General features: G+C 38.6%; 4 long non-coding RNA genes and 1 other non-coding gene across 8 annotated transcripts; 1 reads left to right on the top strand and 4 right to left on the bottom strand.

Annotated features, from left to right (window-relative positions):
- Positions 1 to 15625: 15625 nt before the first annotated feature.
- On the bottom strand, positions 15626 to 57829 carry LOC110925636. 3 transcript variants are annotated; one of them, XR_004885841.1, is made up of 9 exons: positions 57748 to 57829; positions 57444 to 57585; positions 57240 to 57347; positions 55946 to 55999; positions 17519 to 17572; positions 16880 to 17210; positions 16601 to 16745; positions 15976 to 16099; positions 15630 to 15878 (listed from the first exon to the last, which is right to left on the bottom strand). It is a non-coding gene; the product is annotated as an uncharacterized LOC110925636 (long non-coding RNA). The 3 variants fall into 3 exon arrangements; XR_002584630.2 differs by lacking the exons at positions 16880 to 17210; positions 17519 to 17572 and adding an exon at positions 55558 to 55637 and having other exon boundaries at positions 15631 to 15878; XR_002584632.2 differs by lacking the exons at positions 55946 to 55999; positions 57240 to 57347; positions 57444 to 57585; positions 57748 to 57829 and adding an exon at positions 18114 to 18272 and having other exon boundaries at positions 15626 to 15878.
- LOC110925637 lies at positions 42223 to 43481 on the top strand. The gene is made up of 2 exons (XR_002584631.2): positions 42223 to 42271; positions 43223 to 43481. It is a non-coding gene; the product is annotated as an uncharacterized LOC110925637 (long non-coding RNA).
- A 383-nt stretch (positions 57830 to 58212) lies between the features above and the next one.
- LOC118489035 lies at positions 58213 to 58681 on the bottom strand. Its single transcript, XR_004885842.1, has 3 exons — positions 58592 to 58681; positions 58421 to 58504; positions 58213 to 58302 (listed from the first exon to the last, which is right to left on the bottom strand). It is a non-coding gene; the product is annotated as an uncharacterized LOC118489035 (long non-coding RNA).
- Positions 58682 to 59703: 1022 nt separating this feature from the next.
- LOC110925808 lies at positions 59704 to 60376 on the bottom strand. The gene is made up of 3 exons (XR_002584748.2): positions 60295 to 60376; positions 59991 to 60132; positions 59704 to 59894 (listed from the first exon to the last, which is right to left on the bottom strand). It is a non-coding gene; the product is annotated as an uncharacterized LOC110925808 (long non-coding RNA).
- Positions 60377 to 60759: 383 nt separating this feature from the next.
- Positions 60760 to 63984, bottom strand: LOC110924563. 2 transcript variants are annotated; one of them, XR_004885840.1, is made up of 9 exons: positions 63814 to 63984; positions 63625 to 63685; positions 63121 to 63188; positions 62890 to 62979; positions 62078 to 62139; positions 61454 to 61528; positions 61139 to 61222; positions 60968 to 61051; positions 60760 to 60849 (listed from the first exon to the last, which is right to left on the bottom strand). It is a non-coding gene; the product is annotated as an uncharacterized LOC110924563 (transcript). The 2 variants fall into 2 exon arrangements; XR_004885839.1 differs by lacking the exon at positions 62078 to 62139.
- Positions 63985 to 72089: the final 8105 nt, after the last annotated feature.

The following is a 72089-nucleotide window of genomic DNA, read 5'->3' as shown; positions in this document are numbered from 1 at the left end:
TGAAGACAGACTTGTAAGCTTTTGCAGTCGTTGCTTTGTTTCGTTATTTCAATAACTTCAATTATATATCAATATTTTATAAAATTCACAGTTTAATTTTCTGTTTTTAGCAACTGCCATCAGATGTATCTTCTGCGTTGGATCTGCATACTGATAATCCTAAGCCTATCAAGATCGAGAATCTTAAATGTTAAGTTCAGGAACTGTTTACAACATCTCAAAAAACCAATACTGGATTCAACTATGCTGTTGTTGGATGGTCTTCTTATCTGAGATCTTGCAATATTGCTTTTGGTGATGAACTTTCGTTAGAGTTTCACAAGTCTACTCAATTGCTGAAGTTAAAAAAAGTTGTGCATATCGTGACAAAGATAAAGTCATCTTAGTTTCATGTCATGATTGTTTGTGGTTGTACATTTGGTTCATTGCTGGTACTAAATTTGCTTCTTAGACATGTTCTATATGTAGTTATATCTATAAACAAGTTTCATTGTCAATGGGTGGGTGCTACTCATATGTATCTTATATATTAACTGATGATGCATGTCTATAGTTGTCTTTTAGCTATAATAGATGTCATTTAGCTATAATAGATAACACGTTTTGGTACAATATCTACACATATGTATATGTTCTATCAATATGTGTTATGCATGGTTTTCTAACACATGTTGTTAATAACATTATTCTGTTAATATCTGTTTACTAACCTTTGTAGTTTCTGTTGACTGACCTTTTTAACATGGGTTGACTAACATCTAATAGTTACTATCTATCCATCTAGCAAGCTCTGTTGGAGATAATGGATGACAGTTCTTATTAAAGTCTGTTGGAAAGCAACAGAAGTTTTTAACAGTTAATAGATAACAGTAGTTTGCTATCAACATAATGGAATTGTTGTTGAATAAACCTATTGACCATTAGTGTATATCAATTTTGTAAGTCTGTACTAATTATTTTTTTACTCTCTGTCAATATGGGTTATGCATGGTTTTCTAAGAAACGACCCGTGTTTGCACACGGGTCTTACCGCTAGTACTATATAATAAAAGAAACCACTTGAGAGACACTTGTCATTATATGAGGCCATGTCTTATGGATAATTATAATATTAATAATATTATTAATATTAATAACTAATATATTTATATGTGAATACGGCTTAAAAGATAATACAGTAATCAACATGCAACAAACGAATACATAAAAAAATTCATACGTCATCTATCTATCTATTTATATTATTAATTTATCATTAAGTATTAAAAATATTTGTTATATATATATATATATATATATCAAATAATAGTTATAATATATATTTATTTAGGTGAAAAATAATAATTGAGATCATCCAATAAAATGCCATGTGTCCTTTTATAATATAGAAAATCAAATAACTAACATTATAAATGAGAAGTTTACATTAAATTTATATTAAAGTATAATTATCTATAGTTAAGTAGAAGAGTTAAATAAAATAATATTTAGTAGGAGTATCTATATTACTAGAGTAAATTGCCATTTTAGTCCCTGTGGTTTGGGTCAATTTGCCAGTTTAGTCAAAGGTTTCATTTTTAACATCTGGATCCAAAAAGGTTTCATCGTTGCCATTTTGGTCCAACTGACTTAACTCCATCCATATCTGTTAAGTCTGCCAAGGGCATTTTTGTCATTTCATTTTTCTTTTTATTAACCCTTTTTTTCTTAATTGCCAAAAATGCCCTTGGCAGCTTTAACAGATATGGATGGAGTTAAGTCAGTTGGACCAAAATGGCAATGATGAAACATTTTTGGATCCAAATGTTAAAAATGAAACCTTTGGACTAAACTGCCAAAATGGCCCAAACCACAGGAACTAAAATGGCAATTTACTCATATTACTAAATAAAGCATTTCGTATGTAAAAAATGGTAAATTCCCATCAAATTTTAAAATGACATATACAAATTTACTCCTTTTATTTTAAATGATGTAATTATCTCTAATAAACTTTAAACTTTTACCATTATATATATAATGCTAGACATAAAATCAAAAAAATATTTTGGATGACATCAATAACTTAAGACATAATATAATTATATGTATAATATGCACTTTTTAATAAAATAATACCAAACAAAATTACAAATATAAAATCATTGACTTTACTAATAATAGCAAAGTCTTATTTTTTTTAAATTAGATTTAATACGGGTTCTTAAATATAATTTATATTTTATCACTAAAATGGTTGCTTATTTGCTTCTTGAATAACATGTTTGACCACTATATCTTCTTTTCAATAATCATCTCCGCAATCACCATACCTATCGCGTATCGAGTATATCCATTAGTTTTTTTTAAATATAATTTTCTTATTATTTGGTATATAATATCATATTTATTCAAGCCGTGTAATACACGAGGGTTTTTAAAGATATTACTTTTTTTATTACTAGGTAAACAATATTACTTTATTCAACTCGTGTAATACTCGTGGGTTTAAAGATATAACTTTTTTTATTATTTGGTATATAAAATACGCTATTATACGTACAAAATATGCTAGGTTATAACCCCGTGTATTACACGGGTTGAATAAATGAATTTTATATACCAAATAATAAAACATTATCTTTTTAAAAGCCCCCTTTATTGCACGGGTTGAAGAAATGTAATTTTATATATTAAATAATAAAATAAGTTATATCTATAAGAACCATATGTATTGTACGAGTTGAATAAATGTAATATTATATACCAAATAATAAAAAAAAATTATATCTTTAAAACCATTGTATTAAAATTATATCTTTAAAACCATTGTATTACACGGGTTGAATAAATGTAATATTGTTTACCAAATAATAAAAAAAAAGTTATATTTTTAAAAACACCCGTGTATTACATGGGTTGAATAAATATGATTTTATATACCAAATAATAAAAAAAATATTTAAAAAAACTAACGGATTTTTTTATATTTAAAGTAGGATACCATGTGTCCTTTTATGATATAGAAAATCAAATAAATAATATTATAAATGAGAAGTTTACATTAAATTTAAATTAAAGTATAATTATCTATAGTTAAGTAGAAGAGTTAAATAAAATAATATTTAGTAGGAGTATCTATATTACTATATAAAGTATTTTGTATGTAAAAAATGGTAAATTCCCATCAAATTTTAAGATGACATATACAAATTTACTCCTTTTATTTTAAATGATGTAATTATCTCTAATAAACTTTAAACTTTTACTATTGTATATATAATGCTAGACATAAAATCAAAAAAATATTTTAGATGACATCAATAACTTAAGACATAATATAATTATATGTATAATATGTACTTTTTAATAAAATATGTGACACCTCGGATCTTTCCGGATAACCTTTCGATGTAACGAACGTGTACGTAATCGACTAACAGTAAAAATATATGAAAAACTATCTGTTATTATGTGTTATGTGCCGATTTACTTATGTGTATGTATATATATATAAGTGTTATATATATGTGAACCAAACCCGAGACCCGACTCGAGACCACGGTCTCGAGTGAACAGTGAAGCACTTGGGCCGGTTAAGGCCTTGTAGCCGAGAAACCCAACCCGGAAACCCTTAGCCCAACTCGGTACACTATATAAACCCAACCCCACCTCCCTTAATCATTTTACACACTCTCTTCTCACACTCTCCTCTCATCTTCTTCACTAAACCCTAAAACTCTAAATTTCTAGCAACCAAAATCAACTCCCCATTCCTTCATATCTCTCGGATCAAGTAAGCTATCAACAAGGAGGATCGGCCGAGCCAAGAGACCACCCGAACACCCCTTTTCTCTCAACCCCGAGTAACCGGTTAGTGTGTTTATGTTCATGATTGTTGATGATTGCTATGGTCTTATGCTTGTTGATGTGATTAGAGATTTTAGTATGAATATTAGGCTTGTATGTTCATAAATATGCTAAGGAAGGTGGCTACTTGATGATGTTTGTTGTGAATGTTTATGATGTTTGTTGTTATGATAATCGGTTTGTGGGTTGTGATGGTTTTGGTTAAATGTTTCATATCGTTTAAGTTGATGGGTTTTACTATCCGATGATGTTTAAAGATTTAGGCTTGATTGTTAGTTAATGATTGTGGCTATTAAAATGCATGTTTTGGGTTTAATCTTGGTTATGATTTTGCCCGGAAAATAGGTAGGAGTTTTAAACAGGATTTTGGGTTGTTTGTGAATGAAATTTGAACATGATTGATGAATATATGATGAACAGCTTGAATGTTGCTAAAATGTTTTGAATCTGCTGATTTTGATCTAAAATGTGCACAAAACCGACCAAGAAACATGTTTAGTGGCATAGTACAATATTTACATGAAATAGCAATTCCATTGGGTCGTACACTGCAGGTTCTAGAAGGGATTGCCATGCACGTTATCACGGTTGCGAGTCGCAACCTTTGGTTGCTACTCGAAACCACACATGATCAGTCGAAATCTCCCAGTTGCGAGTCGCAATCAGCACGCATCAAACCTGGTTGCGAGTCGCAACCACACCTGCTAAGTCGCAACCTCCGGTTACGAGTCGTAACCAAAACATGACGGACCGAGACCGCAGTTGCGAGTCGCAACCTCGGTTGCGAGTCGCAACCACCTTAGTTTCGACTGGGCTGTTTTATGTTATTGGGCCTTGACTGTTTGTCTTGTTGTTTTGGGCTTCAACTGTTGGGCCTCCTATTGACTGGGCTTCATTCTGATCTGCTACTGTATGTACATATGTTACTGTTTGTAGTTCTGCCTGTTAACTGTTTGTATACGTGCATGCTATACGTGTTTACTTGTACCCGACTTGACCCATATTTGGTAACCATGTTAGGACGTGGTGACCAACATACTTAACCAAGTAACGTATCATACCGAGCAACCCAAGGTGAGTTCACAACTTAAAAGCATGCGTCCCGGTGGTTTGGGACACGAGACTAAAACAACCCTATCCCCTTGTAAAGGGGATACCGTCTACACTCCTTCCCTAGTTATTGGGAAACAACTTACTTTATCTTCCCTTGTATTGGGAAACCTTTTTAGTTAATTACTGTTTATACGGAATGCAACTAACGGCACTAAACGCAACTCTATCACTCAAGTCCCTACTACATAATACCGATTAGTCGCCGGTGCCAGGCGAACGGGTTATTAGTTGATAGCGCTATTTAGGTCTTACCAGCCTCACACCGTGCCATGGTATGGGATCGGTCGTGAACTAATGTACTCAGGCATCCGTCAATGATGATAGAACATTGACATCGGGGCATCCTGCGGAAACGCATTCGGTTACCTAGTGTTCGGTATTGGAAAAACAGTTTAGTCGCTAACTTTTGGGGTAGCTCCCCATGGCATGTATAAACGGATAAGTTAACTGGTGAAACGAGTTTTTGGTAATTAAAACTGGACAACTAGTGAACTCACTCAGCATTATTGTTGACCCCTCTACTGCATGCTTTGCAGGTGGCCAGTGACTGGAGCAGCTACTTGGGATGCGTAGTGGTCGTCTGCCCGTGTGTTGGGCATTTATCATGTTTACCTTGCGAGCAATGTTTAAAACTGTTAATTATGCTTCCGCTACATTTTCTCTGAACTTAAAACTCTGAACTTGATATTTGCTAATCGTATGGTTAGTAAGTATTACTTTAATATTAACCAATGCTTAGTATAATTGGTGGCTGGATCCTGGTCAGTCACGCCCCCGAAGCGGGTGTTATCCGCGGGTGGATTTTGGGGGTGTGACAGATTGGTATCAGAGCCATTGGTTATAGTGAACTTGGTTTTAAAAAAAGGGGAAAAATCTTTTTGAGAAAAACCAGACTATAACCCGTGACTCGTGACGACACTACACTCCAAGTACAAGGCTCGACTTATCTGACCTCATAGCTCGGACCCATAGTTACTTGCTTACTTGTCTTATGCTTTCTGCTTTACTATACGTACTAGTTACCTGATTAGATAGATACATCTTCTCTCTTCTATCTTATTCTCGCTATCACGCACTCATACTATGTTTTCTGGTTATGAAGACAATGAGTGGACGCGGACGAGGAAACGTCAACATGACCCCGGCTCAGTTCACTAGCCTGCTCAACACTGTGGCTGCAGCTTTCGCAGCTCACCCTATAGGTAAACTCGTTGTCTTAGGATGTTTAGATCCTACCGCCACATCGTCTTTTCGCCTCTAAACCTATTTCGCTTCACTCCTCACAACAGGTCAGCCTGCACCTGTGCAACCACGTGTTTGTACCTTCAAGACCTTCATGGATTGCAAGCCTCTTCCATTCAGTGGCACTGAGGGTGCCATAGGACTTCTACACTGGATCGAGAAGGTCGAAGCTGTTTTCGCTGTTTGCGAGTGTCCCCCTGCTAATTGGGTGAAGTTTGCTACTGGTACTCTAGAGGGAAGCGCACTTTCATGGTGGAAGGCGCAAATTCAAAGGCTTGGCTTGGAGACTGCAAACGCTACTGCGTGGGAAGATTTCAAGGATATGATCAAGGAAGAGTACTGTCACAGGGATGACATCCACAAGCTGGAAAATGAGTACTATGAACTCAAGATGGTTGGGTCAGAGATTGAGACCTACACCAAGCTGTCCAACGACTATGCTGCTCTTTGTCCAAACATGTCTCGACCCATGTACCGAAGGATCGAACTGTACATCAAGGGTCTGGCCCCAGAAATCCGAAGCCATGTAACTTCAGCCAACCACACTACCATTCAGCCGATCGTTCGACTTGCTCACAAACTCACGGATCAGGCTGTGGAAGAGGGCAGGTTGCCCAAAAGGATCAGTGCTGCGGAAGGAAGTTCTAGTGATGGCAAACGAAAGTGGGATGGAAATCAGGGTAAGGATGCTAACCCTACTCAAGCCCCAGCTCAGCAAAGGAAAACTGACAACAGCAAAGGCACTCAGCAACAGGGTGGCTACCGGGGAAACTACCCTAAGTGCAACAAGTGTAACAGGCACCACAATGGGGCATGCAACAAGGGTCAGTGTCAGCGATGCCACAAGATGGGGCACGAAGCAAAGGATTGTAGAAGTCAGTTCCCGGCAAGGCAGAATCAGCAACAACCCCAACAGCAACAGCAGCAGGGAAACAACAGAGTATGTTTTAAATGTGGGGCAACAGGGCACATGCGAAAGGATTGCCCTGAACTGAATCAGAATCGCAACAACAACCAGGGAGCTGGGAACAATGAGCAGAATAACAATGCTGGAAATGCAAGGGGCAGAGCTTTCGTGATTGGAGCTGGAGAAGCTAGGAACGATCCCAACGTCGTGGCGGGTAAGTTCCTACTTGATGATCGTTATGTTTCTGTGTTATTTGATTCCGGTGCCGATGCCAGTTATGTATCCCTTCGCATTAGTAAGAAACTTAAGCATTCGCCCGCATTATTAAGTTCTAAGCATACCGTCGAGATAGCTAATGGTAAGAACATCGAGGCCACGCACGTGATCCACGACTGCACCCTAGAATTGTCTGGCCATACGTTTAGTATCGATCTTTTCCCTGTCAAACTCGGAAGCTTCGACGTCGTCATTGGTATGGATTGGTTATCCAAACATCGCGCTGAGATCCTCTGTCAAGAGAAAGCAGTTCGTATACCTCGTCGTTCTGGTCAACCCCTCATCGTCAAAGGCAACAAAGGTGGAGAAGTCACAGGCATTATCTCGCTTCTAAAAGCCCAGAAGTGTTTGCAGAAAGGGCACACCGCTATCTTAGCACTTGTCACCAACGCCCACGATAAGGAAAAGAGGATTGAAGATTTTCCTGTAGTATGCGACTATCCCGAGGTATTTCCTGAGGAATTACCTGGACTCCCTCCTCACCGTCAGGTCGAACTCCAAATCGAGCTAGCTCCCGGAGCAGCACCCATAGCTCGTGCACCGTACCGATTGGCTCCTGCAGAACTGAAGGAACTCTCTACGCAACTACAAGAACTATTGGATAAAGGATTTATCCGTCCTAGTTCATCACCCTGGGGAGCCCCAGTGCTCTTTGTCAAGAAGAAGGATGGCACATTCCGAATGTGCATCGACTATCGTGAGCTGAACAAGGTTACCATCAAGAATCGTTACCCCCTCCCGCGCATCGACGACCTATTCGATCAGTTGCAAGGATCGAGCTACTATTCAAAGATTGACCTGCGATCAGGCTATCATCAGCTGAGAGTTCGTAACGAAGACATCTCCAAGACTGCATTCAGGACTCGTTATGGTCATTACGAGTTCCTCGTCATGCCTTTTGGAATGACTAACGCACCTGCAGTGTTCATGGATCTTATGAACCGCGTATGTAAGCCTTACCTCGACAAATTCGTGATTGTGTTTATCGACGACATCTTGATTTATTCAAAAAGTCAAGAAGAGCATGAACAGCACCTACGCCTTATCCTCGAACTCCTTCGCAACGAGCAACTGTACGCCAAATTCTCTAAATGTGACTTCTGGCTTCGGGAAGTCCATTTCCTCGGTCATGTAGTTAATAAGGACGGAATTCACGTCGACCCAGCTAAGATCGAATCGATAAAGAACTGGCCTACGCCTAAGACCCCCACTGAAATTCGCCAATTCTTGGGCTTGGCAGGCTACTACCGCAGATTCATTCAGGGATTCTCCAAGATTGCACAACCTCTCACAACACTCACTCAGAAAGGCGTCGCCTACAAGTGGAATACAGCACAGGAATCTGCCTTTCAGAGGCTTAAGGATAACCTCTGTAGCGCTCCTATTCTCACGTTGCCTGACGGCACTGACGACTTTGTGGTTTACTGCGATGCGTCTATTCATGGGCTCGGTTGCGTGCTAATGCAACGCGAGAAAGTTATCGCCTACGCCTCTCGACAACTCAAGACGCATGAGAAGAACTACACGACGCACGACTTGGAACTAGGAGCAGTGGTTTTTGCTCTTAAGATATGGAGACATTACCTGTACGGTACCAAGTGCACTATTTACACCGATCACAGGAGTCTCGAGCATATCTTTAGGCAAAAGGAATTGAACATGCGACAGCGCCGATGGGTCGAACTCTTGAATGACTACGAATGCGCCATCAAGTATCATCCGGGCAAGGCCAATGTCGTGGCAGACGCCCTCAGTCGAAAGGACACCGTACCAAAGCGCGTGCGAGCACTGCAACTTACCATCCAGTCTAACCTCCCTACTCAGATTCGAAATGCTCAGGTTGAAGCATTGAAGCCGGATAACATCAGGGCTGAGTCTCTGCGAGGGTCGAGACAGCAACTAGAACAGAAAGAAGATGGTGCTTACTATGTAACAGGACGCATCTGGGTTCCACTCTTTGGAGGTTTACGTGAACTCGTGATGGACGAAGCCCACAAGTCCCGCTACTCAGTACATCCTGGTTCGGACAAGATGTACCATGACTTGAAGACTACGTATTGGTGGCCTGGTATGAAGGCCCACATAGCAACATACGTCAGCAAATGTTTGACTTGCGCGAGAGTCAAGACAGAATACCAGAAGCCAGCAGGTCTACTCCAACAACCAGAAATCCCGAAATGGAAATGGGAGCAAATTTCCATGGATTTTGTTACAGGGCTACCTAGATCTCAACGCGGAAATGATGCTATTTGGGTGATAGTGGATCGACTAACCAAGTCCGCGCACTTTCTGGCTATTAAGGAAACAGACAAGTTTTCTACCTTGGCAGAGATTTACTTAAAGGAAGTAGTCTCGAGGCACGGAGTGCCAACCTCAATTATTTCCGACCGAGACGCTCGATTTACCTCGGAACTGTGGCAAGCTATGCACAAATGCTTTGGCTCACGTTTGGATATGAGCACTGCTTATCACCCGCAAACGGATGGACAGTCTGAACGTACCATCCAAACTCTAGAAGACATGCTTAGAGCGTGTGTGATCGACTTTGGCAAGAATTGGGAGAAGCATCTACCGTTAGTAGAGTTCTCATACAACAACAGCTACCACACTAGTATTCAGGCAGCACCTTTTGAGGCATTGTACGGTCGTAAATGCCGGTCGCCTCTCTGCTGGGCGGAAATCGGTGATAGTCAAATCACGGGCCCAGAGATGGTGGTAGATACAACGGAAAAGATTGCCCAGATCAGACAACGTATGGCGGCAGCTCGTGACCGTCAGAAGAGCTACGCTGATAAGCGTAGGAAACCATTGGAATTCCAGGTCGGTGACCGGGTTCTACTTAAAGTCTCACCCTGGAAGGGTGTGGTTCGCTTTGGTAAACGGGGCAAGCTTAATCCGCGATATATCGGACCATTCGAAATTACCGAGAAGATCGGTAAGGTTGCTTATAGATTGAACCTGCCTGAGGAACTGAGTGCGGTACATAACGTTTTTCACATATCCAACCTGAAGAAGTGTTTGTCGGATGAAACACTTGTGATTCCTTTTAAGGAACTGACGATTGACGAACAGCTACACTTTACTGAGGAACCGATTGAGATCACTGATCGAGAGATCAAAATCCTCAAACGTAGCCAGATACCTCTTGTACGAGTTCGTTGGAACTCGCGACGTGGCCCAGAGTATACCTGGGAGCGGGAAGACCAGATGAAGCACAAGTATCCCCAGTTGTTCCCTAACGAAAACCCCAGCACTGAAGCTACGAACGAATTTCGGGACGAAATTCCAAACTAACGGGGGGATGATGTGACACCCCGTTGAAACGCTTTCACTTACACTAGCTCGACAGTGGCTGCCTTAACTTTCGGGACGAAAGTTCCTAAAACTTGGGGATAATGTGACACCTCGGATCTTTCCGGATAACCTTTCGATGTAACGAACGTGTACGTAATCGACTAACAGTAAAAATATATGAAAAACTATCTGTTATTATGTGTTATGTGCCGATTTACTTATGTGTATGTATATATATATAAGTGTTATATATATGTGAACCAAACCCGAGACCCGACTCGAGACCACGAAAACCCCAGCACTGAAGCTACGAACGAATTTCGGGACGAAATTCCAAACTAACGGGGGGATGATGTGACACCCCGTTGAAACGCTTTCACTTACACTAGCTCGACAGTGGCTGCCTTAACTTTCGGGACGAAAGTTCCTAAAACTTGGGGATAATGTGACACCTCGGATCTTTCCGGATAACCTTTCGATGTAACGAACGTGTACGTAATTGACTAACAGTAAAAATATATGAAAAACTATCTGTTATTATGTGTTATGTGCCGATTTACTTATGTGTATGTATATATATATAAGTGTTATATATATGTGAACCAAACCCGAGACCCGACTCGAGACCACGGTCTCGAGTGAACAGTGAAGCACTTGGGCCGGTTAAGGCCTTGTAGCCGAGAAACCCAACCCGGAAACCCTTAGCCCAACTCGGTACACTATATAAACCCAACCCCACCTCCCTTAATCATTTTACACACTCTCTTCTCACACTCTCCTCTCATCTTCTTCACTAAACCCTAAAACTCTAAATTTCTAGCAACCAAAATCAACTCCCCATTCCTTCATATCTCTCGGATCAAGTAAGCTATCAACAAGGAGGATCGGCCGAGCCAAGAGACCACCCGAACACCCCTTTTCTCTCAACCCCGAGTAACCGGTTAGTGTGTTTATGTTCATGATTGTTGATGATTGCTATGGTCTTATGCTTGTTGATGTGATTAGAGATTTTAGTATGAATATTAGGCTTGTATGTTCATAAATATGCTAAGGAAGGTGGCTACTTGATGATGTTTGTTGTGAATGTTTATGATGTTTGTTGTTATGATAATCGGTTTGTGGGTTGTGATGGTTTTGGTTAAATGTTTCATATCGTTTAAGTTGATGGGTTTTACTATCCGATGATGTTTAAAGATTTAGGCTTGATTGTTAGTTAATGATTGTGGCTATTAAAATGCATGTTTTGGGTTTAATCTTGGTTATGATTTTGCCCGGAAAATAGGTAGGAGTTTTAAACAGGATTTTGGGTTGTTTGTGAATGAAATTTGAACATGATTGATGAATATATGATGAACAGCTTGAATGTTGCTAAAATGTTTTGAATCTGCTGATTTTGATCTAAAATGTGCACAAAACCGACCAAGAAACATGTTTAGTGGCATAGTACAATATTTACATGAAATAGCAATTCCATTGGGTCGTACACTGCAGGTTCTAGAAGGGATTGCCATGCACGTTATCACGGTTGCGAGTCGCAACCTTTGGTTGCTACTCGAAACCACACATGATCAGTCGAAATCTCCCAGTTGCGAGTCGCAATCAGCACGCATCAAACCTGGTTGCGAGTCGCAACCACACCTGCTAAGTCGCAACCTCCGGTTACGAGTCGTAACCAAAACATGACGGACCGAGACCGCAGTTGCGAGTCGCAACCTCGGTTGCGAGTCGCAACCACCTTAGTTTCGACTGGGCTGTTTTATGTTATTGGGCCTTGACTGTTTGTCTTGTTGTTTTGGGCTTCAACTGTTGGGCCTCCTATTGACTGGGCTTCATTCTGATCTGCTACTGTATGTACATATGTTACTGTTTGTAGTTCTGCCTGTTAACTGTTTGTATACGTGCATGCTATACGTGTTTACTTGTACCCGACTTGACCCATATTTGGTAACCATGTTAGGACGTGGTGACCAACATACTTAACCAAGTAACGTATCATACCGAGCAACCCAAGGTGAGTTCACAACTTAAAAGCATGCGTCCCGGTGGTTTGGGACACGAGACTAAAACAACCCTATCCCCTTGTAAAGGGGATACCGTCTACACTCCTTCCCTAGTTATTGGGAAACAACTTACTTTATCTTCCCTTGTATTGGGAAACCTTTTTAGTTAATTACTGTTTATACGGAATGCAACTAACGGCACTAAACGCAACTCTATCACTCAAGTCCCTACTACATAATACCGATTAGTCGCCGGTGCCAGGCGAACGGGTTATTAGTTGATAGCGCTATTTAGGTCTTACCAGCCTCACACCGTGCCATGGTATGGGATCGGTCGTGAACTAATGTACTCAGGCATCCGTCAATGATGATAGAACATTGACATCGGGGCATCCTGCGGAAACGCATTCGGTTACCTAGTGTTCGGTATTGGAAAAACAGTTTAGTCGCTAACTTTTGGGGTAGCTCCCCATGGCATGTATAAACGGATAAGTTAACTGGTGAAACGAGTTTTTGGTAATTAAAACTGGACAACTAGTGAACTCACTCAGCATTATTGTTGACCCCTCTACTGCATGCTTTGCAGGTGGCCAGTGACTGGAGCAGCTACTTGGGATGCGTAGTGGTCGTCTGCCCGTGTGTTGGGCATTTATCATGTTTACCTTGCGAGCAATGTTTAAAACTGTTAATTATGCTTCCGCTACATTTTCTCTGAACTTAAAACTCTGAACTTGATATTTGCTAATCGTATGGTTAGTAAGTATTACTTTAATATTAACCAATGCTTAGTATAATTGGTGGCTGGATCCTGGTCAGTCACGCCCCCGAAGCGGGTGTTATCCGCGGGTGGATTTTGGGGGTGTGACAAAATATTACCAAACAAAATTACAAATATAAAATCATTGACTTTACTAATAATAGCAAAGTCTTAATTTTTTTAAATTAGATTTATTACGGGTTCTTAAATATAATTTATATTTTATCACTAAAATGGTTGCGTATTTGCTTCTTGAATAACATGTTTGACCACTATATCTTCTTTTCAATAATCATCTCCGCAATCACCATATCTATCGCGTATTGAGTATATCCATTAGTTTTTTTTTAAATAAAATTTTCTAATTATTTGGTATATAAAATCACATTTATTCATGCCGTGTAATACACGAGGGTTTTTAAAGATATTAAGTTTTTTATTATTTGGTAAACAATATTACTTTGTTCAACTCATGTAATACTTGTGGGTTTAAAGATATAACTTTTTTTATTATTTGGTATATAAAATTGCATTTATTCAACCCGTGCAATATAGTTGCTATAGATATAACTTTTTATAATTTAATATATAAAATTACATTTATTCAACTCATGCAATAAAAGAGGTTTTTAAAAATATATTGTTTTATTATTTAGTATATAAAATTCATTTATTTAATCCGTGTAATACACGGGGTTATAACCTAGTAATAATAATAATAATAAATTAAAACAAAAAATGTAATAAAATGCGAGACTTTGAGTTCCTTTTAAATGGCTACATTCCGTAAAATGCATGACTCATGCATCGGAGTTGGTATATATCATATATTTAGTTCTTACACAAAAAAAAAAACATCCGTTTAAATTATTTATGCTTATAAGTATAAAGATAAAAAAAACCAAATAACCATTATACAACAGAAATGCCATTTTGCAAGATACTACGTAGAAGACCTAGACCCTACTTTAAACGTTTAATCAAATTATTATTTACATCGATACTGCTCTTGATAACCAAGTATCATCACCAATGTTGTTGGATATACTTAATACCAAAGTGAAATTATTATTTACATGGATACAAGTCAGGAGGTGTGGAGTATATGTACACTTGTTCAAAACGAACTATTGTAATTTTATGAACCAATGAACCCAAGGGTTTAAGAGGGAAGCACCCCTTTGGCAGAGGTTCTAAGGGGTTGCACCCTCTTAGTGGGGTTCAGGGACAATGCCCTAGGCAAGGTCTAAGGAGCAGAGTGGCAGAGCCTCTGGTGGTGTCTTGCTAAAAGTTACTCTGGATTTTCTATTGGAAGTTATTTCAGATTTACATTATTGATGTAAAGTTGCATGGAAACTGATTATCGATCATAGTTGATTGCTAGTGTTAAGCCGTCAGTATTAAGTTACAATTAATTAATGAAAACTTGGTCAATCGGCATCAAATGGTCGCCAATAGTAAGTTAATGCTGGCCACTATCAACTGCGAAGAGTGGTAACTAGTTGTCAGCATCAACTTGTTCATCAGTGGAAGTTAAATTATCATCATGAATTGGGTCTTCACTAAGTTTTTTTTTCCACTGATGTAACCGCATAAGTGCTCATGGCTATAACCGTTAACTCACACACTCTTATATAAAGAGTTACACCTTTCAACTTAACTCTTGTGATGGTTCCCACCTTTATATAAAAGGATAGTCTTTGACAAGATTCTAGTACATGTTTTCATAACGCAACATGCGTATTCAATTCCTTCCCATTTTTCTTTCATTTCTCCATCTCCAATTAAATTGTTCAGAGTATTATTGAAATATTTAAATCTAAAACGAATCTAATTACGATTTATAGAGATATCAGGAACCTTACAAATATCATAATTTAACCGATGTTTTGATGTTTACTCATGTTTTCTTTGGTTTATTATTCGTTGCTTGTATTGCTGTTAATGGCCCAACCACTTGGTGGTTAAGTTAGGTATAAGTAGTTTGGTAGTTTCTTAGTGTTGATTTAGGCTTTTGTTATTTTTTATTTGATGAAATTTAGACTCTCAAAAAAGAGAATGTTTTGTTAACCATGGCCCTTAGGTTGTAATTAAGCGCCTAGCTTATCATAATCACCGTTAGGTGGTGGAGGTAGGAATATCTCTTTGGGAGTTTTTGATTAATGATTGTATATTAAATATATACTAGGTTATCACCCGGAAATTTTCCGGGTAGGAAAATTTAATTCACAACCAATAAAAGTATAAAAATAACACTTTTAACCTCTAAAGTATCCCCCTTTTCTCCACCATAACTTTTTAATTCGGTTTCTTAAACTTTTTCTTGTTGTAAACTTCACATCACTATTATACCATTTCCAGTACACCACGGACGGATGGGCAGGTTCGCACGAAATGGCCATAGGTGCTAAACAGAGCAGCAAGTTTATCTTTTAGTGACCTAAGGAAAAGAAAAATATCAATACTCCTTAAGCAAAAATATTTGAAAGATTTTCATTAACCAAAAGAAGTAAATGAAAATGAGAATTCATACTCACATTAAGATCTATGTCGGAACATATATAGTTTTCTTAATCTTGTCTTCTCTTTGAGCTTGAACCTTCTCTCATTCAACTGTCTTCTACCCCACTATATTTGTTTTGAAGAAATAGCCAACTACACCTGATATATGACAAATATTATTAGTGCTTCTTTAAAAAATAACCCGTTTAAATATTATTAGTGCTTCTTTCAAAAATAACCCGTTTTGACCTGTAACCAATATTGTCCGAGCCCCTTCCAACCAAAATGACCATTTTCTTCAAAACAACCCGACCTGACCAAACACATTTCAAATCTGTTACCCTGCGTCACCCAACCTGCCCGTTTTCTCTGGTATATGAAAATAACATTTTAACATATAATAATAAAATAATCAACATCTGTCTTACAGTGTGACAATTCAGCATGATTCCAAAATGCCTCGTTTCATCTCGTACACATGTTTGTCCAAATGTGTTCTAACCCAAACCAAAATGACCATTTATTTTCAAAACAACCCATCCGACCTAACATGTTTTGACCCATTACCCTGCCCTACCCAACCAACTGGCTTTGCCGGGTATAAAATAATAAGGATTAAACAAATAATGAGTAAAATAATCAAGATAAATAAATCAACACCTTTTCCGGCCTTGTATGTGGAGTAGCCCCATGTATTTCTACGCTCGTCTAGCTCTTTCTGTGTTAAATGAACACCCAGTATCTTCTAAGTGATGTATACCGTGATTATACCTCCATTCATGACTACTTAGATTAAACCACTTTACTGCATAGACATTGACATCCATATTAGATTATAGGTGGATATATGATACACTGAAATTCAGATTCTAACATGTGGTGGATATATTTATGTAACGTCCATATTTTTCTTTTTAAATTTATTAAATAACAACGTACTTTTCTAACAAAATTTGGGCATGACCCGTTTGCAAAACGAGCGGTCCCCTGTTTTTCATAATCAAATATCATTCAAAAATACGCAACCATTAAAAAGACACAACATACACGTCAAAACATACCATGTTTTTACTTACAAAACCATTAAGTTTATATACGTACTTACTACAAGTTTTCCAAAAGACAAACATAATAGAAACTAGGTTTAACTACTAGACGTAGACATAAGTGACAAAGTATTAAACATTGACTTTTACAAAATGCGGAACGCTTGACGGGCTTGAGGCGTGTTCGAACCGGGCAAAGCTTGATAGCTAGACATGAGATTTACCTACATGACCACAACATCGAAAACTCATTAGAACAAAAATTTCTTTCTTTAACTCAAGAATCTAACTTACGGACTTGAAACAAATGTGACATTCACAACTTGTGCTTTACTACATTCTTTCATTCTTGCACGGTAATGTGTTCCAATGGAACTCCATGCCATTCCTTCTAATCTTACAATAACATTATTCGACCCGTTCAAGAGAAGGGTCTATGCATACATCTTTTTCCATTCTTGGTTTGAATTAACACATTTATTGATAAACACATAACTATCGTGAAAACTAAAAAATTGTACAAGTAGCGTACCTCGGTCTTGATCCCCTTGTTGCTTCACTTGACTCGAACTTTCTTCCTTAACGCCTACATATAACCATTCATTCTTTTAATTTATGTTTCATACTCATTTACACATATCAATCGATAAAACATCATACAATTTACTCATGCTTCATAAACATATTCAATTCACATAAAGTTTATGGCTTATATGACTAGCATTTTCATTTAGGCATTTTGTCAAACACTTGATGTGCACATTATCAACAAAGCACAAGGTACAAGTATTTACAACATAACTTTACTTATTCACCTTCTAAACTAACAAGAATCAATCAAGTTCATAACTTTCTTTCATCCTACACCATCTTAACTAATTCTTCTATCTCTATGCAAGATCATGTATAAATTTTCATCTAATAGCTTACATGCAAAACATTGGGTTTATGATTTCTTTACAACAATTGGGTAATACACTTAAATCATTCAATCAATCGGAAATCAAGCAGAATTTTCGAACCATTATGAAACCCTAACTCTTACTTGTATATAATTTCCACATAATTTCATGATTGGGTTAAAACCCACTTTCTACAATTCATCCAAAACAGAAAATTCGACTTACCGCTTGTTGTACTAGCTTAGATAGTTAAGGTTTCGAGTTCATGCATGTGATTTGGCCTTGATTTCCCTTTCAATTTTGCTAATTTGCAGAATTTAGGGTTTCCCCCTTGTTTCCCCTTCTTGAGCGATCTCCAGAGAACACACGTAATGTGTGTTTTAGTTTTTATTAATTCTTATTTACTAGTAATTATAAAACTTCCATCTTTTAACAAGTTTAGTCCCCCTATTTACTTAAATTGCTATTTGTCACATAACCTTCCCTCTATTCAAGTTACTAACATATATACTTTACTAGGTTAAATATAACATGACTAAACATTTTAAATAACATTCATAAATTGCATATTTTTGGGGTGTTACAAATCTACCCCCCTTAAAAGAGGTTTCGTCCCCGAAACCTTATTACGTACCAAATAATGTCGGGTAGAGCTTCCTCATTTCATCTTCTAACTCCATGTAAGGTCCGATCCTTTCCGATGTTGCCATTGCACCAAGACTTGCTTTATAATTTTGTTCCGAAGGTGGATTACCTTGGAATCTTTGATAGCTATCGGTTTTTCGACATAATTCAATTTTTCGTCCAATTCAATATCATCAAGGGGCACGTATGCCGTCTCATCCGCTAAACACTTTCTCAATTGTGACACATGGAATGTGTCATGTATTCCATCTAAAATTGGCGGTAATTCCAACCGATATGCTACCTTCCCAACCCGGGCAAAAATTTTGAAAGGTCCAATGTAGCGGGGACCTAGCTTTCCTCCTTACGGAAACGGATTATACCTTTCCATGGGGAAACCTTTAATAACACATAATCACCTATTTGAAATTCGATGGGTCGCCTCCTTCGATCTGCATAGGCCTTTTGTCGATCTTGAGCCGCTTTTAAACGGGCTCGCACAAGATCGATCTTTTCGTTAGTTTTAGCCACTACCTCATTGGGTGCAATTTCTCTCTGCCCCACCTCTCCCCAACAAATTGGAGTTCTACACTTCCTTCCATACAACAATTCATACGGTGCCATTCGAATGCCGTTATGGTAGCTATTGTTGTATGAAAGTTCCACCAACGGCAAGTGGTCATCCCAGTTTCCCCCGAAGTCTATCACACATGCTCGCAGCATGTCGATAAGTGTTTGAATGGTTCGCTCGGACTGACCATCCGTTTGGAGGTGGTAGGCGGTACTGAAATGTAAATTTGTACCTATTCTTTCATGAAAACCTTGCCAATATCGAGATGTGAATCGGGTATCTCGATCCGACACAATAGATACAGGAACTCCGTGTCGTGATATTATCTCGTTAACATAGATCTCCGCCATCTTTTCAGAAGAGAAAGCTTCCCGAATGGGTAAGAAGTGCGCGCTCTTGGTGAGGCGATCCACGATCACCCATATAGCATCGTGACCTTTCCTTGTCTTAGGAAGCTTGGTCACTAGGTCCATCGTCAATTCTTCCCATTTCCATACCGGAATCTCTAACGGTTGCAACCTCCCGTATGGTTTCTGATATTCTGCCTTCACTTGCAAACACGTCAAACATTTTGCAACATACTTGACAATATCACGTTTCATACCGGGCCACCAATAACTTTTCTTCAAGTCCAAATACATTTTTGTAGCTCCAGGATGAACCGAGAACCGGGATTTGTGAGCTTCTTCGAGTAATACACCCTTTGCTTCGCTAAACCGAGGTATCCAAGTACGACCATACATGGTTTTAATTCCATCGGATCTCTCTTCGAATTTATCCACAAACCCCTTTGTTCTTTCCTTTCTAGAATCCATTCCGCCTAGTGACTTGATTTGGGCTTCCTTAATCATTTCGAGAAATCGAGGTGTAACTACCATCCTCATGGACTTTACTTGAATTGGAGGCGGGTAATCCTTTCGGCTCAGGGCATCGGCCACTACATTAGCTTTGCCCGGATGATAAAGGATCTCACAATCATAATCTTTAAGAAGTTCTAACCACCTTCGTTGCCTCATATTTAAATCTTTTTGCTCGAAAAAGTATTTAAGGCTTTTGTGGTCAGAATAAATTGCACTTTTCGTACCGTATAGATAATGCCTCCATATCTTTAAAGCAAACACTACTGCAGCTAACTCCAAGTCATGGGTTGGATAATTACTTTCGTGTGATTTCAATTGCCTAGAAGCATAGGCAATGACTCTACCCCTTTGCATCAAAACACATCCCAACCCTTGGTGTGACGCATCCGTAAACACCACCAAGTCTTCCGTTCCATCAGGTAAGGTTAGTACCGGGGAACTCGACAGCTTTTCTTTCAAGGTTTGAAACGCCCTCTCTTGATCTGCACCCCATGAAAACTTCTCATCCTTCTTGGTTAACTTGGTCAACGGCAATTTAGAAAAGTCTTGGATAAACCTCCTATAATAGCCTGCTAAACCCAAAAAGCTTCTCACTTCACTTGGGTTATTTGGAGGTACCCATTTCATAACGGCTTCCACCTTTGACGGGTCTACTAAGATACCATCCTCATTAATCACATGACCGAGAAATTGTACCTCTCTAAGCCAAAAAGCACACTTAGAGAATTTCGTGTACAATTTCTCCTTGCGGAGTACTTCAAGAACTTCAGGTAAATGGCATGCATGTTCGGCTTTACTTCGGGAATAAACCAGGATGTCATCGATAAAAACTATAACGAATTTGTCTAACATGGGCCGAAAAACTCGATTCATAAGATCCATAAACGCGGCGGGCGCGTTCGTTAATCCAAAGGACATTACTAAGAACTCGTAATGCCCGTATCGCGTTCTAAAATCCGTCTTCGCCACATCCTCATCTCGCACCCTTAACTGATGGTACCCGGACCGCAAATCTATTTTTGAAAACCAACTTGCCCCTTGTAACTGATCGAAGAGATCATCGATTCGGGGCAACGGGTATCGGTTTTTCACCGTCAGCTTATTTAACTCTCGATAATCGATGCACATGCGCGTCGAACCATCTTTCTTTTTGATAAAAAGAACAGGCGCTCCCCATGGCGATACACTCGGGCGTATAAATCCCTTGTCGAGCAATTCTTGTATTTGTACCATTAACTCCCGCATTTCAGTTGGGGCCAACCTATAAGGAGCCTTGGCTACGGGTTGGGCATCGGGATACAATTCAATCTTAAAATCCACTTCGCGTTTTGGTGGAAGCCCCGACAAATCTTCCGGAAAAACATCAAGAAACTCGTTCACGACTTCAACCTCTTCTATCTTAGGGGTATTCTGCTTAGTATCCACCACGTAGGCTAGGAATGCCTTGCTTCCATTTCGTAAATACTTGTATGCTTGAACTATAGAACAAAGCTTCGAATTAATATTCCTTTCCCCTTGTATGCTTACTCGTTTTCCTCCCGGTGTTAGCACATGAATCACCTTCTTCTCACATTGAATTTCGGCATGATGCTTAGCTAGCCAATCCATGCCAACTATAACCTTAAATTCCCCCAATACCATGGGAATAAGGTCAATAGCAAACTTCTCGTCTTCAATGATAATTTCGCAGTTTCTACAAACTTCGTGCAACAAATAACTCTTACTATCGGCTATCTCTACTTCTAAAGGCACATGCATTCTTTCGATTCTAAAAGAGGAGTGGGACACTAATTCGCTTGATACAAACGATCTACTAACTCCAGTATCAAATAACACGTACGTAGGCATCAAGTTCAATGAGAATATACCTGATACAACATTTGGGAGGTCCTTTGCTTCTCCAGTCGTGATCTGAAACATCCTCCCCTTAGCTCTTGGGGCTTCCTCCCTTCTTACTTCCTTATCAGTATTCTGTTGAAGCTTGGGACACTCTGCCTTAATATGACCCGGTTGGACAGTTGTAGCACGTTCTGGAAGGATTAGGACACCTATAGTATGGGTGTCCCTCTTGACCACAATTGTAACAGCCCTTCTTCCCTTTCAAACACTCCCCCGTGTGTAACTTTCCGCACGTTTTGCATTTCGGAATACTACCCTTCGCCTTATCCTTCTTGCTTTGATCTTGAAATTTTGGTTTCTTTGAAGGGCTCGAGCTGGAAACATTCTCAGACACTCTCTTTTCGCCTCTTTCTGCCTGTCTTCTTATTTCAATCTCCCTATCTCGGGCCAAGTCAATGAGCTCATTCAAAGTTTCACATTTAGCGGGAATTATGAACTCCCGATATTTAGCCTTCAACATACCGTAATAACGGTTTATCTTCATTCTTTCCGTTCCTGCTATATCTTTACAGAATTTCAGCTTGTCAAGGAAAACGTTGGTGATTTCATCAATGGTTTCATCTTTCTGACGAAGATGTAAGAAATCTTCTTGGATCTTGTCAATGGCAGATTGCGGACAGTGGTACTTTAGAAAAGGTTCCTTGAACTCTTGCCATGTCAAGACTTGAACTTTTTCTTCCCCAATCTCTTTACTATAAACATCCCACCAGTCTTTAGCTCGGAGTTGTAGCAAACCAGTGGCGAACATCACTTGATCCTCCTTTTCACAATGACTCCTTATGAACACCGCTTCCGTACTTGCAATCCACCTTTGACATGCTATAGGATCAATTTCTCCTTTGAATGGTAACGGGTTGCACGCCATAAATTCTTTGTATGTGCATTTGCGAGTTCCTTTCTTCCCTTGCACTTCACTAATCATTCCCTTCAACTCGTCCATCTTACTCGCCATCATTGTTTCTACCACTTCCAGCACATGACTTTCTACTTCTTGGGCTAAATGAGGAATACTTGCTTGCATTGCCCTTCCAATCTCTTCCGAGATCATAGTTTTCAGCCGCTCTTGTTGTGTCACTTCATCCTCATTCGTATCCGTCATCTACACATAAACATCATTCTTTATTTCAAGCATTCAATCATCCTTCCATCATATAATCATTCTAATAGTACATAACTTCCTTTAAAAACCCCACATGCATACATAATATCATTCTTTAGACTCTTATTATAACATTCTATTAATCCCCGTATGATAGAAAACATCAAACAAAGCATCATAATTGAAATGAGCTGAAAATGGTGCCCACCGTAAGTTACGGTGTCCACCGTAACTTACGGTGGCACCCTTTTCTTTACGGTACGAACCTACTGTTTTACGGTAGAGAAATTTTGTCCCAGTGTCTACCGTAAGCTACGGTAGCCACCGTAGCTTACGGTAACGCCCAGCACACTATGATAATTTTCTTATTTGCAGCCATCTTTCCGACCCGTTTTAACCTATACTCATCCGTTTCATCCCAAACCTTTCCACATCATCCCGTAATGATTTCCCTAACATTCCATAATGTTTCATAACCAAATTATTCATAATGCAAAAATTCAAACTTTAAAGGTACTTACTTGCTTCGCGCCGCGGAACGAACACACACTTCACACGAGCTTTCGGTTTGAGTTCAAGCATTCGATGCTCAAATCCCTCAAACCTAGGCTCTGATACCAACTTGTAACGTCCATATTTTTCTTTTTAAATTTATTAAATAACAACGTACTTTTCTAACGAAATTTGGGCATGACCCGTTTGCAAAACGAGCGGTCCCCTGTTTTTCATAATCAAATATCATTCAAAAATACGCAACCATTAAAAAGACACAACATACACGTCAAAACTGTCACACCCTGGCTTTGCGGAAGCGTGGTTAATTTTGGTGTGACTTCTTAATACCATAGCTTAATTATAACAAAGCTATATGAAATAAAAACCATGCAAGATCATCCGTAGATTAAGTTTTAAAACAAATGTAACACAACATTTTCTTGAAAACTACAACAACATAACATAAAATATTGTTTGAAAGACATAAACATCAACATGAATAGAACGCAGTTTAAGATTTGTGACTCGTCCAGGAAAATGTCACATTTCCTAAACCGGGATAACCTCGGAACCCATATGCAGCGGGAAAACACAACATCCCGCACCAGATCCTATAATTTCCTGAAATACATGTAAGTTGGAAAAAAAATCAACAATAATGTTGAGCGAGTTCATGTGTAAGTGAGTAAATAAACCTTGTAAGTATAAAAATCCTGGTATGTAGCAAATAAGGAAAAAAAAAGAGATCACCAATGGTTTGCAAGGCCATTGATATGTGTGAAGTGCAAGTATGGAGACTCAAACCTAGCGGATTTATGCGTTGGGCACAAAGTCACCCCGAGGTCCGTACTGTTGGGCCTGGGGCTGGGCTCGCTACACCCAAGTAGATCTACCGCTCCTGTCCCTCGGTCCTACCCTGAGGATTAATGGCCTCAAGTTTCCGCCTACCCACTCACATGATCTAAGTAGTAAACCTCCTTACGCTAACCATACCATGTATAAAGTATTCGTAAACATTGTAACATGTATTTCACCCCCGCAGTTTAGAAAACTGAAAACAGTTAAGAGAAAAGGGGGACATGAACTCACAGTGGTGCGTCTCTACCAAGTATACCTCCTGATCAAGCAGCTGTGCGACGACCTACACGTAGTAACCCCATTAGACGGACGGCCGTGCCTTAGCTTTATGGTTTAAGTTTTTGGGAAATAGTTAGACAACTATTTCGTGTTTACATTCTGTATACACTTGGTAATTATTTTCCTTCCCAAGGATGGGGGATTTAATACATGTGCGTTCGTATAAATTCAAAATATATTATTAAGTCTCACTTAAAATATATTTTATTTCTTACTCCAAAATATAAATATTTTTCCCAAAAATATTATATTTTAATACATATGATCTTCCCAAAATAATACCTTGACAAAAATACGCGTTCATAAATATTTCCTTAAATGTGTAAGTTACGTTTTAAAGATCGAGTGGTAATAATGATAATTACCGGTGTAACTTAAATAATTATTGCGAAGGCGTTCGTATTATTTTGGAGTCGTTAACACGATAATATTATTTTTACCCTAAAAATAATATTTGTATATTTCACAAAATAATCATAAACACTTAACAAATGACGTTATGAAAATATATACTAAATATATATTTACCAAGTTTTATTTTGTGAAGTCCCACCTCCGATATTTTGTAAATAAAGTCGTGGCGAAATCTATAATTTGAAAACATGTCAAGATGTATTTCTATCGCTTGTAGTGAAAATATTTCTAAGTGTTAGGTTTTTGGAAAAATTTCGCCAGAGTTTCCTCTGTAACTGGAGGTGGCCACGCTTTCAAGCGTATCATTTTCTTTTATAAATCAAACCAACAATTTTCTCATTCAATCAAAACAACGTTCAAAACAACAAACTAGTCTATAAATATGTAAATCGCAAGAATCACATGAACTTGTAGTTTTCCAAAACTATGAAGTAAATCTCATTACTTTTAGTGGATCTTTATATATATCAATCCGATTTCGTAAAAAGCCTCGTTTTTAAAGAAATTCCATCTTTACAACTTATTGTAAAATTTGACAAAACTAGTTCTCTGTCGAAACTTAGTGTTACACAAGTGTTTACACACTTGTGTGTTTTACAAACCATTCTTGTTCATGTAAGATCCGGCTTTAGAAAAATATGATTTCTTGGACACTTGGTCCTTTGAAAATACCGTTTGTAGATCCGTAGATCTACTAGTTTTAAACACTATTTCATAAGTAAAGTCACTTTTACACAAGTTCAAGTTTCGTGTGTGGTAGAGTTTCATCACTTAACCCTTGTTACACTTAAACAAGCTCTATGTCATGATCCATGATCATGACCAATCCAGGTTAAATGATGATCCAAGCTACCATAACATAGATCGGGCCCAAATAACAACACAAAACAAATCCTACATGATTTACACAACAATCTAGCTTTTAACCATCACTTTTAGTATTTTTAGTAGACTTTTACGGCTCATTTTGTATGTCCACGAGTTTTAACCGTCATATTCCGTTTTAACTACTTTAAAATAGATCGAGAGTGTGATTATAGTAACTTACTACTAGCTCGAGGCTAGGGAAGATTCTAGACGCAAAATGAGTGGATAAAAGCAATAGGGTGAGGTCCTTCGCTTTCCGAATACACCAAGCCTCCTCGTACGTGATCCTTAGCACTTGTATGAACTTGGAATTGGATGTTCAAGATCGAAAGATGGATGGATGGCTATGTGGGTGTTCGGCCGAGAGCTCTTGAGAGAGAGAGAGAGAGAGAGAGTTTTGTTGTGGTGAAATGTCAAGTGAATGAATGATGGATTAAGAGGTGATCTTATAGGCAATTAGAATGATCATTACCCATTGGATTACATTCTTTCTTGATATGGGACAAGTATAATAAAATAATCACAAGAAGGACAAGGGTGTCCCCCCCTTGGGGACGGTTTGGTTGGGGGGGGGGTAACCTAATTAGTTTCCAACTAAACACTAAGTATTAGTTAGGTTAGTTTAGTTAGTTTAGGGATTAACCCGGTTACTAGTGTGTTGTGCTTTTCAGTGGGTGTTAGGGTATTCAGGGACCCTAACTGGCTCAGAAAAAGATAAACAATGTTAATGGCAATATTTTCATGTCCCGGGTAAAGTCCGGTTGTTCGGTTGGATAGTAATCCGTTAAAGCGTTTAACAAAGCTTTAAAGTGTCGTTATTATCAATTTTAGTGTCACAACTTATTCCCATCACTTTGGAAAGTGTCTAGTAATATTTTTCTCATGTTTTGGTACTTTATTAGTTACCTAGAAGCTGAATTTTTAGTTAAAGTGCTGAGTTTTGTACTTAGAGTACGTTTTTGGCACATCCTGTCACTGTAACTTATTCCTAGAGACGCAGTTCTACAACCCTTGTATCTCTACACTCACTATTAGTGTAGTAAACTATTTCTGGCTCATACAGGCCTTAGAGACAGTATCTGCCTGGTGCTAGTTATGACAGCACGTTCAATAGGTTATCCGTTCATTGTGCTACTGTGCTTTTGTGCATCATGTTTGTCACTAAGGTTCAGCATGTAAATAATGTAGTGACAGTAAATAAAGTATGATGCAAGTATGTACATGTATCAGTATTTCAAGTAGCAGCTTATTCACAATTTCAAGTAAGCACAGTAATTAAGCAGTAATTAATTATTAATTAAGTCGTACGGATACCTGATTTAGTGAGGGTTGTCACATTCTCCCCCCGTTAGAAAAATTTCGTCCCGAAATTTTAAGTTCTGCTTCTAGTTGCAGGGTTCTTGGGAAATAAGTGGGGGTATTTCTCTTTCATTCGGTCCTCACGCTCCCAGGTGTATTCAGGACCATGTCTGGCATTCCAACGAACTTTGACGAGCTTGACACTGCTCCGGCGGGTCTTGTTCACTTTCCAATCCGTAACCTCAACAGGTTCTTCAACGAAGTGGAGCGTGTCGTCAACATGAATTTCGTCGGTAGGAATGACAACGGTATCTTGAGTTGGACTTTTCTTCAAATTGGATACATGAAATGTATCGTGAACTCCATTTAGTTCAGCAGGTAAATCCAACTTGTATGCTACTAACCCGATTCTTTCCAAGATTCTGAACGGACCAATATACCGCAGATTCAACTTTCCACGCTTCCCGAAGCGTGCCACACCCTTCCAGGGCGATACCTTCAACAAAACCATATCACCTACCTCAAACTCTAGAGGTTTTCTTCTTCGATCCGCATAACACTTTTGACGATCACGAGCCGCCTTGATGCGATCTCGGATTTGTGCGATCTTATCCGTGGTTTCCTGGACCATATCAGGCCCAACCAATTGTCTATCACCTGCGTCAGACCAACAAAGCGGTGATCTGCACTTGCGGCCATATAGAGCTTCGAATGGCGCGACACCAATACTGGTGTGGTAGCTGTTGTTGTATGAAAATTCGACCAATGGTAAATGCTTATCCCAGCTACCGCCCAAATCCATAACACATGCTCTCAGCATATCTTCCAAAGTCTGTATCGTTCGCTCGCTTTGACCGTCGGTCTGCAGGTGAAATACGGTGCTCAAATTCAGTTGTGAGCCAAAAGCTTCTTGGAAGGATCGCCAAATCCTTGATACGAACCTTCCGTCTCTATCAGAGATGATCGAGAGAGGTACTCCATGGCGTGTAACAATTTCTCTCATGTAAATTTCAGCCAACTTGCTCGTATTATCCTTCTCCCTGATAGGTAAGAAATGTGCAGATTTCGTTAATCGGTCCACTATTACCCAAATAGTGTCATGGCCTCTTGGCGTTCTTGGCAACTTTGTAATAAAGTCCATGGAGATTGGTTCCCATTTCCACTTGGGAATCTCTGGTTGTTGCAGAAGTCCTGAAGGCTTCTGGTATTCCGCTTTCACTTTAGCGCACGTTAAACATTTGCTCACATAAACAGCAACATCGCCCTTCATCCTAGGCCACCAATAATAATCTTTAAGGTCTTGGTACATCTTATCCGCTCCTGGATGTATCGAGTACCGTGATTTGTGTGCCTCATCAAAAATAACTTTCCTCAAACCTCCAAACAGAGGAACCCAAATCCTTTTCTCAAAACATAACATTCCTTCCGCGTTTGGTACCAATAGCTTCTCCATCCCACGGAGATATTCTTCTTCAAGGTTCCCTTCCTTGAGAGCTTCTTTCTGCGCGGCACGAATGCGCAAGGAAAGATCGGTCTGAATAATCATTTCTAAAGCCCTAACCCTTATGGGCTTGATCCTTTCTTTTCGACTTAGGGCATCGGCGACCACATTCGCCTTCCCTGGATGATACTTTATTTCGCAGTCGTAATCATTCAGCAACTCAACCCATCGTCTTTGCCTCATATTCAACTCCTTCTGATTGAATATGTGTTGTAGGCTCTTATTATCTGTTATGATCATACATTTCGTACCATAAAGGTAGTGTCTCTAGATCTTTAACGCAAAAACCACTGCGCCAAGTTCCAAATCATGTGTGGTATAGTTCCTTTCGTGCACTTTCAATTGACGCGATGCGTAAGCAATAACCTTTTGGCGTTGCATGAACACGCAACCCAATCCTTGACGTGAAGCGTCGCAATATACCACAAAATCATCTGTACCTTCCGGTAGTGCTAAGATTGGCGCATTGCAGAGCTTATCCTTCAATATCTGGAATGCTTCTTCCTGTTTGATTCCCCAATCAAACTTCTTATCTTTCTGCGTGAGGAGCGTCAATGGTTGAGCGATTTTTGAAAAATCCTCAATGAATCTCTGATAATAGCCAGCCAAACCCAAGAATTGTCGAATCTCGGTTGGCGTCTTTGGCGTTTCCAAATTCTTAATCGCTTCGATCTTGGTTGGATCCACGTGGATTCCATCTCCATTCACCACGTGTCCAAGGAACTGGACTTCTCGTAGCCAAAACTCGCACTTAGAGAACTTGGCATACAGTTGTTCCTTCTTCAGTAATTCCAAAATGGCTCTTAAATGCTGTTCGTGCTTAGCCTTCGTCTTTGAATAAATCAAGATATCATCGATGAACACAATCACGAACTTATCTAAGTACGGCTTGCAAACTCGATTCATCAAATCCATGAACACTGCAGGTGCGTTTGTCAACCCAAACGGCATAACTAGGAACTTGTAGTGTCCATAACGAGTTCTGAAGGTTGTTTTCGGGATACTCTCCTCCTGTATCCTTAACTGATGGTATCCAGATCGAAGATCGATCTTAGAGTAAAAGCTTGAACCTTGCAGTTGGTCGAATAGATCATCGATCCTTGGCAGAGGGTATATATTCTTGATCGTCAGCTTGTTCAACTATAACACCTCGGAAATTTACGTCCAATAATGCATTGACACGTGTCATAGACTTTGCATATGCGAAAACATACTTTAGAGGGACTAAAGTTGACAAACAGTGAAAACTATGGAACGTAAGGGCCCAAAGTGTCAACAATGGATAAATTGACTCCATAATAACCCTACATAATGTTTATAACCCTAAACGGATGGATCATGGATCATACGAAGCGGAAAATGCACGAAAGTGAGGAATTACAAACTACAGGGGCCAAAAGTGTCAACATGTTGAATTTATACCTCTGAGTGATCTTTTGGCAGACCCGAAGCTTTGTAATGCTAAAATATACTCACTAGAATATGTGGTAAAAATTTCATGAAGTTTCGTTATCGTATGAGAAAGTTATGGCCAAAACCGTACTTGAGGGGTTAAAAGCGTCAACGTCAAATTTCATGACTTTTCGGGTGAGCGCAAAGTTATCCGAGGACATTACCATGTTGGTAAAAGTCCCAAGGTTCTTAAAAACCAGATTTGAGGGTTTACGAGTCAAGATAAATGGCCAAATTCTCGTTTACAAAGAACAGGGACTGAACTGCAATATTTAACAAAGTTTGGGAGCTGCAGACCCAGGCGGCCCGCCTGGGCAGTCTGAAGCGGGCCGCGACCCGCGCCCAGGTGCAGCAGTTCGCGAACAGTAGCCATATGGTCCGATTTTGTGAGTGTTTGCCAGCTTTCTCCACCTCCCAAGCCCTCCAATAAGATTACATGCAAACATGGACACCTGTGAGCTTCCTATAACATCTGAAACATCATAAAATCTGATCAAAAGCATCATTCTTGAGGACTTGAGTTAGAGAACAAGAAAACCACAAACTTGCAAGAACTCACAAGGCATTCCAGGAGCAATCTGATCGACAAGGCAACTTCCAAGTGTTATCTAGGCTTCATTAGGACCCTTGTAAGCATTCATATCATTCTCTAATTCGTTCTAGCTTTGATTATTAGCCAAAAGTCAATCCGTTGTTCATATAGTTTGACTTTTCGATTAAACGAATTTGGCTCTGTCATTTCTCAAATTGAAACCACTTATAAGTTGGTATTTATGTGGGAAACAAACCCTCAAAAGGGTATTCTCTGATTCCCACTCTAAGCATGCTATTTGTCGAGTCAAAGTTGTTCTTAAAAAGTCAACAGAAATGGTTTTTGCGAAATATAGCATAAATAGTAATGTAGATGACATGCAATCAGTTTGATCATCAAAAATAACTTTATAATGAATGTAAGAATGTGTTTTTATCATGATCAACTCGACAATCTTTAGTATAAACTCGGATCGGAACCGAAAGTCTTATAAAACGACTTATTCTTTGACTCTCGATTCGGATCCGTGCATGCATGTTTGAGATCTGTATTAGAGTTTATTTTTGACCATTTTTATTTAAGTTTAACTCTCTGGAATTTTTACATCTTGAGTCTATGCTTAACCGATTCATATGCATGTTTCCGAGTTATGCTTAAAGTTGACTATTTTGCCCTTTTTGATATAAAACGTGATTTTTGGAAAAGTGAAAGAGTAGAAATCCTTATTTCTGAATTATAAACTTGCACCGAAAATCTGAGATCAGTTGGAGGTCCAGATTTTGAGTTATGGCCGATATCGAAAAAGTATAGCTTTATGTTAAATAAACGGCGCATTTAGCGTATAACCTATTTAAGGCCACTATTTGATTTAAAAATTTTTACCCACTGATGTTATATAATATTTTGGGATTTTTTAAGATTTTTATTTAATTTTTGGCTGATCGTATCATAGGTCGCTAAGTTGATTCGGTTAATGCCTGTTTTGACCGTTTAAGCCATAAAATGAGTTTTATAAGTCTTTTTGACCCCAAACCTTTTTCTACTGATTTTATTTGTTAAATAAATTATTTTGAGCATTCTGGAAATATAAAAATCTCAGCTTTCTTTTGAAAACCCGGAAACGGCTCTAAATCGCCTTTCTAAGCGTTTTTACCGCATAGTATGCGTTATACCCATATTAAACATATAAGAATTATACATACTGATGTGTTTAGCATATTTTTATATAATAACAGTAAGTATAAGTTTTCGAACTCAGATTTCCAGTTTTGACATTTTTAGCCCTTGTGAAATTACTAAAATACCCCTACGGTGCATAGTTTGATTTTAAATGACAAGTTTGGTATATGGGTCATACCCTACTGTTATAATATGTCAAATTAAACATATTTACTGTATAAATCAGACCTGTAACTCAGATCTTCAATTTAACTCTTTCATAATCTTTTAAATGACCAAAATGCCCTTCTAAGGCATAAATTGAGTTTAAAATTATTCGGGGCATAATAGAACATAACTTGCTGATATTATATCATATTTAAAGCATATTATCTCAGGGAACTTGCATATGACTCTTTTGGCTACCCGTAACGCTCTTTTAGCGTTCGGTCCGGTTTTTGTAACTAGTTTGCATAAATTGACCGAAACGGGTTAAACGTTATCATTTTTGTCTCAAAATCCAGAATGTATTTAGCATACCCATATTATACAAGTATTCAAACTTGTCGGGTCTAAATCACGTTCTATCCGGTCTTCGCTTAATCGTGCGCTTGAACCGTATCGTTCTTAAAACTAACCGGTCTAAGCTTAGGCTTAAATAAAGACCCGTTAGGAATCTAATAGGTTATTATAAACCTTTGTTCCAGAATAGGAGGCCCAGTAAAAGCTACCCTCATTTACCAATTGTGATTCATACTTACTCAGGTAAATACTTTTAACTTATTTTCCCTATACGGGCTTGGGTTACGGTATATAGAATACCGCTTGATCGAGCGTACAAAATCTTGCACCCTTGGGTGTTCAATTGAATAATTTTGATCGGCTCGTTTAAACAGTCTTGTTTTACTTTAAGCCTTTGGGGGGTTAATGACCATGTCCCGGATATCCTTGGCATTATCTTACGAGATGGCCACGACCAGAGCACGGGGTGTAGGCGTACACCCGTCGTGTATAACTCTTTAATGTGGTGTGTCTATTAATCTTTAACCCGGACAAGATCCCGGGCTACTAAACGCACGAGTAACATGTAATTCGTTCACAAGTTTATATTGCATAATTAACCCAAGTTATAAAAATATTTATGCCATGTGCATTTAAATCAATTTTCAATCATTTTCAAAATGAGTCAGTTAATTTGTATTTACCAGTGTAAACTGACGTATTTTCCCAAAAGGTTAAGTGCAGGTACTACATGTACTAGGCTGGCTGTTTCCTAGAGCGTCCACAATAGTCTCGCAAGCTCGTACGACAATAAAACTGTTGAACAATTATCTTATTTTATTTGATCCGCCTGTGGATCCGTTTCAACTACTCGTGATATTTAATATTACATTTTATTTAAAGTTGAAATGAATCTATTCTGCTTCCGCTGTGCATTTTTATATTGTGTTGTTTGTCTATGATGATGCCAACTACGTCACCATACCCCACACCGGGCCCACCGGTGGCACGTGGAGATCGGGGTGTGACAGGTTGGTATCAGAGCCAACGCTGAGGGAATTAAACACTAGTCTTCTGTGTTTAATCTCAGTTACACAATTGCACATTCCTCGATTTTCGAGTCTAGACAAAGAACTTAGGAAATGTTCAAATTTCTTTTATTTTTCTAACTTTGTCTTATATATATTTTGTTGTGCCACTTGTTTGATCTTTTTGACAGGTTCAAGATGTCGCCACGTGTACGAGGAAGGGGACGAGGAGCATTCGCCACCTCTCATGACCATGAAGCTGGGCCCTCGCATAGGTGAACCCCATCAGGATCCCACAACGCGGATGCCCGTAACCTTTGGAGATCGTTCGCTGAACCCGCCAGGCACTCACTGAGTACCTCACCTTCCCTACCACACTCTTTTGGGCCCCATTCTGAAAATGAGCCCCATCACTCTCACCAATCCTACATTCCTCTACACCAGTCACCTCATGATTACCCAGCACCCGTCTATCAGGGCCTGTGCAACCCTGATGCCTACTTGGAAGAACCAGTGGGTCATAACCCACTTGGACCGGAAGACCACTTCCCGGGTGGCAATGAGATGGAGGTCGACGAGGATACCGATCCTTCCATGCCACCGTCCGGCACACCAAACCACCCCATTGAGATATCTGATGGGTCACCGTTTAGGGGATCACCTTACAATGGTGTTGACAGCTACGAGGAGAGGTTTAAGCAGCACGACTGGGTTTATACCCCTAGCTACCATAACTCTCCCATGCACCAGTCCTATCACAGCTCTCCTGTGCACTCACAGCATCACTCCCAGCAGCAGCCTCAGCAGCAGGATCCTTCTGAGGGATTCTGGCGCGACGTGGTCACTCCGCCGCCGCCACCACCGTCGGTTTTGCCTCCTCCGCCTCCAAGGCGAAGGAGGAACGCACGTATGACTACTCGGGGAGGGATTCACATTAGCACCCCTCCACATTCAGGTAGCAGCCGCTACTCGCCGCTTCATGAGGAGCCAGAGATAGGAGAGTCTTCGCATCCTGTCTCAGAAGTTACTTCTGCGCCTATCGCGCCACTGCCGCCGCAGAACTTTGGAGAGCCAATCCCGGCTTATGCTAGCGCAGCACCGTTCAATCCTTTCGAGCCGACTTTTCCCCCAGGTTATGACTATACAGGGGATCCCTACTGGATAACTTCAGGCTACAACCCTCTCAATCAGGAGAGTGCTTTTGGAGGTCCCTGGGCTACGGGACAATCAGCTTTTGGATACTTATCGCATGGATACCAGCAGCCGCAGCCTCCTCAACCACCGCAGTATCAGCCACCGCCGCCGGCGCCGATGATGTCGCCACCGCAAGTCCAAGAAATCCTGCAAGGGATAAACGACGTGCGACGTGAGCTGCGACAGGAAATGCGGGAAGATCGCCGACACAACCGCGGAATGTTTAAGAAGATGGTTGACTTGATCAAGGTTAAAGGTAAGAAGGATTATTAAATCCTTTGTTTGTTAACGTATTTACTCATGTCCCTGCGAGGACATTTATCTTCTGTACTCTGCTCCTGCGAGGGCATATTTCTCTTGTTCTACCCCTGCGTGGGTATGTTGTTTCTGTTTAACCCCTGTGTGGGTTTGATTGTTTGTTTTGTTTATTTGGTTTAGCCCCTGCGTGGGCATGTTATTTGAGTAAAAGTCCCGTTTAGGGCAAAGTTGTACTAGTCTACTTTATTTAAAATGGTTAAATTAAGTTTTTCATTTTATCTATATGCATGAACATAATATACAAATAAATGAAAAATATCAATTATTATTTTGATTTACCATTTTAATAAGAATCTTAAAAAGGTAAAACCTAGCTTGAATGTCTTATTAAAAGGCCTGGCCAATATGGTAAAACCTGGTTAAAAAGATTCAAATCTCTGTTAACATCTGTAAACATGTTAACAATCTTGGCTAGCGTGATCTGTAAAATCACACATGTCACCCTTTTAATAAATTATCCACAGATTATATCTGTATACATGTCTGATTATGACTTGATGCCTACGGGTTATGACTAATGTCATATTAAACAAAAAGGCAGCCGTGGTTTATAAACTCCCTGCCAAGCAAAGGATTATTTGTTTAATTATACAAATTTTAATCCTATAAAAAAAATTATAAATTTAAAATTTAGAAATTTGTCCAAGTGACTAGGCCTATTGTGCCAATATATATATTTCATTCCATGATAAAAATGCTGTTAAAAGTGCTGAATGAAATTAAATAAATTAACTATTATGGCTATTATTACCATGGTTAATAAATCGTCAAGAACGATAATACTGTTAGGTTTCTAAATAGACCTTGTCCTTACTTTATTGTAGCTCTTAAAGCTACATGGCAAAATCGGAAGAAACAAACAGTCGTTCTGAGGAACACCCAGATAATACTAAGATTCATGTAACTGGTGCGGAACTACAAGCACTGGTAGAAAATGCTGTTGCCAAGGCCATGGATAGGCAATTCAGGGAATCAAGCGGGACCCGAAGTAGGACCCGAACCGTATCACATGTCAAGCCCAAGACTCATTCGGAGGCTCATAGCAAGCCGCCCTCTAAGAATGACGTGTCTAAGAAAGATGAGCCAAAGAAGAATGATGAGGATAATCACTCCTCCAACCACAGCAGTGTCCCGAAACAGGAGATCAAACAGAAACATGAAACGCACAGCAAGTCCTGTACGTATAAATATTTCGTTTCATGCAAACCCAGAGATTTTACTGGGGAAAAAGGAGCAGTCGACTGCATGACGTGGTTAGATGAGATGGATACGGTTGTTGATATCAGCGGGTGTGCTGATCGGGACGTAGTGAAGTACGTGTCCCAATCATTCAAAGGGGACGCTCTAGCGTGGTGGAAATCTCTTTTGCAAGCTGCCGGTAAGGCCACCCTTTATAGCATGTCATGGGATCAGTTTGTAGCCCTGATCAAAGAAACTTTCTGCCCACAACACGAAGTTGAGAGGATTGAGTCAGACTTCGTATCCCTGGTGATGAAGAATCTCGACTGCCAGGCATACCTTACCACTTTCAACACTCTATCTCGATTAGTGCCATACCTGGTAACCCCAGAGCCAAGAAGGATCGCCCGTTTTATTGGGGGTTTGGCACCAGAGATCAAGGCGATCGTTAAGGCATCGAGGCCTACGACGTTCAGATCAGTAGCTGATCTATCTCTCTCACTCACCCAGGATGTAGTCCGATTGAGAGCTCTTAAGAGCTCAGAGGAAAACTAGAGGAAACGTGAGGATGACACCTCACGGAGATCGGAGAAAAGACAGCGAGGGAACAACGACCACAGGAAAGGGTCGGGATTCAAGAAGGGAGATCATCAGTCGGGTGAGAAACCCAGGTGCAAGGTTTGTAGGAAGCATCATTTTGGGAGATGCAGGCAGGAGTCTAGATCTCAATCTCAGCAGAAATTATGTGGGATTTGTAAGTCCCCGGATCATAAGGCATTAGATTGTAAGAAACTTAAGGATGCAACTTGTTATGGTTGCAATGAGAAAGGGCACATCCGACCTAATTGCCCAAAGAATGCTAAGAAGGCCGATGATGGAAAGAAGACCAATGCAAGAGTCTTCAAAATGAACGCTAAGGAAGCAGTTCAGGACGACAACGTCATTACAGGTACTTTTCTTGTAAATGATGTTTTTGCTAGAGTTCTATTTGATTCAGGAGCAGATAAGTCATTTGTAGATGATAAGTTCTGTAAGTTGTTAAACCTACCTGTTAAAACCTTAAGTGTGAAGTATGAGGTGGAATTAGCCGATGGAACCATAGAAACCGCCTCGACTGTCCTAGATGGGTGTGTTATATCCATTAGGAATCATTCTTTCCCGTTATCCTTGCTTCCCTTTAAGCTAGCTGGATTCGATATAGTGCTAGGCATGGATTGGTTATCGCATAACCAAGCCCAGATTCTGTGTAACAGAAAGCAAGTGATAGTTAGAACTCCGTCTGGTGAGTCACTCACTATCCAAGGAGATACTCAGCATGGATTGCCTGAGCAGGTGTCCATACTCAAGGCATCCAGGTATCTGCAGAGAGGTTGTGTCATTTATATGGCACAAGTTACTATTGATGAACCAAAGCCAAGGATTGAAGACATCCCTGTCATCTCAGAATACCCTGAAGTATTTCCTGAAGAACTCCCCGGTTTGCCACCGGATAGGCAAGTGGAGTTTCGAATAGACATCATTCCAGGTGCAGCGCCAGTAGCAAGAGCACCATATAGGTTGGCACCAACGGAGATGAAGGAGTTGAGGACGCAATTGGATGATCTGTTAGCTAAGGGTTTTATTAGACCTAGCTCGTCTCCTTGGGGTGCGCCAATCTTGTTCGTTAAAAAGAAGGATGGATCGATGCGTCTGTTCATCGATTACCGTGAGCTTAACAAGGTCACTATCAAGAATAGGTATCCATTACCCAGGATCGACGATCTGTTCGATCAGTTGCAAGGAGCGAGCTACTTCTCAAAGATCGACTTGAGGTCAGGCTATCACCAGTTGAAGGTCAAGGATGAAGATGTGCACAAGACAGCATTCAGGACTCGATATGGACATTATGAGTTCCTAGTGATGCCTTTTGGGCTCACTAACGCACCAGCCGCATTCATGGATCTCATGAATCGTGTTTGCAAACCTTATCTAGATAAATTCGTCATCGTCTTTATTGACGACATCCTTATCTACTCGAAGAACCAAGCTGACCATGAGAAACACCTTCGTTGTATTCTCAAACTCCTACACCGTGAGAAACTGTATGCCAAATTTTTGAAGTGTGAATTTTGGCTTCGAGAAGTCCAATTCCTTGGACATGTGGTAAGTGAGCGTGGTATCCAAGTAGATCCCGCTAAGGTAGAAGCAGTTATGAATTGGCAAGAGCCAAAGACTCCTACCGAAATTCGCAGTTTCCTAGGATTAGCAGGATACTATAGGCGATTCATCGAGAACTTTTCGAGGATTGCTGCGCCCCTAACTTCGTTGACTCGTAAGAAGATTAAGTTTGATTGGGGCCCTAAGCAGCAGGAATCCTTTGACGTTCTGAAGAAGAAGTTGAGCAATGCACCAGTGTTAACACTGCCAGATGGTATAGAAGAATTCGTGGTGTATTGCGATGCGTCACACACTGGTATGGGTTGTGTACTCATGCAAAGAGGCAAGGTCATTGCCTACGCTTCGCGTCAATTAAAGGTGCACGAGAAGAACTACACCACCCACGACTTGGAATTGGGTGCCGTTGTATTTGCATTGAAGCTATGGAGACATTACTTGTATGGAACCAAGTGTATAATTTATTCGGATCACAAGAGTCTTCAACACTTGTTCAATCAGAAAGAATTGAACATGCGACAAAGGCGATGGATGGAAACTTTAAATGATTACGACTGTGAGATAAGATACCATCCAGGCAAGGCAAATGTAGTTGCCGACGCCTTAAGCAGAAAAGAAAGAGTGAAACCGATCAGAATCAATGCCAAGCGCATTGAAATAAGGAATAATTTGAACGAAAGGGTGTTAGCTGCACAGAAGGAAGCTGTGTTGGAAGCCAACTATCCTGAAGAGAAGTTAGGAGTAACTGAGGAGCAGTTATCCTACGACAAAGATGGAATGCTAAGACTAAACGGACGAATATGGGTTCCAGTTTATGGAGGACTTCCGGATGTTATCCTCCAGGAAGCCCACAACTCTAAATATTCCGTTCATCTTGGAGCTGATAAGATGTACCAGGATCTAAAAGCAAACTACTGGTGGATTGGTTTGAAAAAGTCTGTAGCTGAGCATGTAGCTAAATGTCTGACTTGTGCGCAAGTCAAAGCTGAGCACCAGAAGCCGTCAGGTTTGCTTCAACAACCTGAAATTCCCAAGTGGAAATGGGAAATGGTGACAATGGATTTCATCACCAAGTTACCAAAGACGAGAAAAGGAAATGATACTATATGGGTCATAGTAGATAGACTGACAAAGTCAGCTCATTTTCTACCCATCAAGGAGACGTATAGCTCCAATATGTTAGCTCAATTATACGTTGATAAGATTGTAGCGTTGCATGGTATACCGGTATCTATTATCTCCGACAGAGACACTAGATATACGTCGCATTTTTGGAAGAGTTTCCAACAATCATTGGGCACTCATTTGAATTTTAGTACGGCCTATCATCCTCAGACCGATGGTCAGAGTGAGCGTACTATTCAAACTTTGGAAGACATGCTGCGTGCATGTGCGATCGACTTGGGTGGTAGTTCGGATAAGAACCTACCACTAATCGAATTCTCCTACAACAATAGCTACCATTCCAGCATAAAAGTTGCGCCTTTCGAGGCCTTATACGGTAGAAAGTGTAGATCACCCATCTGTTGGGCAGAAGTTGGAGATGTCCAACTGTCAGGACCAGACATCGTTTTTGAGACGACGGACAAGATCGTGCAGATTCACGATCGTTTGAAAGCTGCCAGGGATTGGCAGAAGAGTTATGCGGATCCTAAGCGCAAGGATTTTCACTTCGATGTAGGTGATAAAGTGTTGCTTAAAGTATCGCCCTGGAAGGGGGTGATGCGATTTGGTAAGAGAGGCAAGCTAAGCCCGAGATACATAGGACCTTTCGAGATTGTCGAACGTATCGGGTCAGTTGCTTATAAGTTAAACTTGCCTGAAGAACTTAGCGCTATTCATAATGTGTTCCACATCTGTAATTTGAAGAAGTGTTTCGCTGACGAATCACTGGTTATACCGCATACAGATATACACATAGATGAGAGTTTGAAGTTTGTGGAAAAACCCTTGTCGATTGAGGATCGACAGGTGAAGAAGCTTCGAAGGAAGCATGTACCTATTGTCAAGGTCAAGTGGGATGCCCGTAGAGGTCCCGAATACACGTGGGAAGTGGAATCCACGATGAAAGAGAAATATCCTCATTTGTTTCAGTAAATCTCGAGGTCGACATTTCTTTTAAGGGGGTGAGGATGTAACACCTCGGAAATTTACGTCCAATAATGCATTGACACGTGTCATAGACTTTGCATATGCGAAAACATACTTTAGAGGGACTAAAGTTGACAAACAGTGAAAACTATGGAACGTAAGGGCCCAAAGTGTCAACAATGGATAAATTGACTCCATAATAACCCTACATAATGTTTATAACCCTAAACGGATGGATCATGGATCATACGAAGCGGAAAATGCACGAAAGTGAGGAATTACAAACTACAGGGGCCAAAAGTGTCAAAATGTTGAATTTATACCTCTGAGTGATCTTTTGGCAGACCCGAAGCTTTGCAATGCTAAAATATACTCACTAGAATATGTGGTAAAAATTTCATGAAGTTTTGTTATCGTATGAGAAAGTTATGGCCAAAACCGTACTTGAGGGGTTAAAAGCGTCAACGTCGAATTTCATGACTTTTCGGGTGAGCGCAAAGTTATCCGAGGACATTACCATGTTGGTAAAAGTCCCAAGGTTCTTAAAAACCAGATTTGAGGGTTTACGAGTCAAGATAAATAGCCAAATTCTCGTTTACAAAGAACAGGGACTGAACTGCAATATTTAACAAAGTTTGGGAGCTGCAGACCCAGGCGGCCCGCCTGGGCAGTCTGAAGCGGGCCGCGACCCGCGCCCTGGTGCAGCAGTTCGCGAACAGTAGCCATATGGTCCGATTTTGTGAGTGTTTGCTAGCTTTCTCCACCTCCCAAGCCCTCCAATAAGATTACATGCAAACATGGACACCTGTGAGCTTCCTATAACATCTGAAACATCATAAAATCTGATCAAAAGCATCATTCTTGAGGACTTGAGTTAGAGAACAAGAAAACCACAAACTTGCAAGAACTCACAAGGCATTCCAGGAGCAATCTGATCGACAAGGCAACTTCCAAGTGTTATCTAGGCTTCATTAGGACCCTTGTAAGCATTCATATCATTCTCTAATTCGTTCTAGCTTTGATTATTAGCCAAAAGTCAATCCGTTGTTCATATTGTAACATCCCGAAATTTAAAAACTATATACTAGAATTATAAAATACATAATAAACAAGAATAAGCTAACTAGGATAAATAACCTAGTTAGTTAAAAATCTTGTAGTAACATTTGAATGAGTTAAAAGGGCCAAAAATATAAACTAGATAAGAGTGGAGGGACTAAAGTTGTTAAATATGAAACTCTAATTACTAAGTAGTAAGAAATCAAACCAAACACCTCAAAATTGAGGTTCTGGTCGATCAACAACAGAGAGGGGCGACACCCACACCTCCAAACCCTAACATCAACAAAAACTCTAAATTGAAGGCTCAAATCACGTTGTAATCAAAATCTGAACATAGAATTGTGATCTCCTCGTCAAGAAGGTCATAAGGTATGTCAAATTAGGTTATTTTGATACAAATCAAATTCTTACATGAGATTGAAATCGAAGGTTGAGCTTGATTATGTGTTGTAAAACATGAAATTGGAAGTAATGTGAAGTCTAGGGACAAACCCTAGATGTTTCTTGTTAAAAATCTTGCATGTTAGTTGTAGAAATCAAAATCACTATAGTGGGTGATTAGTAAGTTGGTAGAACTTGATAAACACTAGGATTAAGACTCTTGTTCTAGTGAAAATTGAAATTGTGAGATAATCTCTGAAATTGTTGATGTTAAAATATGTGTATAATGTTTAATTGAAGTTAATTTGAGTGATAAATTCAAGTTATGAACTTGGTTTAGATCATGTAAAAATCTGACCCGCAAGGTGTTTGATAAAACGCCTAAATGAGGATTTAAAATGTTAAAGATTGTTAAAAACGCAGATTTACATATGTAATGAATGAATGCGTTAAAGCTTATGAAAAAGAGTTCTAATCTTTAATGAATTGGACTCTTTTAGGCAAGGAATCCGAGACGTCGAGTGGACACGCCGGAGGTGATACCCGCGGAAAAGGTGCGCTTTGAAGGTACGCGACTTTAGTCTCGTCAAATTAAGTTTATTTACTTTGGTTTGAAATGTAATTGATGATGTAGAGTAAAGGATGCGTTTGATGTGTCGCTAAGTGCCGAAGTGCACTCGACTATCAAACGGGTCAAAACAAGAACTCGGTATTTAGTTGGGTTAGTCATTGAAGTGATGGTTTTCACTAAATGGCAAAACGGGTCAAAATGATGTTTTAAAATAGTCACGGAAGTAGCGACTTGAAAGTCTCATATCTAGATAAATGATAAATTGCACCATGCTAATGATTTGGTGATAGTGAATCTAAGTATAAGAACCCGGGATATGGGTCGAACAATGATGTTAAAGGAAAAAGGATTGTTGAAACGGAATGCTTGAATTCCGAACAATCAAGTAATAGTTTTAGAGGAAATGCAAAGCCAGGGAATTGGCATGAAAACACCAAGTATGTGAGCCCGGGTAGTTGGGTAAATATGTTGAAAAGGTTTTAAGAATGAAAAGAGATGCTATGCACTCATACTATTGGGTCGAATAACGGAAATAAGGAAATTTGGGAACCAAATTGTGGGTATCTCGGTTTCCGCAATGTAAAATTTACATGATTAAGTCCGAGGTTTTATTACGGACTCATAGCAAGAAGAATCGGTTAAATCGGATAAGCGAGTAAAAAGTTACGAACTTGTAAAGTTGAAAAATAGCAAAAGAGTAAATGTGCAGAGCCCACCGTAAATTACGGTTCCACCGTAATTTACGGTGGAGCTCAAACTGTTACGGTGAGAACCTCCTGAGTTACGGTAGAACCATAATCATTCCAGGTCCACCGTAAGTTACGGTGACACCGTAATTTACGGTGGAACCCAGGAAAAACTTGTATTTTAGGGCCACTCGTGTTGTCAAACTTGTTTATACATTATATATTAAGTCGAAACTAACGGTTTTTAGTGTTTGACTCTAGGTACAAATAAATCTCTCTCGGATGATGATCAAGCACCTTGTCAAGAACCGAACACGCAAACTGAAGCTTCCGCATGAATATAATTTTGTCTAAACTTTAAACATGTCATAAATACTTTTGGTTGATGGTGTTTTGAATCCTTTAGCTAGTTGTTAGCTGATTAGTAGGGATGGCTCTTAAATGAATTTTGTACCATCTTAAACATGTTTGGGAAATTACACTAGTATGTATGTTTTAAAACAGTAAATCCTTTTGTAAACTCTGATTTTATAAAGTATCATGAAACATTTCGATATATTATGTTAAATTATTAAGGGTGTTACACATATAGTTTGACTTTTCGATTAAACGAATTTGGCTCTGTCATTTCTCAAATTGAAACCACTTATAAGTTGGTATTTATGTGGGAAACAAACCCTCAAAAGGGTATTCTCTGATTCCCACTCTAAGCATGCTATTTGTCGAGTCAAAGTTGTTCTTAAAAAGTCAACAGAAATGGTTTTTGCGAAATATAGCATAAATAGTAATGTAGATGACATGCAATCAGTTTGATCATCAAAAATAACTTTATAATGAATGTAAGAATGTGTTTTTATCATGATCAACTCGACAATCTTTAGTATAAACTCGGATCGGAACCGAAAGTCTTATAAAACGACTTATTCTTTGACTCTCGATTCGGATCCGTGCATGCATGTTTGAGATCTGTATTAGAGTTTATTTTTGACCATTTTTATTTAAGCTTAACTCTCTGGAATTTTTACATCTTGAGTCTATGCTTAACCGATTCATATGCATGTTTCCGAGTTATGCTTAAAGTTGACTATTTTGCCCTTTTTGATATAAAACGTGATTTTTGGAAAAGTGAAAGAGTAGAAATCCTTATTTCTGAATTATAAACTTGCACCGAAAATTTGAGATCAGTTGGAGGTCCAGATTTTGAGTTATGGCCGATATCGAAAAAGTATAGCTTTATGTTAAATAAACGGCGCATTTAGCGTATAACCTATTTAAGGCCACTATTTGATATAAAACTTTTTACCCACTGATGTTATATAATATTTTGGGATTTTTGAAGATTTTTATTTAATTTTTGGCTGATCGTATCATAGGTCGCTAAGTTGATTCGGTTAATGCCGGTTTTGACCGTTTAAGCCATAAAATGAGTTTTATAAGTCCTTTTGACCCCAAACCTTTTTCTACTAATTTTATTTGTTAAATAAATTATTTTGAGCATTCTGGAAATATAAAAATCTCAGCTTTCTTTTGAAAACCCGGAAACGGCTCTAAATCGCCTTTCTAAGCGTTTTTACCGCATAGTATGCGTTATACCCATATTAAACATATAAGAATTATACATACTGATGTGTTTAGCATATTTTTATATAATAACTATAAGTATAAGTTTTTGAACTCAGATTTCCAGTTTTGACATTTTTAGCCCTTGTGAAATTACTAAAATACCCCTACGGTGCATAGTTTGATTTTAAATGACAAGTTTGGTATATGGGTCATACCCTACTGTTATAATATGTCAAATTAAACATATTTACTGTATAAATCAGACCTGTAACTCAGATCTTCAATTTAACTCTTTCATAATCTTTTAAATGACCAAAATGCCCTTCTAAGGCATAAATTGAGTTTAAAATTATTCGGGGCATAATAGAACATAACTTGCTGATATTATATCATATTTAAAGCATATTATCTCAGGGAACTTGCATATGACTCTTTTGGCTACCCGTAACGCTCTTTTAGCGTTCGGTCCGGTTTTTGTAACTAGTTTGCATAAATTGACCGAAACGGGTTAAACGTTATCATTTTTGTCTCAAAATCCAGAATGTATTTAGCATACCCATATTATACAAGTATTCAAACTTGTCGGGTCTAAATCACGTTCTATCCGGTCTTCGCTTAATCGTGCGCTTGAACCGTATCGTTCTTAAAACTAACCGGTCTAAGCTTAGGCTTAAATAAAGACCCGTTAGGAATCTAATAGGTTATTATAAACCTTTGTTCCAGAATAGGAGGCCCAGTAAAAGCTACCCTCATTTACCAATTGTGATTCATACTTACTCAGGTAAATACTTTTAACTTATTTTCCCTATACGGGCTTGGGTTACGGTATATAGAATACCGCTTGACCGAGCGTACAAAATCTTGCACCCTTGGGTGTTCAATTGAATAATTTTGATCGGCTCGTTTAAACAGTCTTGTTTTACTTTAAGCCTTTGGGGGGTTAATGACCATGTCCCGGATATCCTTGGCATTATCTTACGAGATGGCCACGACCAGAGCACGGGGTGTAGGCGTACACCCGTCGTGTATAACTCTTTAATGTGGTGTGTCTATTAATCTTTAACCCGGACAAGATCCCGGGCTACTGAACGCATGAGTAACATGTAATTCGTTCACAAGTTTATATTGCATAATTAACCCAAGTTATAAAAATATTTATGCCATGTGCATTTAAATCAATTTTCAATCATTTTCAAAATGAGTCAGTTAATTTGTATTTACCAGTGTAAACTGACGTATTTTCCCAAAAGGTTAAGTGCAGGTACTACACGTACTAGGCTGGCTGTTTCCTAGAGCGTCCACAATAGTCTCGCAAGCTCGGATGACAATAAAACTGTTGAACAATTATCTTATTTTATTTGATCCGCCTGTGGATCCGTTTCAACTACTCGTGATATTTAATATTACATTTTATTTAAAGTTGAAATGAATCTATTCTGCTTCCGCTGTGCATTTTTATATTGTGTTGTTTGTCTATGATGATGCCAACTACGTCACCATAACCCACACCGGGCCCACCGGTGGCACGTGGAGATCGGGGTGTGAAACTCCCGGTAGTCAATGCACATTCGAAAACTACCATCCTTCTTCTTGACAAACAAAACTGGAGCTCCCCAAGGCGAGAAGCTTGGTCGGATAAATCCCTTGTCTAACAACTCTTGAAGTTGTGTCGACAGTTCTTGCATCTCAGATGAGGCAAGTCTATAAGGTGCCTTAGCCACAGGCGCGGCGCCTGGGACTAAATCGATGCGAAACTCCACTTGCCTCTGAGGCGGCAATCCAGGCAAGTCCTCTGGGAAGACTTCTAGATATTCCCTCACGACAGGGATGTCTTCGATTTTTGGTTCTGCAGCTTTCTTATCTACAATGTGTGCCAGAAAGGCAGCACATCCCTTCTGCAAACACTTTCGCGCTTTGAGGCAACTGATAATTCTTAACGGCGTATCACGCTTCTCTCCGTGAACCACAATTGTTTCGCCATCTTCGGTTGGGATACGAACGACCTTTTCGTGACAAACTATTTCTGTCTTGTTGCCTAATAACCAATCCATTCCTACTACCACATCGAAGCTTCCCAGCTGGACTGGTAGTAAATCCAATGCAAACTCACGCTCTCCCAATTCGATCACACAGCCTCTGACAACTTCATTGGCTTCTACTAACTTTCCATTGGCCAATTCGATTGAGTATGGAATATCTAACTTACTAGCGGCTAACCCAAGCATATTCTTAAACTCTAATGATACGAAGCTATAATCGGCACCAGTATCAAATAAAACGGATGCATAGCGTTGGTTTACAGGGAACGTACCAGTAACGACATTGGGGTCCTGGCGTGCTTCCCTCGCTTCGATATTAAACACTCTTCCACGGGCTTGGTTTAACTCTGGGCAGTTCCTCTTGTAGTGCCCAGCATCACCACAGTTAAAGCATCCAGGTCTTTGCCCATTTCCACCAGCTTGATTATTCCTCTGGTTACGATTCACAGCGCCAGCTTGATTCGCATTGTTGCCTCGATTCCCATTTCCTCCAATGTTTCCTTGTGCGCGGTTTCCATTTACACCCCGGTTATTGTTTCTGTTTCCGAATCCTCCCTGGCCTCCCTGGCCAACAGTGGCCCAACAAGAATCCTTCAAGTGGCCAGGTTTTCCACATGCTTCACATACCTTCACACTACAATGGCCAGAATGGTGTCGCTGGCAGGTATTACACTTGGTTTGGGTGCCCATATATCCTTTTCCTTTCCTTCCACTACCAGCTGTAACCTGAGCTGGCGCGCTTGTCTCTCCTTTCTTAACAACCCCACTAGTGCCTTGCTTGAAGTTCGAGAACTTCCGCTTGTTACCTCCGGACGACTCGACGTGAGTCTCTTTCTTCTTTGCCTCGATCTCATCGAACTTGTTCAGGCGAATAGCCTCCTCAGTGAGAGCCACGCTCAGATCAATCGCCTCAGTAATTGTTGCGGGCTTGGAGGAGGTCACCATGCTTATGATTTGGGGAGCTAAACCCCAAATGAAGCGTTCAATTCGCTTGAATTCTGGAGTGACCATATAGGGTACCACATGCGATAAGTCATGAAACCTCTGAACATATTCCGCGATCTTTGGACCTTCCATTTTCAAATGCTAGAACTCAGTTTCCAATCTTTGGATTTCCGCGCGAGAGCAGTACTTTTTGCGCATAAGTTCCTTCAGTTCGGCCCATGTTAGTGCGTAGGCAGCAGCTTCTCCAAGAGTCTGCACTTGCAAATTCCACCAAGATAGGGCTCCATCCAAGAATAGCCCAGAAATATAGGTGACTTGCTAGTCTGGTGCACATTTTCTCATGCGAAGAACAGATTCAGTTTTCTCAGCCCAACGAACAAAGGCGACAGCACCTCCTGTGCCATCAAAGTTGACAGGCTTGCAGTCTAGAAACTGCTTGTAGGTGCACCCTGCACATACGTTACAACATATGAACGGCATTAGCATCTTTGCTATAGATATCCAATTAGGTCATGGTATGTCTTAATGACTTAGTATTACCGTGAGGTGGATTGTTGTTGCCAGTATTGCCAGAGTTACTTCCACTAGTCCCTCCTTGAGAGGCGGCGTATTGCGCGATGGCAGCAGCGATGACTTGCCGGAGTTCTGCCTCATTGGTAGGCATCGGCGTTTGACGTCTCGGCATCTTCTAAAGATGTGTTCACGTTGGTCAGGCCATAATAAAGCGTACGTATATAATGACAGTAATAGTACATAACATCTCATGTTATAAATAGGGCAATCACATAACATCCCATGTTATAAATACATCAATCACACAACATCCCATGTCATAAAAATATAAATAATCAATCAAACATCAAATATGATGAGAATACTGCGATTGCCATATATCGAGACCACATAGTAAGTGTACAAGTACATCATAGTGTCATACATCATCAGTGACTAAGGGCTACATCACCCTAGTCCAAAACTATATCAAATCAGTGTCAATACATCCCATATACATGTCAACAAAAGTCAGAATCAGAATGTAGTCTCCAAAAATGCTGTGCAGTCAAAAGCAATCGCCGTCTTCTCACCAACGTCTACCCATACGGTACTGAAGAGCTCTACACTGACGGCGGTGGAGGATGGGGAAAATGGGTGTAGAACAAACGACGCAACTGGAGCCAGTCCTCCTCCATGGCTCTCTGGGTACGCAAGAAAGAAGCAACCTGCCGCTCTAGTGCCAAAAGGCGTGCAGCATAGTCCGGTGGTAAAGGTCGAGGGTGCTGCGAAGAAGTAGGGTGGGTCTGACCCTGACACTGGCATGGCGGCGGCTGAGCTCTCTCAAGCTCCTGAATGCGCCGTGTGTGTGCCTCGTGCTGGACAACAAATGACATCAAAACGTCCTCAATAGAGTATCCCATGTGGAAAGGATGGTAGGGGTCGGTCGGTGGCATAACAGGTGGTGACGACCAAAGGAATGGCTCACTGGCTGGATCGAAAGGTGATACAGGAAATGGTGGAACAGGGGGAATAGTAGTAGAAGACGGTGGTATAACTGGGATAGATACCGGTACATGTCCAAAAGGATGAGCCAAAGAACCCTCTCCAGGTCGACCTGGAGGTGTGAACTGAGGGAATGTCAAAGAGGTATCAACGTGACGTGTATCGATGGCAGGAGGGGGAATAGGTGGAATCTCATCATCAGCAGGAATCCACCCATGCTGGGCGTGCTCATCTCGTGGGTCAATCTGTGCCTCAAAAAGTGCACGATCAAACTGAACAGGCATAGGATCATGGTGGGGTGCAACAAGAGGGTCAGCAGGTACATCAGCGATAAGTGGGGGATCAACATGATCAGCAGCAACAACATGGTCACCCTCCAGTAGTGGAGCATCAACAAGGGGATCATCAATGGGTGGGTCAGGAATCACAGGATCGATAATGGGTGCGCCAGCATGAACAGGGTCATGCTCAAACACTGGGTCAGGAGTAGCTACCGGCTCAAGGGCCACGGCAGGCTCGGGATCAATGAACTCGATATCAAAATCTGCATCGTCAGCGAATGCAGAGTCAACTGGGTCTACTGATTCAACCATAGGCTGATCCAAGTGGATGAACTCTATCTCCTGGTCTGGGTCGAATCCTGGGGGAAAGACAGGATCGGAATCCTCCTCAACATCGTGGTCGTAAGCAACGCTCGGAGCAGGGGCTACAGAGGATGCTCTATCTGGGTCTGAACCGTGAGAGAAGTGTTGCGCACTCTGAGTGTGTGAAGGTGCGGAGGCCACAGACTCGAAAGAGTCTGGGACCGGAGAGTGAGCAAGTGACTCCTCAGCGGGAGCATCTGCGATCAACAAAAGATCTCCAGCAGCTAGAAGGGCCTCGCCCTGAACCTCATCCTCTAGGGGCTCATCATCAAACAGATCGACGTTGCCATCAGCGTAAGCGTCGAGAAGTAAATCGTAAGCGGGATAAACGGCCAAAGGTATGGGAGCAGGGATCTCTACGAGCGGTAGGTCCCCGGCCAAAGGGCCATCAGCGAGCTCAACAGCCTCGTCAGGTAACGCAAAGGGCTGAAAGTCATCCTCGTCTGTGCTAGTAACGTCGGATGTGTGAACCTCGCGCTCTGAAGACTCTAGGTCGTCGGATACTATGGGTCTAGGGCCTGTGGTGTCTGAATCACCAGTGCCGGACGAGTCCATGTGTCTGTAACATAAACACAAATATGCACAAATAATCAGTCAAACAATCAGGTAAACACATTAGTCACCAATTAAGCAATCAAATAATTCTCCTAGTCCCACTAGCCTCCCAGCCTCCCAGACTGACTTTCCTAGTCCCACTAGCCAAATTCTCCCCAGCCTCTCAGACTGCTCTTCCTAGTCCCACTAGCCAAATTTCTCCCAGCCTCTCAGACTGCTCTTCCTAGTCCCACTAGCCAACTACCTCGGTCTCTTAGACCGAGCCTCGGCCTCTCAGACCGAGCCTCAGCCTCCCAGACTGAGCCTATAAATAATAAATAAAATGTGCTCAATCATTTGTTTATGAAAACGTTTTGGATCTGGACTTAAGTGGTATGCAGTAAAAAAAATGTTTTCGTGAGAGCCCTAGTGATCATAGTCTAGACTCGAGAAGGAATCCTAGTTCGCTATGATCAGAGCTCTGATACCAAGCTGTCACACCCTGGCTTTGCGGAAGCGTGGTTAATTTTGGTGTGACTTCTTAATACCATAGCTTAATCATAACAAAGCTATATGAAATAAAAACCATGCAAGATCATCCGTAGATTAAGTTTTAAAACAAACGTAACACAACATTGTCTTGAAAACTACAACAACATAAAATAAAATATTGTTTGAAAGACATAAACATCAACATGAATAGAATGCAGTTTAAGATTTGTGACCCGTCCAGGAAAAAGTCACATTTCCTAAACCGGGATGACCTCGGAACCCATATGCAGCGGGAAAACACAACATACCGCGCCAGATCCTTTAATTTCCTGAAATACATGTAAGTTGGAAAAAAAATCAACAATAATGTTGAGCGAGTTCATGTGTAAGTGAGTAAATAAACCTTGTAAGTATAAAAATCCTGGTATGTAGCAAATAAGGAAAAAAAAAAAAAGAGATCACCAATGGTTTGCAAGGCCATTGATATGTGTGAAGTGCAAGTAGGGAGACTCAAACCTAGCGGATTTATGCGTTGGGCACAAAGTCACCCCGAGGTCCGTACTGTTGGGCCTGGGGCTGGGCTCGCTACACCCAAGTAGATCTACCGCTCCTGTCCCTCGGTCCTACCCTGAGGATTAATGGCCTCAAGTTTCCGCCTACCCACTCACATGATCTAAGTAGTAAACCTCCTTACGCTAACCATACCATGTATAAAGTATTCGTAAACATTGTAACATGTATTTCACCCCCGCAGTTTAGAAAACTGAAAACAGTTAAGAGAAAAGGGGGACATGAACTCACAGTGGTGCGTCTCTACCAAGTATACCTCCTGATCAAGCAGCTGTGCGACGACCTACACGTACTAACTCTATTAGACGGACGGTCGTGCCTTAGCTTTATGGTTTAAGTTTTTGGGAAATAGTTAGACAACTATTTCGTGTTTACATTCTGTATACACTTGGTAATTATTTTCCTTCCCAAGGATGGGGGATTTAATACATGTGCGTTCGTATACACTTGGTAATTATTTTCCTTCCCAAGGATGGGGGATTTTATTTTCCATCAACCAAAAGTATTTATGACATGTTTAAAGTTTAGACAAAATTATATTCATGCGGAAGCTTCAGTTTGCGTGTTCGGTTCTTGACAAGGTGCTTGATCATCATCCGAGAGAGATTTATTTGTACCTAGAGTCAAACACTAAAAACCGTTAGTTTCGACTTAATATATAATGTATAAACAAGTTTGACAACACGAGTGGCCCTAAAATACAAGTTTTTCCTGGGTTCCACCGTAAATTACGGTGTCACCGTAACTTACGGTGGACCTGGAATGATTATGGTTCTACCGTAACTCAGGAGGTTCTCACCGTAACAGTTTGAGCTCCACCGTAAATTACGGTGGAACCGTAATTTACGGTGGGCTCTGCACATTTACTCTTTTGCTATTTTTCAACTTTACAAGTTCGTAACTTTTTACTCGCTTATCCGATTTAACCGATTCTTCTTGCTATGAGTCCGTAATAAAACCTCGGACTTAATCATGTAAATTTTACATTGCGGAAACCGAGATACCCACAATTTGGTTCCCAAATTTCCTTATTTCCGTTATTCGACCCAATAGTATGAGTGCATAGCATCTCTTTTCATTCTTAAAACCTTTTCAACATATTTACCCAACTACCCGGGCTCACATACTTGGTGTTTTCATGCCAATTCCCTGGCTTTGCATTTCCTCTAAAACTATTACTTGATTGTTCGGAATTCAAGCATTCCGTTTCAACAATCCTTTTTCCTTTAACATCATTGTTCGACCCATATCCCGGGTTCTTATACTTAGATTCACTATCACCAAATCATTAGCATGGTGCAATTTATCATTTATCTAGATATGAGACTTTCAAGTCGCTACTTCCGTGACTATTTTAAAACATCATTTTGACCCGTTTTGCCATTTAGTGAAAACCATCACTTCAATGACTAACCCAACTAAATACCGAGTTCTTGTTTTGACCCGTTTGATAGTCGAGTGCACTTCGGCACTTAGCGACACATCAAACGCATCCTTTACTCTACATCATCAATTACATTTCAAACCAAAGTAAATAAACTTAATTTGACGAGACTAAAGTCGCGTACCTTCAAAGCGCACCTTTTCCGCGGGTATCACCTCCGGCGTGTCCACTCGACGTCTCGGATTCCTTGCCTAAAAGAGTCCAATTCATTAAAGATTAGAACTCTTTTTCATAAGCTTTAACGCATTCATTCATTACATATGTAAATCTGCGTTTTTAACAATCTTTAACATTTTAAATCCTCATTTAGGCGTTTTATCAAACACCTTGCGGGTCAGATTTTTACATGATCTAAACCAAGTTCATAACTTGAATTTATCACTCAAATTAACTTCAATTAAACATTATACACATATTTTAACATCAACAATTTCAGAGATTATCTCACAATTTCAATTTTCACTAGAACAAGAGTCTTAATCCTAGTGTTTATCAAGTTCTACCAACTTACTAATCACCCACTATAGTGATTTTGATTTCTACAACTAACATGCAAGATTTTTAACAAGAAACATCTAGGGTTTGTCCCTAGACTTCACATTACTTCCAATTTCATGTTTTACAACACATAATCAAGCTCAACCTTCGATTTCAATCTCATGTAAGAATTTGATTTGTATCAAAATAACCTAATTTGACATACCTTATGACCTTCTTGACGAGGAGATCACAATTCTATGTTCAGATTTTGATTACAACGTGATTTGAGCCTTCAATTTAGAGTTTTTGTTGATGTTAGGGTTTGGAGGTGTGGGTGTCGCCCCTCTCTGTTGTTGATCGACCAGAACCTCAATTTTGAGGTGTTTGGTTTGATTTCATACTACTTAGTAATTAGAGTTTCATATTTAACAACTTTAGTCCCTCCACTCTTATCTAGTTTATATTTTTGGCCCTTTTAACTCATTCAAATGTTACTACAAGATTTTTAACTAACTAGGTTATTTATCCTAGTTAGCTTATTCTTGTTTATTATGTATTTTATAATTCTAGTATATAGTTTTTAAATTTCGGGATGTTACAAGTTCTCTGTCGAAACTTAGTGTTACACAAGTGTTTACACACTTGTGTGTTTTACAAACCATTCTTGTTCATGTAAGATCCGGCTTTAGAAAAATATGATTTCTTGGACACTTGGTTCTTTGAAAATACCGTTTGTAGATCCGTAGATCTACTAGTTTTAAACACTATTTCATAAGTAAAGTCGCTTTTACACAAGTTCAAGTTTCGTGTGTGGTAGAGTTTCATCACTTAACCCTTGTTACACTTAAACAAGCTCTATGTCATGATCCATGATCATGACCAATCCGGGTTAAACGATGATCCGAGCTACCATAACATAGATCGGGCCCAAATAACAACACAAAACAAATCCTACATGATTTACACAACAATCTAGCTTTTAACCATCACTTTTAGTATTTTTAGTAGACTTTTACGGATCATTTTGTATGTCCACAAGTTTTAACCGTCATATTCCGTTTTAACTACTTTAAAAAAGATCGAGAGTGTGATTATAGTAACTTACTACTAGCTCGAGGCTAGGGAAGATTCTAGACGCAAAATGAGTGGATAAAAGCAATAGGGTGAGGTCCTTCACTTTCCGAATGCACCAAGCCTCCTCGTACGTGATCCTTAGCACTTGTATGAATTTGGAATTGGATGTTCAAGATCGAAAGATGGATGGATGGCTATGTGGGTGTTCGGCCGAGAGCTCTTGAGAGAGAGAGAGAGTTTTGTTGTGGTGAAATGTTAAGTGAATGAATGATGGATTAAGAGGTGATCTTATAGGCAATTAGAATGATCATTACCCATTGGATTACATGCTTTCTTGATATGGGACAAGTATAATAAAATAATCACAAGAAGGACAAGGGTGTCCCCCCTTGGGGACGGTTTGGTTAGGGGGGGGGGGTAACCTAGTTAGTTTCCAACTAAACACTAAGTATTAGTTAGGTTAGTTTAGTTAGTTTAGGGATTAAACCGGTTACTAGTGTGTTGTGCTTTTCAGTGGGTGTTAGGGTATTCAGGGACCCTAACTGGCTCAGAAAAAGATAAACAATGTTAATGGCAATATTTTCATGTCCCGGGTAAAGTCCAGTTGTTCGGTTGGATAGTAATCCGTTAAAGCGTTTAACAAAGCTTTAAAGTGTTGTTATTATCAATTTTAGTGTCACAACTTATTCCCGTCACTTTGGAAAGTGTCTAGTAATATTTTTCTCATGTTTTGGCACTTTATTAGTTAGCTAGAGGCTGAATTTTTAGTTAAAGTGCTGAGTTTTGTACTTAGAGTACGTTTTTGGCACATCCTGTCACTGTAACTTATTCCTAGAGACGCAGTTCTACAACCCTTGTATCTCTACACTCACTATTAGTGTAGTAAACTCTGGCTCATACAGGCCTTAGAGGCAGTATCTGCCTGGTGCTAGTTATGACAGCACGTTCAATAGGTTATCCGTTCATTGTGCTACTGTGCTTTTGTGCATCATGTTTGTCACTAAGGTTCAGCATGTAAATAATGTAGTGACAGTAAATAAAGTATGATGCAAGTATGTACATGTATCAGTATTACAAGTAGCAGCTTATTCACAATTTCAAGTAAGCACAGTAATTAAGCAGTAATTAATTATTAATTAAGTCATACGGATACCTGATTTAGTGAGGGTTGTCACAAAAACATACCATGTTTTTACTTACAAAACCATTAGGTTTATATACGTACTTACTACAAGTTTTCCAAAAGACAAACATAATAGAAACTAGGTTTAACTACTAGACGTAGACATAAGTGACAAAGTATTAATCATTGACTTTTACAAAATGCGGAACGCTTGACGGGCTTGAGGCGTGTTCGAACCGGGCAAAGCTTGATAGCTAGACATGAGATTTACCTACATGACCACAACATCGAAAACTCATTAGAACAAAAATTTCTTTCTTTAACTCAAGAATCTAACTTACGGACTTGAAACAAATGTGACATTCACAACTTGTGCTTTACTACATTCTTTCATTCTTGCACGGTAATGTGTTCCAGTGGAACTCCATGCCATTCCTTCTAATCTTACAATAACATTATTCGACCCGTTCAAGAGAAGGGTCTATACATACATCTTTTTCCATTCTTGGTTTGAATTAACACATTTATTGATAAACACATAAATATCGTGAAAACTAAAAAATTGTACAAGTAGCGTACCTCGGTCTTGATCCCCTTGTTGCTTCACTTGACTCGAACTTTCTTCCTTAACGCCTACATATAACCATTCATTCTTTTAATTTATGTTTCATACTCATTTACACATATCAATCGATAAAACATCATACAATTTACTCATGCTTCATAAACATATTCAGTTCACATAAAGTTTATGGCTTATATGACTAGCATTTTCATTTAGGCATTTTGTCAAATACTTGATGTGCACATTATCAACAAAGCACAAGGTACAAGTATTTACAACATAACTTTACTTATTCACCTTCTAAACTAACAAGAATCAATCAAGTTCATAACTTTCTTTCATCCTACACCATCTTAACTAATTCTTCTATCTCTATGCAAGATCATGTATAAATTTTCATCTAATAGCTTACATGCAAAACATTGGGTTTATGATTTCTTCACAACAATTGGGTAATACACTTAAATCATTCAATCAATCAGAATTTTCGAACCATTATGAAACCCTAACTCTTACTTGTATATAATTTCCACATAATTTCATGATTGGGTTAAAACCCACTTTCTACAATTCATCCAAAACAGAAAATCCGACTTACCGCTTGTTGTACTAGCTTAGATAGTTAAGGTTTCGAGTTCATGCATGTGATTTGGCCTTGATTTCCCTTTCAGTTTTGCTAATTTGCAGAATTTAGGGTTTCCCCTTGTTTCCCCTTCTTGATCGATCTCCAGAGAACACACGTAATGTGTGTTTTAGTTTTTATTAATTCTTATTTACTAGTAATTATAAAACTTCCATCTTTTAACAAGTTTAGTCCCCCTATTTACTTAAATTGCTATTTGTCTCATAACCTTCCCTCTATTCAAGTTACTAACATATATACTTTACTAGGTTAAATATAACATGACTAAACATTTTAAATAACATTCATAAATTGCATATTTTTGGGGTGTTACAATTTAAAACCTAAATACATGCTAAATCCAATTTTATGCGATAGTGTCTTCTAAATCTCTATTCAACTCTGTAGAGTTTTTTTTTTCATAATAAATATACAGAAATCATCTCCATATGCCAAGAAACAGTTTTAGAAACCAACCTACCATAATCCACCAAAAACATGTTTGTCGTTTTAGAAACTGTAATTATCCCAAAATTTTGTAAAAACCAACCTAACATGATCATCATCACCCCTAATATACAATATGCAAATCAACTAACATAATAATGTGAATTTTACAACCACATATACATAATAATGTAGGTAAAATCACTAAATTAGATAACACATGTGCAACATATTATTACCTTCTGTATAACTCGGCAGCCGTACATTTGAAGACTAAGGGACAAAACATGGCCCAACAGCTTTCCAGCCAATTCTCTTCGCTGAGCTGGCATTCCATGCTCGAAAAACTAAAACAAAAAGCAGTTAAAATTTGTTATAGTTGCAAAAAACGGCATAATTTTTATGTCACAGTTACATAATAAAAGATAAGTTGTTGACAACACCTTCCGAATCACATAATTTCCAAAGACATCGGTCATCAAAGTAAGAGCCTGAGGGAAAATCTCTTGAAAAACCATGTTTTTATCCTCGGTAGTAGCGGTTTCAAGTTTCTGTTGAATCAAACGGCTACCATACTGGTCCACGCTGATAAGATAAAGTAACAACAAATTAGAAAATATATATTTATTAAAAAAACAAAGCTATATTCTTGCATTTATGTACCTAAACTCAACAACATGACCGTTGATTTTAGAAAGGGGAATAATAGGTAAAATGTTCATAGACTGCTAAAGATCATTAACTCACCCAGTATAATAGTCACGCGGTAAGTAAACATCCTTCAGGGGTCCATACTCTCCAAATGGTCCGCGAAGATCTTCCGGTCTGCAGATAAACAAATCTTTGATTAAAAGAATGTTTTGTATCATTTACCATGATAGTAGAACAACTATGAGAGGAAAGCTAAATAATTAGTTCCCTGTACAGCTTCCAGCATCAACTTTTATCAACTTTTTAGTGCTGATTTCAACGATCAATATTTGTATCTGAAGTAGATACATGACACAATATTGAAATACAGATTATAGATTGAACTTGTACTAAACGAAAATGAGAAGAAAGGTTATATTAGCGAAACTTCTTGGAGCTAAAAGTCTTTAGCCAAGTGATGACGGCGGACCAAATCACTCGGTAATAGTTTTAATATTCACACAGTAGGTGCAAGGAGAATTATATTCTATCAGTGAAAGAGATGAGAAATCATGCCTTAGGGTAGTTTGTTATAATAACAGGACATCCATTAAAAGCCTCCTCAGTTGTATAATGTTCATGCTCACTTTGCAATTCACATCCCCATTTCACCTATTACAATATATTCAGAATACAATTAAAAGCGCATTCCTACAATTTTTAAAGACTAACCGGTTGACTCTCAAAAGTCAAAAGTATTTGGCAACTTTAAAATGTGTAAAAAAAGTACCGGAAATTCAAATTTCTTCTTTGATTATAGAAGCAGTTCAACTGCATCTGTGTACTTCATTCGCACAAACCTTTTCTCAACATCCTGTTGAGCAAAATCACAATTTACACATATATAGCAGGAAAACAAATTTAAAGATGCATGATTATAAGTTGCACAGAAAAATCATACACTCAAACGATCGATGATCCCTTTCTCAATACAATTGTTGAAGAAATCCATATCTTCCTTGCAATTTTCAAGAACATGTTTCACCTAAAATTTGAAAATTTCCATATTGAATTTATAACTTGATGTGCACATTATCAACAAAGCACAAGGTACAAGTATTTACAACATAACTTTACTTATTCACCTTCTAAACTAACAAGAATCAATCAAGTTCATAACTTTCTTTCATCCTACACCATCTTAACTAATTCTTCTATCTCTATGCAAGATCATGTATAAATTTTCATCTAATAGCTTACATGCAAAACATTGGGTTTATGATTTCTTCACAACAATTGGGTAATACACTTAAATCATTCAATCAATCAGAATTTTCGAACCATTATGAAACCCTAACTCTTACTTGTATATAATTTCCACATAATTTCATGATTGGGTTAAAACCCACTTTCTACAATTCATCCAAAACAGAAAATCCGACTTACCGCTTGTTGTACTAGCTTAGATAGTTAAGGTTTCGAGTTCATGCATGTGATTTGGCCTTGATTTCCCTTTCAGTTTTGCTAATTTGCAGAATTTAGGGTTTCCCCTTGTTTCCCCTTCTTGATCGATCTCCAGAGAACACACGTAATGTGTGTTTTAGTTTTTATTAATTCTTATTTACTAGTAATTATAAAACTTCCATCTTTTAACAAGTTTAGTCCCCCTATTTACTTAAATTGCTATTTGTCTCATAACCTTCCCTCTATTCAAGTTACTAACATATATACTTTACTAGGTTAAATATAACATGACTAAACATTTTAAATAACATTCATAAATTGCATATTTTTGGGGTGTTACAATTTAAAACCTAAATACATGCTAAATCCAATTTTATGCGATAGTGTCTTCTAAATCTCTATTCAACTCTGTAGAGTTTTTTTTTTCATAATAAATATACGGAAATCATCTCCATATGCCAAGAAACAGTTTTAGAAACCAACCTAACATAATCCACCAAAAACATGTTTGTCGTTTTAGAAACTGTAATTATCCCAAAATTTTGTAAAAACCAACCTAACATGATCATCATCACCCCTAATATACAATATGCAAATCAACTAACATAATAATGTGAATTTTACAACCACATATACATAATAATGTAGGTAAAATCACTAAATTAGATAACACATGTGCAACATATTATTACCTTCTGTATAACTCGGCAGCCGTACATTTGAAGACTAAGGGACAAAACATGGCCCAACAGCTTTCCAGCCAATTCTCTTCGCTGAGCTGGCATTCCATGCTCGAAAAACTAAAACAAAAAGCAGTTAAAATTTGTTATAGTTGCAAAAAACGGCATAATTTTTATGTCACAGTTACATAATAAAAGATAAGTTGTTGACAACACCTTCCGAATCACATAATTTCCAAAGACATCGGTCATCAAAGTAAGAGCCTGAGGGAAAATCTCTTGAAAAACCATGTTTTTATCCTCGGTAGTAGCGGTTTCAAGTTTCTGTTGAATCAAACGGCTACCATACTGGTCCACGCTGATAAGATAAAGTAACAACAAATTAGAAAATATATATTTATTAAAAAAACAAAGCTATATTCTTGCATTTATGTACCTAAACTCAACAACATGACCGTTGATTTTAGAAAGGGGAATAATAGGTAAAATGTTCATAGACTGCTAAAGATCATTAACTCACCCAGTATAATAGTCACGCGGTAAGTAAACATCCTTCAGGGGTCCATACTCTCCAAATGGTCCGCGAAGATCTTCCGGTCTGCAGATAAACAAATCTTTGATTAAAAGAATGTTTTGTATCATTTACCATGATAGTAGAACAACTATGAGAGGAAAGCTAAATAATTAGTTCCCTGTACAGCTTCCAGCATCAACTTTTATCAACTTTTTAGTGCTGATTTCAACGATCAATATTTGTATCTGAAGTAGATACATGACACAATATTGAAATACAGATTATAGATTGAACTTGTACTAAACGAAAATGAGAAGAAAGGTTATATTAGCGAAACTTCTTGGAGCTAAAAGTCTTTAGCCAAGTGATGACGGCGGACCAAATCACTCGGTAATAGTTTTAATATTCACACAGTAGGTGCAAGGAGAATTATATTCTATCAGTGAAAGAGATGAGAAATCATGCCTTAGGGTAGTTTGTTATAATAACAGGACATCCATTAAAAGCCTCCTCAGTTGTATAATGTTCATGCTCACTTTGCAATTCACATCCCCATTTCACCTATTACAATATATTCAGAATACAATTAAAAGCGCATTCCTACAATTTTTAAAGACTAACCGGTTGACTCTCAAAAGTCAAAAGTATTTGGCAACTTTAAAATGTGTAAAAAAAGTACCGGAAATTCAAATTTCTTCTTTGATTATAGAAGCAGTTCAACTGCATCTGTGTACTTCATTCGCACAAACCTTTTCTCAACATCCTGTTGAGCAAAATCACAATTTACACATATATAGCAGGAAAACAAATTTAAAGATGCATGATTATAAGTTGCACAGAAAAATCATACACTCAAACGATCGATGATCCCTTTCTCAATACAATTGTTGAAGAAATCCATATCTTCCTTGCAATTTTCAAGAACATGTTTCACCTAAAATTTGAAAATTTCCATATTAAATTTATAACTTGATATCAAAGCTCGCCAAAAATAGCTTCAAACTATGACTTTCTCTATCTAATAATCAGTCAATGTATCTGGATATGAAAAACCTGATTTTTATAATATCTTTTTGAACAAATTCATATAAAACGGAACCTTTTATAAGAACAGAGGGGCTATAAGATAATCTACCAATAATCAAGGGTCAATGAAGTAACATACGACATACTGGAGATAGGCAGTGGCACATGCCATGTCATCATTCAGGTCCGCAAATGCAAGCTCAGATTCAATTATCTTCACAATATAAAACCAAAATTAAAAACCAAAAAGCTTATTCTTTAGTTTTGTAATGTAAGAACACCGAAAGAATACGCAAAATCCAGCTAAATGTCTAGATGTGCTAGAATTTTCTGCCCTGAATGTAGGACCAAACGTATACACCTGAAAGTTAAAATTTTCCAAAAGTAATAAAATATATGCATGCATCGAATTCATTTAAAAATGTAATTGATATATGAGAGAAAATGTAATCGTATGAGAGAATATAAAAAACCAAAATCTAACTTGTGGCCTTAGGATAAACAAAGATGGTAAGATTCGTGTTTGAAAAAGAATAAAATTGATTTTTGATCGTATGACTTCTCAAAATCAACTTAAACATACTTGTACAAAACAAATTCATTTTATCTAAAAAACAGTATTGAGCGTGAACCAAAGAGCCGAACCAGATTAAGCAATAAATATGTTGATACTCCTTGATGCCTAAAAATAAATATATATAACTACTTTTAGAACATGTAGAAAGCACTAAAACTGTAAACATGTTTGAAAACTAATTCTTACAATAACCGGACATATTCTCAAAACGCCTGAATGAATTGGAGGAAGTAAACCGCAAAGAAAACCTATTGAAAATTTGCCAAAAAAAGATAAATCGAAATGAGATTTGGTATTCTTGGTATAAATCACATGACAAAAAAAAGTTTAATTCAAATAGCATCTCAAACTAAGAGATCCCAATCAAGACAAAGTTGAACATTTTGAGAAAATTTACTACTTTAAGGATTGCTGGATTGAAGATGCATATGACAAAAAGCATAAACCATCAAATAACAAATACAATTTTTAACTATGAAACCACAATTGAAAGAAACTACTTTATGAATATATAGACAATAACATATAAGAACAGAGGGATAAAAGAACCCGTGAAAATGTTGTGGATTGAACGATGAAAGTCAAAAACCTCATGGAGCGAGAACAGAGTAGAACCTAATTGTTAGTCTTCTAATAATTGAAAGAAACTACTTTATATTTCTTGAAAATCTTCTGACATCAAGTTGGTCAGATTTTAAAAATGGCGAAATCGAGTTTTCTATATTTAGAATTTCAAGTTTGGCTAAGATCTGTAATGAATCTGTAAAATTTTGACATCAACCAATTTGCAAAATTTTGATCAGTAAATACACAAACACACACAAAAATAAATCTATATCCATCAATACATTAGGGCTATCTTATCAGCTTGAGAAGCCGATAACCGACCTAACTCATCATCATTAGCGTTCATTTCTGCAATTAAGAATCATAACAATGATGTATAATATAAATCCAAAGTATCGATTAAAAAGATGAATACAATATTAAATTTTTACCTGAAATTAATAGTACATGTGCGTTAGTGAAAGCTGGAATCCAGAGACAAATTTTTTTTGGGTTTCACGAAGGTTGAGTCAGTCTACAATCTACATAGAAGACATCAATATGGATAATTATTGCTATAATATATCCAAATAGCTTATGAATCCCTAAAACATCCATTGTCAAATAACAAAAATAAATACACTAAAGATAGGCGATAGCAAACATTAATAATCAAAACATACCGGTAGCCGCTGACCAATCGTCGACCAAATGTAAATACCAACTTTCCATCACGAAGAAAAAGTATTATCTGACATTAATAACCACAATCGAAGCATCAATGCCGAAAATCTTCACCATTGTAATAAACTTTTTTAACCGAATTATTGGATCCCCATTACTCTAATGGTTGTCAATTTGTTAACAACAAACAAAATGAACAAAAACAGATTCAACACAAACAAAGCGATTGCATAATATCCAAATCTCGTTATCCATATTTAAGCAAAAAATCAAAACAAACACACACACAATATAGAAGAAGAAACTAAAAAAGATATTCATATGAAAACCTCAAATTGAGTTGTACGACCTAATTCATTGGTGAAAAAAATCAAAGAATTATATTTAGGGAAGAGTAGGACACATGGTGGAAGTCAATGTTGTAATAATTAGACAGATTGTTAATGAGCTTAATCATACAACAACTCATATTCCAAATCAAAAAAATAAAAAAAAGTTATTACCTCAAGATTTGAGACTGAATATTCATGAAAAGCTTTGTAGCTTGAAACTGGATCTTTCTAACTGGGACACAATAATAAGAACTCAACGAAAGATTGAATTAGAATCAATTAGCATCTAATTTCCCAAAAACAACAATAAGAACTGAAGTATCACAAGAAAGAAAAACCCTAAACTGAACCAGACCATACCTTTAGAGGATAGAGAGTATATGGACGATGTATGAGATAATCAGTAGAGGAAGATGAGCGATATAGGGTTTTCATTTAAATCAAAATAGGGAAGATGATGAGGGCTAGGGTTTCGTGACTGTGAAACTCTTCGATCTGCAGAAAATATGAAGGAGGCGCTAGGGTTTCCAAAGTGAATAGTGAATGGGGAATGGAAAAGAATGAAAAAGATGTATACATAAAGGATCCGTTTGGATCATTAGGTGACCCAAAGTCCGACCCAGTTGTTTCCGGATCCCGCATCCATTTGGTTTGTGTTTTGTGAAATTTGGTTTGTGTATAGAGAATGAGATGAATTCCCTCCCAAAATCACTCTCTACTCAACCATAGGATGCCACATAAGCAAAATAGCTTCACCATCCAATGACACATGACCCAAATCATCTCATTTATTAATATATATAGATTATTAACTATATATTAATTATAAAAAGAGTAAACTTACGTTTTGCTCTATGTGGTTTGGTCACTTTAAAGGTTTTGCCCCAAACCTTTAAAAATAACCATTTTCATCCAATAGTTTGCTAGGATTTTTCCATTTTGCTCCCTACGGGGAGCAAAATGGAAAAACAGACAATTTGGATGAAGTTAGAGGCGGGGAGCAAAATGGAAAAACCATAGCAAACTATTGGAGGAAAATGACTATTTTTAAACGTTTGGGGCAAAACAGTTAAAGTGACCAAACCACAGGGAGCAAAACAGAAGTTTACTCTTATAAAAAATTCTTCCCCTCACATATTCACTATTCATTTTTATCTTTATTTTTTCTAACGACAAGAAACGACATGCCAACCACCGTGACACCGGACACTGTGGCCAAGGTCGACTACTCAAATGCCGCTAGCCCATTGTCTTTCCCAGATGCGCAGAAACCCGACCTTCACCCGCTCGAAGGCACGAGGGTGGAATAATTGGTAAAACCTCGTCTCCCATCCAAGACGAACCAGCGCCACCCGTATTCGCCCTTCAGATGGATGCCGCAGAAAATAACGGGGAGAGTGAGAGTCGAACCTGGGTCACAAGGAACACCAAGTATTTCCCCAATCACTCCACCACTACCTCGTTAACATTTTTTTAGACAAACTTGCAGAAATCAACCTTTATGTTATACCTAAACTGCACTTCATACCTTTCCCTATGTAATCGGTAAAACCAACCTTTATGTTCATGTTTTGCTAAGGTTCAACCTTTACCACTAACCTCGTCCAAAAACTCAGCTAATTTACCTCGCATGCTTTGCATGTGAGGGTATTATGGTCTTTTCCCAAACCTTTTATTTAATATATTATTTTACTGAAAAGGTTGGGAAAAGACCATAATACCCTCACATGCAAAGGTAAGGTAACTGAGTTTTTGGACGAGGTTAGTGGTAAAGGTTGAACCTGTAGCAAAACATGAATATAAAGGTTGGTTTTTGCCGATTTAATAGTGAAAAGTACGAAATACAGTTTGAGTATAACATAAAGGTTGATTTCTACAATTTTATTTTTTTTTTAATCTATATTTGACTTTTTTACTTTTGTCTTACTCTTCAATTTTACTTTAATCCTACTACTTTTTATATTTTATACTTTCAACCCAATAGTTTATATCTTTTACATAACCGTAATTTTTATCTTTTACACATTTAACCTCATAGTTTTCATCTTTTACATATTTATCACAAACAATTTTTTTAATTTTTATCCCCAACATTTTTCTATTTTTAACTTTGGTCTCTTGTACTTTACATTTTTTAAAAATTTTTCGTTCAAAGTTTTTACGTCTATTTTTAATAGTTTAATGACTCCGTCAAAACTCACACGTCATAGGCCAACTTAGTTAATCTTTTCATGTTTTACTTTTTCGGTTTAATAATTGCGAGTTACACATTGTAACGTGTGTGGCTGATTCATCATTTTACATTACTTTTTGTTCGGCTTAACGATGCCGCTTCAAATTACATGTCCAAGAAACTAGCTATTTCTTATCATATGGTTCCTTATTTATTTATTTTATTTCTCTTATTCTTTTAATCATTTTTTATTAAAACTTAACACACTAATATTCATAAAAAAATTAACATTTTTATTACTTTATACATATTATTTTATGTTGTTATAAAAAAAGTTAAGATTATTTTATTTATATAACCCTCTCTAAAAACTTGAAAGTTCCATTATCTTATTTATTGATGTCGAAAATGTTTTATCTATGGAAACTGAAATTTCCTTTAAATCTTTTATCTATTATTGTCATCATGATTTTATACTTTAAAAATAAAGAAATTCGGATACTGTGTTAGAATTTGTGTTATGTTTAGGATTGTATGTTTGACATGGAGCTTTTAAGATATTATAAAGATGACAATGGGGACATAAAAAAATATGGGTACATTGTGAGTTATGTTTTCTTTTGGACACTCTAAAAACTATGAACTTTCTGTCGCTTTGGAGGAAATGGATAGTGATGACTGTCGTAAGTGTCATACAAAAATCTAATTAAACCAAATAGATAGTATAAGTAGGGTATCGTATCCACGGAAATTTGTGATCAGTGTAGAGATTTTAACTAAAAACTAAAATTATCTAATTTGAGGGGTTTGATTAATTGATTTCAAAAACACGAAAACTGATTAAGAAACTTGTGATCAAGATAAGAAAAAGTAACCCCCACCCAAATCCATATTGCTTGCTTTAACATAAAAATTTGTTTACAGATTCATAACACCACATAGACATGGTTTGGAATTAGTGATATTGATTAATTATTAGGGATAGTTTTTAAGACTTACCATACAACCTAATAACCCGTTTAATTCTACCAGTTACCCACCAACTTACCAACCCTCTAGTGATGCAAGAAAATTGTCAATACGCTTGATAAACGAACAATTCAAATATAATAAACGTTTCACAAGATCAACACAAGTGGTCAACATTTACCAGTTAACAAGAATTTGAAAAACAAAGTTTAATGCAAACCGAGACAATCCTTCATCCGGACGGAAGTCACAAGCGTCTAGCTGCGCATGGTTGTCATCTTATTGCTTTGGTTTCTGTGCTCAGTAGGGCTGTAAACGAACCTAACGAACACGAACAAGGCCTTGTTCGTGTTTGTTCGTTAAGGAATAAATGTGTTCACGAACGGTTCATAAACACTTACTGAACGAGATTTTATGTTCGTGTTCGTTCATTAAGGAAATGAGTGTGTTCGCGAACGGTTCACGAACACAAACGAACACAAATAAATTTGACGAATGCGACGAAGGATAAAGATAGATGGCCCAGAGAGTAGCACTCGAACTTGAATGTAAATAATGAGAAATGAAAGGTAAATGATGCATAAACAAGGTGAAAGTGGGTTTCCTAGTTTAATTGTTAGGGAAATAAAAAAAAAAATAAAAGTTTAATAATATAAAAAGTACAAATAAAATATAAGAAAATACAAAGATCTTCAATTAAAACACAAACATACAAACATAAACGAACGCAAATCAACGAATGTTCACGAACACGTTCACGAACACCTTACCGAACGTTCACGAACACAATCGAACGAACGAGACCTTTGTTCATGTTCGTTCATTTAACTAATCGAACGAAATTTCTTGTTCATGTGCGTTCGTTTATTAAACGAACGGACATAAACGAACTTCCCGCCGAATGGTTCACGAACTGTTCGCTGAACGTTCGGTTCGTTTACAGCCCTAGTGCTCAACCATCAAAAAATTACTTGCGTTCTCTCCTCTAAAGAAGCTGCCGTCAAACTTGCAATATATGCGAACTGCTTCCCAAACTTGCGAACTCCCCCAAAAAAAGTTGTCTTCCATTCCTTTTTAATAACCTCAGCCTACCTTCCTCGTTGGCCTTCTTAATTTCTAGTGGACTTCCCCCCTAAATTAATTCTAATCCACATATATAAATGGTTCATCCGCAAACCACCGACCCGTGATCCTTTAGACTTCTTTAATTTTAATATTAGAGCCCAATAATACTTCACGTATTAATTCACATGCCTTCATGTATTTCGAATTGTAGTGTAACAAAATCTTGTATTCTTTCATTTGGTCCTAGAAATAGTGTCACACTTTTGTCACTTTCCATCATAATTGACATATTGAATTAACTTGCGACAAAATGTCAAAACAACATGAGTTTTAGATTTCTTTTAATTCCCACAATAAATCAACCATCCCATAGTTAATTTAAATTGATTGGTTTAGCGCATATTCTCAACAAACCATTATATACCGAAACGAATCAATGTAGCATACCTTACACTAATATCAATGCATTTTTATCAAAATTAATATTCAATAAGGTGTACTTAAAATGCATCGATCAGATAGATTGTGTGTTGAGGTGGGGGAAGTTGTCGGTGCTTGTGAATGGCTCCCCTACCACTGAATTCAAACCTTTTAGAGGCCTTAGACATAGGATTAAGGTTAAGGATTTCTAGGAGAGGGTACAATTGTGTTTCTAGGTATAGTGTATGGTCGTAGATATGTATCTATTTGTATAGGCTGTTTGTATTATATTTGTCTTGTTTACCATGCACTCTTTCACCACTCATGTTATGTTGGTAGCTTCGTACACACACACATACACCTCATGTTCTATTTATTTCTTTTCTGGGTGTTTTGGAGCCGAGGGTCTCACTGGAAGCAGCCTCTCTATCCCTAAGGGTAGAGGTAAGGTGTGCCTACATCCCACCCTCCCCAGACCCTACCAATAGCTTTGCTATTTGTGGGATTTTACTAGGTATGATTGATTGATTGATTGATTGAGGCCTTAGACAAGGGTACACAAACTCGTCAGTTTTATTTGTGCTAATGTTGGAAGCTTTGGAAGTCATTATGATAAAGCGGTGGATACAGATTGTTTCAAAGGGGTCTCTTTGCCTAATGGAGGTGCCACATTAACCCACTTATGTTATGCCGATGATGTTGTCTTCATTAGAAAATGGTTAGAAGAAAACATCTTAAACTTCAACCGGATTTTACGATGCTTTAATCTTTGCTCGGGGCTCAAATTTAACCTTAAATGAGTTGTGTTTTGGCACCGGAGTGGTCGAAGAAGAGGTTCATTTTATGGCGAACCTCATTCATTTCAAAGGCGGTACGTTCCCCTTTACTTCTATTGGTCTTCTCATAGGGGCGAACATGAAAAGAGTCAAGTATTGGAAACCTATTGTTGACAAGTTTAATTCTAAGTTATTCAGGTGGAAAGTAAAAAGTCTATCATTGGCGGGAAGGGTGACCCTAGCTAAGGTGGTACTTGGAGCCCTTCCAAACTATTACCTTTCCCTTTTCAAAGCCCCTTTGGGTGTCATAAATTCTTTGGAGAAAATTCGAAAGAATTTCGTTTGGGGAACAAAGACAGTGGCAAAAGTATTAAGTGGGTAGCTTAGGAGAAGATGGTGGCCCCAAACGGCTTGACAGGTTGGATATGTGTTGGGTTATGTAAGATCTGCTGATGATAAAAGCCAAAACCTGTTGGTGCACTTGTGTCTGTACTTTGTCTGTATTTTGTAATGATATAAAACGATGTCTTTTGTTAGTCTTGTTTACGTCTTTTGTTGGTTTGTGTATGTGTTTCAATGTAAGTTTGACCAAGTCAACCATCCTCCTGGTTTGACTTGGCCAAACAGTTAACACATAGATTGTAAGTTTGTTGTGTCGAAGGATGTCATCGAAGGATTGTTTATATCCTTCGATGAGCTCGAAAGATAACCTTCGATGGATGCAGTTGGACCTCGAAGGATATACCATCCTTCTAGGTATATGTGGATCCTTCGATAGCTGTATGATCGACAGATCATCTTTCGAGCAGTCAATCTGATCCTTCGGCCAGACTAACTGTTATGGGTATATATAGTCATGTAATGTGTTCACCTCATTGTGTGAGTGAACTTAGTCTTGTAGAGAGCGTATTTTCAGTTTGGTCAAGGGCTGTAACCGTGTCCACTGAAATACAAGAGAAAACTTTGATATATCGTGTGTCTACCTTTCTCTTTGTAGCTTGTGTTCTCATATAAACTATCGGTTTGCATTCTAGCTTGGATTCCGCACTTGCTAGTGTGTTAAACATAACAAGGATAAGGTTTAACCTCGACCTCCGGGGGACCTACAAGTGGTATCAGAGCCGTGGCTCTTTTCCTTGTTAAAAAAACCGAGTTTATACAAGACTTTGGAGTGTTTGGACAAAACTCACTTGGTTTAGCACCCATTTTTAGTGTTTTTCTTGGATTTCTTGACGTAAAAACGTGTTCTAAACTAACCGTGTGTGTTAAAGGAAGGTTTGGGTAACTTAAAATCTTGTTTTAAAAGGTTTGGTAATTTCCGGCCAAAATTCCGGCTTACTCCGGTGACCGGTTTCTGGATAAGAACCTTCTATTTTAGGCAATATTTTATTAGTCAAATCTGAGTTGGTGAAAAGGTAAGGTCTGAACATACCTTTCTGCCGAAAGTTGTCTACCAACCAATCACCTTTTTCACCAACCTGTCACCTTTGTGTCAGCTGTGTCAGTTCACATCGAAAGATATCCTTCGAAGTCGAAAGATCATCTTTCGATCAAAGGAGGTTCGACAGATATTGATCCTTCGAACATCCTTCGAAGCCTGTGATTTATCTTTCGAGCCAAGGAATCTTTCCGAAGGATATATTGTTCGAGCTACAGTTATTATTCGAAAGATAAGGATCCTTCGTTTGGAGAATCTTTCGAAAACATTGTTCGAAATTCAACAGTGATCTTTCGAACACTGTTGATCCTTCGAACAAGTAGTATCTTTCGATCCCAGTCTGTTTAAGTTTAACAAGTTTGTGTTTTTCAGGTCTTTCGATCAAGGATCTTTCGGCTGTTTGTTATCATTCAAGTTTTTAACATAGTTTGTGAAAATTAATTTTTCAAATTTTAAATCAATTTTCACTTAATATATTAATTTTCATAAAATGGGAACAAGCGGTCAGTGGGATCCAACCGCGTGGACTACAACAACTTTGACTCCACAATCATCAGCTACGCAATCATCAGCTACACAATCTGCGTCAGATTTCAACAAAACTGCATGGATGCAGGCTATTGCCCCACCTCAAGCTGCAATGATAACTGCAAATCAATGGGCATTGGTCACAAATCAAAGCAGCAGCATTCAAGCAATGATGCAGAACGACAGTGAAACTGGTACAAGCACAAAACCGCCAAAACTAAATCACATCAATGATTGGGGATGGTGGAAAGAAAGGCTGAGAACTTATGTTCAGGGGCAAGGTCAAGATCTATGGATGTGCATCTTCACCCCATTTGAAAATGAGTTGGAAGTTGCAGGATCTAATCCAAAAACTTACAGCACTATGTCTGATGATGATAAGAAGAAATTTGAGTTAGAAAAGAAAGCATTCATGATTCTCACACAAGCTCTTCACAGAGACATTTACCACAAGTTTGTTTACTGCACGACTACTAAAAGCTTGTGGGATATGCTCACGTTACGATGTGAAGGAAATGCTCAATCTAGAAAGATCAAGCAAGAATTACTGAAGAAAGAGTTTGAAGAATTCACGTGTATGGAGAATGAGACTTTGGCAGAGTTATCTACAAGATTCCATCACTTGTTAAGCGAGATGTTTGCTTTTAGAGTCACTGCCACTCCACAAGAAATGGTGAAGAGATTTGCTGATAGCTTACCATCAAAGTGGAGCAGTTTTCTTGAAATTCTTAAAGAAAATGGTGTTCTAGACACAATCACCGTTTATGAGTTAATTCAAAGATTGGAGAACAAGGATGTAGAAGAAAAGCTTAAGGCAAAAAGAACACTAACTCCTCAAAATCCAGAGATGTACTATGGGATTGCAGGAGGTATCAGTGGAGAAAAACCAGCCTCTCAACACGCGAAGCTTCAAACAGCTTTCATCTCAAACACCGGACCTTCCATAACAAATCAGTTTGATCCTTCAGCATACACGATGATGTATTCAAGACCAGATTCTTCTTCTCAACAACAGATAGCTCAGCAATTCACACCACCGCCTTTCTTAGACCCAAGCAGAGCTCAGCAGCAACAACCGCAACAGCAAGGGTTTTATGGAAGCTCTTCAAACTTTCAAGCCACTTCAAATCCGAACACAGTCAGATTAGACACTTCCAACTTTTCAAAAGTCACTGTCGAAATAGCCAAGGAGCATATGGAGATGTTGAACACCTTGGTTAGTGCCTATTGTGGTTTGGTCGCAGGTCAGATTGGAAATATCAATCTA

This window comes from Helianthus annuus, chromosome 17, assembly GCF_002127325.2.
Source record: "Helianthus annuus cultivar XRQ/B chromosome 17, HanXRQr2.0-SUNRISE, whole genome shotgun sequence".
Lineage (NCBI taxonomy): Eukaryota > Viridiplantae > Streptophyta > Magnoliopsida > Asterales > Asteraceae > Helianthus > Helianthus annuus.
Note: the sequence above shows the minus strand (reverse complement) of the source record. Positions and strands in the feature narration are given on the sequence as shown.